Here is a 71,025-nt window from a genome sequence, read left to right as displayed (position 1 = left end):
CGATCGACGCCTAATTAATCCATCTCTCCTACGAGGTTAGCCTCCGACTGGTCTCTAGATATCTTTCGAGTTTGTTTTTTCTCTACATGCAATTTGCCTTTGCTATTCTTAGAGTCCGGTGGTGGTAAATTTTCATCAACCAACATTTCACTCTCCTCTATCAATTGGCTCAGGTGACAAAAAAGCCCACCCAATCATGTCCAAGTGAAGATGGTGATACAGGCTTTCTTAACTTCTCGATATTTCGTGTATCCTTAAGCTTTCATAACTTTTCAACATTTATACGTGTAGTTCGTCTATTATACTGAGCCAACAAACAGTTAAATCAATCATATAGGTGGTTAAAATTCTAAACTGTAGCTTTTAATATAAAACTACAATTTATTTAATTTAATTAAATAAAATAGGGTCAAATTCTTATTAAATATAATAGTTAAGTTAGCTCTGACCAATTGAGAATCTATCTTGGTTTTGCCAATCCAACTAATTAATATCTGCAGGATGGCGACATTGGATGAACTCATGAGGCAACTAATTAGGTTCCATCAGGTCATAAGTTAAGTTAAACTAATTTTAAGGTAGCAGCATTTTAAAAATAAAAAAAAAGAAAAATAAAAGTAAGGAGGAGCCAAGAACTGAACGTAAAGAACACCTCTGCGCATGAAACAGTTGCAAGGCCCCGCTCTGGATCGATTCTTAACCGCCTGATTAATCTATCTCTTCGTTAGTCTCCGACTCCGAGGTCTCCAGATATCTTTCTAATTTATTTTTTCCTCCACATGTAATTTGCCTTTGCTATTCTTAGAGTCCGATGGTGGTAAATTTTCTGAGCTCCTGTTTTTCCTTGTTCCTCTGACCTGAACTGCTGTCCCAGCCAGGCTTTCACCTCGCGGCTTAATCCCAATTGGGTTGGCTGGAGCGCAACCCAATTGGGGGTTAATTGGGATTGCTACTTCGCGGGTGCTCGTCCGTCGTGGTCTTGGATTGGCGAGGCGAATCGACTGGTTTCCTGCAGGTGAGTACTGAGGACTACTCACAGCTATTAGATTAGATTGGAATATGATAGATTGGATTGGTTCCTTGCGCGTTCGATTCCGCCGCCTTTTCTAGATTGCTCGGTGAATACAATGGATCTTCTGGACTTCATGTTCCCGAAACCAATTCGAGCTTCTGCTCTTAGTTTCCAGTTCGAAATCTCAATCGGATTTTCTGCAGAGCGATGTCTTCATACGCGTTCCTTCCGTGCTGTTCGATCCTTGACGCCCAATGTTTGAGTTGTCACAGGCTGCGAGTGTTGGTATTTTGATGGATTCTTGTCGTTGCGATTAAGTTCGGTTTTGTAGCCGGAAATCCCGATGGAGGAACCCGATTATTAGGACTGCACGTAAGTCTAGTAGGTAGCTGTTACATGTTCTTCGTTTTGCCAAAACTGACTCCCCTTTCTTGCAAACGTGGTTTTTTCCGCGTTCCTTCTTTCTCGTCGAAAATCCTGCGTGATACCATGGTCCAAGTTGAATCTCTTTTATGGTTAACGTTAGTGTAGTGTTTCCTACTTTCATTGGATCATGGATGAATTGATTGGTCCATCCTGCCAGCCATGTAGGATGTCTTTTTGACTACTTTTAAAGGTGTTTAATTTGGTAGTTCATGCGTTTAGATTTCCACTATTCTGAATCCGTATTATTAGCCTTGAAACTGAACATGGATCTTTTTCTCTGAATTGGAGTTGACTTCTCTGTTGAGTCCTCCTTTTTTTACTGTATATGGATGCAGCTGATGGAGTTTTTTGTTGTTTATTAGATCTCATGTGATCCTTCCAGCTATATCAAAATTTCTCTGGTTTTTGTATCTTGTGGGATTTATCTGCTACATCAGAATTTTCAAGTTGTTGGTCGCAACCAGTTCGGGATATTTACACCAAGGGCTAAATTTAGGAATGTGCTAGCTAGGTCACAGAAGAACGAAGGAAACTGTTTCTTTTTTTATTAATTATTATTTCAGAAGAATGTAGAGGTGGTCCTTTTTCGATTCGGTTTGCTCGTTTAGTTGCCCCATGAATCGCAGCATCAGGATGACTTGTTTTCTCCAATTAGATCAATTGTGCTTGGTTTGATCTATGGACATTCTGATCGTTAAACTTCAGCATTGTGCCTAGTATTCCTGGCCTTCTTTTACTCCCTCTGTCTTTTGTCTTGATTCAGATGTTTGCACAGTATCGTGTTGTTTGTTACTTGGTAGTTGGTACTTGCATCCATTGGTATGGTACTGGACTAGTCTTCAATCAACATTGTTCGTTTGACTTTAATTCGTACCGGCTTCTAATGCTTCTTCAGTGTTTTTGTCTCTATGGATCGTAACTCCAGCGGTCTAAACAACTGTCTTTAATCCGAAACAAACAATAGTTGCGCGCATTCGCGCATTCTTCTCTACTTGATCCTACATTGAGATACTTATAGTTATGTTATCGTGATGTATATTCTGACCTCTTCTATTTATATTGGGCCAGCCTCCTTGGTAGGATCATGAAGCTGAAAAATAGTGCACTGGAGACTTTTAAGGAGAACAATACGATTTTCACTCCTGAAGGAAATTTCCACTCTACAAAGATGCGAGAAGAGTATGTTGCTGGTCCGAACCAACCAGCCGTTGTTGAGACAAGATGCAAATGGATGATTGGAGATGTAACTGAGGTCCTGGATCGCAACACGTGGAAGCTTGGAAAGATCTTAAAGATGCTGAAGAACGATTACTTCGTTATCAGGCTTGCTGATTGCATCCGACTGAAGGAGTTCCACATATCTAGCTTGAGAATTCCACGCGGTCTGGAAGCTCCTGAAAGCAAGCCCTTTCATGCAGCAGCGGACAAGGTAACAGTCACTTCCTGATTGATTGCTGTAAACTCTGATTGATAGCAGCGGACAAAGATGGTAATTATAGCAGCATTTCACTGACTTGTGCTGCAAACTCTGATTGATTGCTGTCAGATGTGATTTTTTTTTTAAATTATGTGTAGCTTTTTTATATTAACAGTTTGTGACTGCACAATTGAATATTTTTAAGCAAAATGACTGAAGCTTGAAGCATTGGGGGGCCATCTTTTGCCACCATTGTGTTGTGCATTTACCAAACAGACGATCTTACCGTTGCTCACCTCCCTTTCAGGCCACCGGACGCGATAAACGCCGACCAGCTGATGGCGCCTCGCCCGGCACAAGAGCTGTGCAGCAGACGTGTCACCGAACAACCTACGATCTAGGGAGCAGTGGCAAGAAGCGGAAACCAGACGCAGATGCCTCTCGCCATCCGGGCATAGCATCAGCACACATCCGGAAGGTCGCCGCAGCCTCCAACCTGAACGGCGGCATCGCCGACAGCTACCTGCACAACGATCCGCAGGCCATAGGAGACGCCCAATGCTCGGTGGCCAGCTGCAGCGTCAACGACCTGTACCGCCTCGGCAATGGCGGCAACGCAGAGCGGCGCCCCGCCGCCGCAGTGTGCCTCCCTGACGACGCCATGTCCGCGTGCCCGTGCACGCCCGGTGCCAGGGACGGGGAGGGGGAGGAGGAGGCCGCGGCGGCCTTGCACGGGCTGCAGCTGGAGGCTTACCGGTCGACGATGCGAGCGCTGTACGCGTCGGGGCCGCTGACGTGGGCGCAGGAGGCGCTGCTGACGAACCTGCGCCTGTCACTCAACATCTCCAACGAGGAGCATCTGCTCCAGCTCAAGCGCCTACTGTCCTCCTGATCGGCCATCCTTCTGGCCGGCCGAGCGCCGTCCTGTTCCGGCGAGCCTCTTCCTTTTTACTGTTCTTGTTATACATGGTTTATTACATTGTCTAGTTCAGGTAGAAAGAATCCTATGTTTATACCAGTGTCGAGACATGGATGCATACACAGAGACGCTTGCATCTTTTTGATGCCTTCGGTATCCTGGATATATCTCTTGCTTGTAAATGCAAACATATTTACAAGTTTTTCTTTGAGGGGCCGTATTTACAAGTTTTTTACACTCAGTTTATTTTTTTTTTCTTATGAAAAATCTAAATGACTAGCTCACTAGCTGAGTAGTTTGAAGGCTTTGGTCACTCTATTTTTTTTGCTATGCTGCTGCGCTGTGCTGTTCATGACATCACTTTTGGTCACTTGCTTTTAATTTATGAGAGAAATCAAGAACAACACAACACAAATAAATTAACTATTCCTTCTCCCTTTTAACTAATCCTCTTTAGAGAGATTAATTAAAGAAAGCAGGTTCGAAAGGTAACCAATAGCTAAAAGTGTTAGGACGCATGAGTATAGCATAACAATCCATTTCGAACATTCCACTTAACTCTGTCTCATTCTGTTAGTAATGTTTGCAGTTATACCTTAGAAAATTTTATAAGGGGGAATACGTAGGAAGAGCAAAATTCTGTCGAAAACAAAATACCTTTGGGGTTAGTTTGGTGGATAGAGAAATGGAAGTAATCCATGGAAAGATGGGAAGTGATTCTCTTGCTATTCAAACTCTATGGATCACATCTATTCTCCTGTTCCACCAAATCAGCCCTCGAAGACAGAAATCCCAACTCTCCTCGTTCTCTGCTTCATGCGCCGCCTCAGACGAAGGTCAGCTTTGCTATGTTTTTATAGTACTCGAAATATGTCTGACTGGTAATATAAAGCTTTGAATATCTTGGCAATAGAAGTCCCAACATCTACTACTGGAGTATTGGGAGCTCCGGCGGGGTCTGGAGTCTGGGCTTTGAGGTGCGAGTGTTATTCCCCGGGGTGGTTTGAGAAACTATAGATTTTTTTTAAATTCTTGTTATTTAACGTTTTAATGATATCGATTCTTCAAAAAAAATTACAGGTCTAATGTTTTTGGTGGTGCCAGTTCGGTTAGTATGATAATACATGTAATAAAAAAGTTTTAAGAGCATTTATAATAGGCTTTCTAACTTTCACTCTCTAAATTATTATTTAAACTAGGTGAGTGCCCGTGCGTTGCAACGGAATCGTATAATAACACGATAACTTATTTACATATGTGTTGTATTGTTATTGGTATGTGACGTGTGTTACGACGGAAATAAAATGTTTGTATCAAACATTGATACGGATGAATCTCCCATGACAATGCTACAAAACAAAAGGTTCTCGATGTAAAGACCAACTTTGAAACCAGTTAAATTGCAGATGAGTTCACCATGGTGAGCGTGATCATAGCCTGTGCATAGCTAGGTGATTTGAAGATAGGAGAATGGACGAGGGTTTGCATGAGCAGGCAAGGTGATTCAGAGCAGCACGACACCAAAACTTGCTGCAAGTAGCCTGAATGATGTAGATTATGAACCAGTTTTGTCAGATGAAACAAGCCTCTTTATTAATGCTTATTGTATATAAGTGTTGTGTCTGGACTGATTCGACTATAGCTGTGTAAGTACTTCATTCATCAAAGCATATATATAGGTCCACTTTTGCTACTGAAGATAAATAAAACAAAGCAAGCATGCATTGTGCTAGTAGACTAAGGAATGCGTTGTCCAGAGACAACCCAGGATGTCAAGGGACCACAAACACAAATGAAATTGTACAATTGTGAGTACCACAAACCTAACTTAGTAAAAAAGAGATCAAATGATACTGCTCAAGAAAAGGAGCCAGCCACAAACCCAAACACCAACGAAATATACAAAAAGCTGAATTGTTTTTATATCTAATCTTTCACGACGTGTTCTCTTCCTTGAAATGAAACAACACTTCTACAATATTTTTGTCTGTATAGATTACAGCTACAACAGTCCAAACATTTAGCTTTAATCCGAAGCGAACAACTCCCTCCTATTCATTTGAATTCAAATTTGAATGGAAGGAAATTTAATCCCCTTCAGTCCACCCTAACCGAACATGGCCTAAAGATTTTTCAGATGTATGTGTCTCCACATCACAACTCAAGGGATCAGAGTCAATTCGACTGACCATAAGCTAGCTACGATATACAACATTCCAGAAGTCTTGCTGAACCGTGGCACACCATGGAGGTCAAGGAAAAAAGAAGTATATGGCTACCTGATTTGAAAATGGCATGGTGACAAGAAGTCGAAAACACCCTACGCTTCCTGATCACCCCATTTCTCCTTGGGTATCTCACCAGCGTCGGTGATCACCGCCTTCTTCCTTGGCTTGCCATTGTAAGTCCCAGCGCCCCCTTCTATGGCGTACACGGTATCCATTCCTTGGATCACCCTGCCGAAGACAACATGCTCCCCATCCAACCTACAAAGCTACCATTTCAGGAGCTGCAGCTTCCAAGTAAATCATTGGTGAGACGTGGTGTACAACACAACTCACCAGCTTGTCTTGATAGTAGTTATGTAAAACTGAGATCCATTAGAATCAAGTCCAGAATTCGCCATAGCAACAACCCCTGCAAGACAGCAAAGCAGGGGTAGAGTTGGAAATGACCATCCTAATTTAAAAAATTTCAGATAGATACCTGTCAGAAGATCAAACACCCATTCATGATTTGGCCACATTGACCGGTTGCTAACCAAGTCAGGATGAAAGAAATATAAACAAAGTAAAACAAAAGGAAAAAACACCAGAATATTTGGACTTGTTGCTGACAAACAACTTAGTAGGTCTCGGTACAAAGCTTTCTTGAAATCAGGTGTAGCTACATAGTGAATCAAATCAGAAACCAGACCCGTTGTAATCTAAAAAAGATGCCATCAACTAAAAGTTGTATATTCTTTAATAGATAGCATCATTAGTGTCAAATAAAATAGTGGTGGTTTCCTTGAAAATAAATGTGTAACTGAGTACACATGAACTTCAACAGAGGCAAAGTGCAAACTGGATGATAAAGTTCACTGGCTGAATAATCACACCTGGATGTGTATGTTTTACAGTGAAATTCTCATCTGGGAAGATGCCTCCATATATAGACTCACTCCCTTTGCCGTCACCTCTAACTATGTCACCGCCCTGAATCATGAAGCCAGGGATAATACGATGGAATGGTGTTCCCTTATAGTGAAGAGGTTTGCCATTGGACCCGACACCTTTTTCACCTGAAATGGTGAACAAATGGACATGAACGATCAGCTTAGGTGGGGTTGCTGGCGAGAAAATAAGCCATGGAGACCAGAGAGAAAATACCTGTACAAAGAGCCCTAAAGTTTTCTGCAGAGTGTAGAACAAAAAAATTTAGTACATGAACTATAATCTGTGAAGGCAAGATAATTTATCGATAAACTTTCATTATTTGGTTCTGTTCTCATTTTTGGGACTGGCACTTCTGCTCGTGTGACAAGAACATTTGGTCGATTTGAAAATTGCACACCAGCAGACTATGGAGGCAAGATAAATGGTAGCTTTAGCTATATATCATAATAAACACTGCAAGAACCAAAAACATCTACTTTCTATTGTAAGCTAACAACAAAATAATATGTTCAAGAGAAGGAATGTGCTGCAGATATTGGAGCCATAGAAGTGGTTAAGGAATAAATCTTGCAACCACCAAGTAAACAAAAGCACCACAGAAGTATGTAGAACATTTTTATGAGTCTTCACATATTTATAAATAAATGGACAAACAATTTGCACATGTGTTTCAATTGAGCAGGAAAAAAACTTCTAGTAAAAGGAATAAACGCACCAACAGTTAAACATAGCGCTACCAAAATTCTCAACACAAATACATGGGAATAAACAAAGGGAATCAAGGAAAATTCTCAGCTGCAAATATGATACCTACCACCAACTCATAGTATGCTTCATAGTACTGAGGGAACCTTGCTTTAGCTCCACCAAGGGATGTTTGTGTTGCATCTAACAAAAGAAATATTTTTTCTCGAACTGGTAAATCCGTCTGCAACCAAGATAGTGTGTTACGTCAAGACCAATTGGTGAAGTTCCAAATGAGAACAGGTTTCACAATTGCCATAATAAATTCAGTGAAAAATAAGTTACCTTTTTCTTCACTATCTTCACAAGTATTGGAAGAAGGCCATTATCAATGACCTGCCTATGGACAGGCTCTCCGCAATTATTCAGAAGCATCTCCAATAGCTGAAACAAATAGAAGTGAATCTGAATCAAGACTATAGCTTAACCATAAAAACACATTCGCACATTATGTAATGTGAGCTAATTAATTTAAAAAAGATGAGAAATGATAGGCCATTTAGGTACAGTGACATCAGGACCAAGACCTAAAATAAGAGTTAAAAAATTCAAGACATAAATAAAGCACAGAATCATCCCAGCAGACAAGAAAACGTGTGAAGTACTTCCATGCCCCCTTTTACATCAAATGAACAGTAAACATTAGCAAGAGAGGCTCTTTTTTCCTTCATCGACTTTTCCATTGTGGATGGCTGCGTGAGCAAAAAGTACAGGTCACCATTCCTCTTTACATGTCTATGATCCATGATCAAATAAAGAACAAATGTGTTCATGTGTCTATCATAGTCATCTAGATAACTATAGCGCACAAGTTGAATAGTTGATGGTGGAATCAGGATCCAGGAGGGCTGCTTCTGTGAAAACAACTCACCATAACAGTAAAGAGTTGAGTGGTCTTGCTCCTGCTCCCTATACACTTCTTCACAGACTTGATCACATCCTTCGCTTTCCTGGTGGCAGTGACAGGAAACAGAAAATCAACACATAATTCAAGTGAATAAAAAAACACCCTTTTTCAAATGGCAACCCACGAGCCATGACTTATGTGCAACAAGAAAAAAAATCATAGCCAACTGGCAACGAGAAACTGATATCGCTCCCAGATCGATTCGTCGTACACTGGAAAGAAATCGTGACGGTAAGGGCGAATTCATCGTCACAGGCTTTAGCCAGCAAAAGTTGCAATGCTACTCGGTAACCAATGGTTCCGAAAGGAAAAAAAACAGGAGGGGGGATGGCAAGCATACCCAAGAGAGGGGGCGCAACATCGCGGGCGGGGGCGTGGTGAGGCTTGTGGACACCCTCCGTCCACCCTTAAGGATTAGTAGAGATTTAGTTGTAACAAGCTAAACCCTTTTATTGTGCAAGAAAACTAATAGACAATTTTACCTAATGCAACACCTGGTACTTCCAGAAAGCGTTACATCATTGATGAGCAACATGACAGGAATTGTGTTTAGTTTCTCAAGAACATATCATATAAAAGGCACAACTATATTTAGTACATGTGAATTTATCTCCTTTACATACGCTAGGAAGAACAGCAAGAGCACCTTTCACTGGTGGGACCCCAGCGGCACTGAGCTTCTCTGTGTTCTACCTCCTTCCCATTGAAGTGAATCTGCTGCTGCCGCAGTGGCTCCTGAGTCTGGCCACACACACACACACACCCAAAACCAGCAATGTGAGATCAAAAGTAGTAGCATCAAAGCTTCAGAGAAGAAGACTGCACTTGATGTAAGGGAATGCACGGATAGGTCGTTATAACTTGCGAGCACCACAGCTAGCGATTAATATTTATTCATTTGTGTCAAATTCAGTTACCTGTTGCTATGATACTTTCCCCTGGAGCAAGTACGCCGCCGGGAGGCCTCATGAAGCAACTCTTTGGTGCAGTCGTTTGGAACTGGAACATCAAACATGCTTAGAATCAGTGCTCTGCTGATGGGAACTGAGGGTTTAACAATTGGACCAGTTGCGGTAGTTAGTGGTAAAGCTGCCTAGGAACAGACTGATTGGAAAATTTGCAAAAGAACATTTCAGCAAAGCATGTAGCTATAACATGTAGTTAACTAAGAGACAATTGGTTGTTACCTTGAAAGCCACATGAGACTTGTTGATGTTCTTGATCCTGACAACGCTCCGGACTTGCTTACCGGGTTCATCTGTAGACAGTCACAATTAGAGACCAAAATTAGTCGAAAACAACTGGATGGGGAAAAAATGCAGTAAACTGCATATCTGCCATGCCCTTTAACTATCCGTCGATTTAATACCAAAATTAGTCGCCCAAAGTTCGTATAATAAAAAAAATCCCCTTTTATCGACGAATAGAAGTTCTGTCCGACGGAAGTTGAAAAGGAACAACAGCTTTCACCGAGCAAGCAAAGAGACAGTTGCGGAAGCAGAAAAATTGAGGAAATCAAACGAAAGGCGACGCGTTGACATAGGGTACTATATTTTTCAGAAATCAAGAAAACCATTTCAAACATCAACCTGAATCACAATTGTTGTGAAATGGCTCATAGGGTCCAAGGATCTTCTTACAGAGATCACTTTCTTGTAGATCTGTACCTGGTGTGTACACTCGTTGTACGGGTACTCAAACATCACCATCTCGAGCACACACATTCCAAACAAGTAGATGTCCACCAGCTAGTTGTACTCCTCATACACCGCTGGTGCCATAAACTCCGGTATACCTGTCCAACTGACCCAACACATCTAGCACCATCAAATCACTACGTAGCTACTACAAGTAGTGATCGGACAACACAATTTCTGGCTAGTGTGCTAATCAGTTGACTTACCTACGCAGTGGACGGTGTGGGACTTGTGGAGGATGGCGGTGAGAATGAGAACGATGTCGCCAATCTTGACCTCTCCCTGGTTGTCGTGCACGCGGGATAATGCCAGGTCGTGGTAGAGCAGGCCTCGCTGGAGTGTGAGGCACCGAGCGCCGCCGTCGCCAGGGCTTGATGCCGCGCCACCGCCAGGGATGGGGCTCGGGGCCGGTGCCGCCATGGCCCGGTCTCCCGCACCCGCGCCGTGGTGCTGCTCAGTGCGCACTGGAGACAGACCCTTCAATCTCCTCCTCTATCATTGCTCCCAAACAAGCCTAGAAAATAGGAAAGGAATGTTTCTGTTACCACAAAGTATTGTGAGTAAACTGGGCACTCATGCGGTTTATCCTTTTGCAGTATTACTGTATCAGTCACCTTTGATTGGATTTCTTTTGTGCCGACTTGGACAACACTGGCAGTAGACTGGGCAGCAGAGGCTGCAACTAATGAAAGGCGTCTAAATCCCTGAAAAAATGTTATGGTAAGCAACTATATCAAACCAATATACAATTGCATAACAAGATATAATGCTGGACTCACTACACCTAACTAAATATTCACGTGGCCAAAGTAAGCTGAGGGCAATAATGCATCAACTGCTATTCAACTACAACATATTGGCTCACATGGCAACATGTTACAGGGGACCTCAGTATGTTCCTGTACTACCCAGTAATTGGAATGAACAAAGCATCATCACTATATTCAGGTGTTCAATATGCATCTTAAAACTTGATTAGACCACAATACTAACAAATTTCTTATGGTGAGCAACCCCAGATAGACCAATTGATTTATGCATGTAATGAAACAACAGTTACAAGTTGTAAAATCTTCCGTTTTTACTGCCGAATAGTAGCAAGGAATAAAATTCAGAGCCCTACCATTGTAGTCAAACATATACTCCATAGTAATTGTTCTGTTTTCCTACGAATTGATGATATATTGTTATCCAATCAATGGAAAATATGCTATGTTCGTTATCTTTGTGATGAGTAGCGTGTGAAGTGGATTTGTTCATTGCACGCAGCGATAGCACAAAGATGATTTTTTACCTGAGAGACGACCTGCAAGACATCGCCCTGAGCAGCACCGCCGTTCCTATTAGCCGATGGCGCTGGGCTGGATCCAACCGACTGATTCCGCCTCATGTCCGGCCAAAAATCATCGTCCCAGTCGTCCCACCCGCCGCCGCCTCCGGAGGCATGCAAGGGTGGCTTCCTAGCCGGGGCGGGCGCGCCAGATCTGGGCGTCTCCTTGACTACGGGCGGGTCGGTCCAAGGCTTGCCCTCAGCGAGCGTGGCGATGCGGTCGCGGTAGGCGGCCGTGGCGTTGGAGTTGTACTTCGCGACGTGAGACGTCTCCTTGGGAACACCCCGCGCTGTGAGGAAGGCGTTGAGGCGGTCGTTGCCGCCGGCCTGGCGGTCGTCCTGGTGGAAGAGCGCCCAGAGAGTGCTCCGCCCGCGCACGTCGCACGACCGCCCGCAGGAGAAGGACTTGCAGCGGCGGAGGTTCGGCAGCGCGGCGGCGGAGGTTCGGCAGCGTGGCGGCGCTGGAGCCCGACGGAGCCCCGCCGGCGGCGGCGAACGGCCGGGAGAAGAGCGAGCGGATGGCGGAGGTGGACCTGCGGTCCGGCGCGGAGGCCACGACCGCGGCGGAGGTGGACTCGAGTCCCCTTCCATCGACGGTGTGGGGAGGAGGGTGGGGCGTCCGTTGTTGGTAGGAGGTGCGATGGGGCGGATCCGAGGCCATCCGTTGATGGCGTCCGTTGTTGTAAGGAGATCCCCTTGATGGCGGCGACGGCGTGGTGTTGGACGGGGATGGGGCGGAGTTACGGGCTGGTTGGGCTAGCGGGGCGCAGGAGGATTTCCACGCGCGGGGGCGCGCGAGGATGGCGGGGGCAGGGGTCACGCGAATCACGACGGCGGTGTCCCTGGGATGGCGGGGGTCACGCGAATCCCTGCGGCGGGGGTCACGCGAATCCCTGGGATGGCGGAGGCAGAACAGAAAGGGTGTGCACGCCTACAATAAGAACATATAGAGTAGTAGAGAAATAGCCATATGCATAAAAACCACTTTCTATATCTTTTTAATCTCTAACAGCCTTTCTATATCTTGTTTGTATTCTAGAGAGCTATTCGTATTATCTATATTTGGCTAACGAGAAATCTGGTATAAAAATGACTATATTTGATAGTTATTTAGATAATCTGTTGTAGGATATATATATTTTTTAAAATCTCTATTTATATAAATTAGAAAGAATATAAAGAGTATATTGGAGTTGTTCATAGTATTATTTTGTCACGCAGCCGAAAGTGACATCATAAGATTTAACATTAAAGCGAAAGGGCTTATAGTGTAATGGTTAATACTTTCGAATAGCAACTTCAGGTCCTAAGTTTGATCTCCCTCAAGGGTGAATTTTTGGCTTGGTTAAAAAAATCCCTCATTGTGCCTCGCCCCCTCCCGAGTTACATCCTACGCGTCACCCTTTGGCTGGATCATCGCAGAGTGGACGGTGATGGTCTGCTAGTGATGGGGACAGAGTTTAGAGATTTTCTCGACCGATACCATATTTCGGTCTCTTCTTAATATAATACCGGGAGGACGGTCTTTGGCCGACTTTTAAGATTTAACTTTTAAAAAAGCATAACTTTTCAGCATATCATTGAATGAACATAATTTTTATATGAAAATTATAGGCAAATCTTATAATAGGTAAATTATAGGTAGTTGGTACTGCTTTTTTGTTTTTGTTGCCTATTATTTAATGCAGTTGTATGTACAAGCAAGTGCCATGATTAAGCACCATTAATTACTTAGTGGCTCATACAAACTATCCACAACTTAGGCGATTGTGACATGTACTACCCCTTTAATTAGAGGTCTCTTGAGGGGTTTTAAAGAGAATAAGTAAAAAATAAAGAGGCAGACTCTTCGTGAAGAACATGTCTTCACGCGATTCTCTCTCTATATATTGTGTCTCTACATGACTATATTTATGATCTAAAGGCTCAAGATTTTATTATATAGTTTTGTAGCTATCTCTTATATTTGAAAAACCGATTCAAAGGCTAAGGGTTGTACATGCCATTTGACTCTATCTACTGCTACTGCATAATGTGCAGACAGTACAACCAACAGATGTGTCGGGGACCATAATTAGGGGTACCCCTAAGACTCCTAATCTCAGCTGGTAACCCCCATTAGCACAAAGCTGCAAAGGCCTGATGGGCGCGATTCAGGTCAAGGCTCCATCCGCTCAAGGGACACGATCTCGCCTCGCCCGAGCCCAGCCTCGGGCAAAGGCAGCCGACCCAGGAGGATTCACGTCTCGCCCGAGGGTCCCCTCAAGCAACGGACGCACCTTCGGCTCGCCCGAGGCCCAGGCTTCACGGAGAAGCAACCTTGGCCAGATCGCCACGCCAACCGACCGTATCGCATGAGCATTTAATGCAAGGATCGCCTGACACCTTATCCTGACGCGCGCTCTTCAGTTGACAGGGCCGAAGTGACCGCAGTCACTTCGCCGCTCCACTGACCGACCTGACAGGAAAACAGCGCCGCCTGCCCTGCTCCGACTGTTGTGCCACTCGACAGAGTGAGACTGACAGCAGCTAAGTCCAGCCTCGCGCGCCATAGGAAGCTCCGCCTCGCCCGACCCCAAAGCTCGGGCTCAACCTCGACGCCGGACGACGGACTCTGCCTCGCCCGACCCCAGGGCTCGGAATCAACCTCGACCTCGGAAGGCGGTCTCCGCCTCGCCCGACCTCAGGGCTCGGACTTAGCCTCGACCTCGGAAGACGGTCTCCGCCTCGCCCGACCCCCGGGCCCAGACTCGACCTCGACCTCGGAGGAGCCTCCGCCTCGCCCGACCTCGGGCTCGGACCGACCACGTCACAGGGGGCCATCATTACCCTACTCCTAGCTAGCCCAGGCTACGGGGAACAAGACCGGCGTCCCATATGGTTCGCCCCGGTAAACAAATAATGATGGCACCCCGCGTGCTCCATGACAACGGTGGCTCTCAGCCCCTTACGGAAGCAAGGAGACGTCAGCAAGGATCCGACAGCTCCGACAGCTGTACTTCCACAGGGCTCAAGCGCTCCTCCGACGGCCACAACATCACATGAACAGGGCGCCAAAACCTCTCCGACAGCCACGACGACATGTACTTAGGGCTCTGGCTCCTCTCTGCTAGACATGTTAGCACATTGCTACACCCCCCATTGTACACCTGGGCCCTCTCCTTACGCCTATAAAAGGAAGGTCCAGGGCTCTCGTACGAGAAGGTTGGCCGCACGGGAGAACGGGCCGACGCACAAGGCTCTCTCTCTCCCACGCGAACACTTGTAACCCCCTACTGCAAGCGCATCCGCCTTGGGCGCAGGACAACACGAAGGTCGCGGTTTCCCCTTGCTGTGTTTCCCCCTTTGTGTTCTGTCTCGCGCCGACCCATGTGGGCTGGGACACGCAGCGACAATTTACTCGTCGGTCCAGGGACCCCCCGGGGTCGAAACGTCGACAGTTGGCGCGCCAGGTAGGGGCCTGCTGCGTGTTGACGAACAGCTTCGCATCATGCTCCAGATGGGTAGTCTCCAGCAACCACTCCAGCCCGGGACGGTGCTCCGTTTCGGGAGTCTTGAGTTCATGTCCCTCGACGGCAGCTACGACATGATACTCCTTCCTCCGCCGCGCGACAACGACAATGGCGGCCGTCAGCTCGCCCGGCGGCGGCGGAATCAACGACGTCTTCCCCATGTGGCGGAAGAGCAACATCCGGGTCTGTCCCGTCACCTTCCCCGCCGACGGAGGAGGAGACGGGGCAGGCATGGCCAAGCAGGAGGCGGCACCTCGTCGGCAGTCGAGCGAGTCGACGGCGCCGGCGCCCCAACGGGGGACACGTCGGGCGTTGACCTCGCGTCTGAGACGAAGACGAGCGTCTGAAAGTCGCCTAGAGGGGGGGTGAATAGGGCGAAACTGAAATTTACAAATATAAACACAACTACAAGCCGGGATTAGCGTTAGTAATAAAGAAACGAGTCCGCGAGAGAGAGAGCGCAAAACAAATCCCAAGCGAATAAGCAAGTGAGACACGGAGATTTGTTTTACCGAGGTTCGGTTCTTGCAAACCTACTCCCCGTTGAGGAGGCCACAAAGGCCGGGTCTCTTTCAACCCTTCCCTCTCTCAAACGATCCACGGATCGAGTGAGCTTTCTTTTCTCAATCACTTGGAACACAAAGTTCCCACAAGGACCACCACAAGTTTGGTGTCTCTTGTCTCAATTACAAGTGAGTTTGATTGCAAAGAGAGGATCAAGAAAGAAGAAAGCAATCCAAGCGCAAGAGCTCGAAAGAACACAAGCAAATCACTCTCTCTAGTCACTAGGGTTTTGTATGTGGAATTGGAGAGGATTTGATCTCTTTGGTGTGTCTGGAATTGAATGCTAGAGCTCTTGTAGTAGTTGGGAAGTGGAAAACTTGGATGCAAAGAATGGTGGGGTGGTTGGGGTATTTATAGCCCCAACCACCAAAAGTGGCCGTTGGGAGGCTGTCTGTTCGATGGCGCACCGGACAGTCCGGTGCACACCGGACAGTCCGGTGCACACCGGACAGTCCGGTGCCCCCTGCCACGTCATCACTGCCGTTGGATTCTGACCATTGGAGCTTCTGACTTGTGGGCCCGCCTGGGTGTCCGGTGCACACCGGACAACTCCTGTTCATTGTCCGGTGCGCCGGAATGGGCGCGCCTGCCTTCTGCGCGCGCAGAGCGCGCATTTATTGCACAGCAGGGAGCCGTTGGCGCGGAGTTAGCCGTTGCTCCGGAGTCGCACCGGACAGTCCGGTGCACACCGGACAGTCCGGTGAATTATAGTGGACCAGCCGTTGGAGTTTCCCGAAGCTGGCGAGTTCCTGAGGCCGACCTCCCTTGGCGCACCGGACACTGTCTGGTGTACACCGGACAGTCCGGTGAATTATAGCCGAGTCGCCTCAGGGAATTCCTGAAGGTGGCGAGTTTGAGTCTGATTCCCCCTGGTGCACCGGACATGTCCGGTGGCGCACCGGACAGTCCGGTGCGCCAGACCAGGGGTGCCTTCGGTTGCCCCTTTTGCTCCTTTGTTGAATCCAAAACTTGGTCTTTTTATTTGCTGATTGTGAACCTTTAACACCTGTATAATCTATACACTTGAGCAAACTAGTTAGTCCAATAATTTGTGTTGGTCAATTCAACCACCAAAATTAATTAGGGACTAGGTGTAAGCCTAATTCCCTTTCAATCTCCCCCTTTTTGGTGATTGATGCCAACACAAACCAAAGCAAATAAAGAAGTGCATAATTGAACTAGTTTGCATAATGTAAGTGTAAAGGTTGCTTGAAATTGAGCCAATATCAATACTTACAAGATATGCATGGATTGTTTCTTTCTTATAACATTTTGGACCACGTTTGCACCACGAGTTTTGTTTTTGCAAATTCTTTTGTAAATCCTTTTCAAAGTTCTTTTGCAAATAGTCAAAGGTACATAAATAAGATTTGCAAAGCATTCTCAAGATTTGAAATTTTCTCCCCCTGTTTCAAATGCTTTTCCTTTGACTAAACAAAACTCCCCCTAAATTAAATCCTCCTCTTAGTGTTCAAGAGGGTTTTGATATATCATTTTGAAATACTACTTTCTCCCCCTTTTGAACACAACAGGATTCCAATTGATAAATACTTCTTGGAAAACACTAAGTTTTGAAATTGGTGGTGGTGCGGTCCTTTTGCTTTGGGGGCTCATTTCTCCCCCTTTTTGGCATGAATCGCCAAAAACGGAATCATTAGAGCCCTACGAAGTACTATCTTCCCCTTTGGTCATAAACAAATGAGTTAAGATTATACCAAAGGCGAAGTCCGGTCCTTTATCTTTGGACTCTTACTCTCTCCCAAAGACGAAGTCCTTTTCTTTGATGCTCATTTCTCCCCCAAAGAATAGAGTGTTGCTTGGAGTGATGGCGAAATATGAGTTACGGAGTGGAAGCCTTTGTTTTCGCCGAAGATTCCATTTCCCTTTCAATATACCTATGACTTGGTTTGAAATAGACTTGAAAACACATTAGTCATAGCATATAAAAGAGATATGATCAAAGGTATTCAAATGAGCTATGTGTGCAAGCTAGCAAAAGAAATTTCTAGAATCAAGAATATTGAGCTCATGCCTAAGTCTGGTAAAAGATTGTTCATCAAGAGGCTTGGTAAAGATATCGGCTAATTGATCTTTAGTGTTAATGTAAGAAATCTCGATATCTCCCTTTTGTTGGTGATCCCTAAGAAAATGATACCGAATGGCTATGTGCTTAGTGCGGCTATGCTCGACGGGATTGTCGGCCATTTTGATTGCACTTTCATTATCACATAGCAAAGGGACTTTGGTTAATTTGTAACCGTAATCCCGCAGGGTTTGCCTCATCCAAAGCAATTGCGCGCAACAATGGCCTGCGGCAATATACTCGGCTTCGGCGGTGGAAAGAGCGACCGAATTTTGCTTCTTTGAAGCCCAAGACACCAAGGATCTTCCCAAGAACTGGCAAGTCCCCGATGTGCTCTTCCTATTGATTTTACACCCCGCCCAATCGGCATCCGAATATCCAATCAAATCAAATGTGGATCCCCTAGGATACCAAAGCCCAAACTTAGGAGTATAAGCCAAATATCTCAAGATTCGTTTTACGGCCGTAAGGTGAGCTTCCTTAGGGTCGGCTTGGAATCTTGCACACATGCATACGGAAAGCATAATATCCGGTCGAGATGCACATAAATAGAGTAAAGAACCTATCATCGACCGGTATTCCTTTTGATCCACGGACTTACCTCCCGTGTCGAGGTCGAGATGTCCATTGGTTCCCATGGGTGTCTTGATGGGCTTGGCATCCTTCATCCCAAACTTGGTTAGAATGTCTTGAGTGTACTTCGTTTGGCTAATGAAGGTGCCCTCTTGGAGTTGCTTGACTTGGAATCCTAGAAAATACTTCAATTCCCCCATCATAGACATCTCGAATTTCTTTGTCATGATCCTACTAAACTCTTCACATGTAGACTCGTTAGTAGACCCAAATATAATATCATCAACATAAATTTGGCATACAAACAAGTCATTTTCAAGAGTTTTAGTAAAGAGTGTAGGATCGGCCTTGCCGACTTTGAAGCCATTAGCAATAAGGAAATCTCTTAGGCATTCATACCATGCTCTTGGGGCTTGCTTGAGCCCATAAAGCGCCTTAGAGAGCCTATAAACATGGTTAGGATACTTACTGTCTTCAAAGCCGGGAGGTTGCTCAACATAGACCTCTTCCTTGATTGGTCCGTTGAGGAAGGCACTTTTCACGTCCATTTGATAAAGCTTAAAGCCATGGTAAGTAGCATAGGCCAATAATATTCGAATTGACTCAAGCCTAGCTACGGGTGCATAGGTTTCACCGAAATCCAAACCTTCGACTTGTGAATACCCTTTGGCCACGAGTCGAGCTTTGTTCCTTGTCACCACACCATGCTCATCTAGTTTGTTGCGGAAGACCCATTTGGTTCCTACAACATTTTGGTTAGGACGTGGAACTAAATGCCATACCTCGTTCCTCGTGAAATTGTTGAGCTCCTCTTGCATCGCCATCACCCAATCCGAATCTTGAAGTGCTTCCTCTACCCTGTGTGGCTCAATAGAGGAAACAAAAGAGTAATGTTCACAAAAATGTGCAACACGAGATCTAGTAGTTACCCCCTTATGAATGTCGCCGAGGATGGTGTCGACGGGGTGATCTCGTTGGATTGCTTGGTGGACTCTTGGGTGTGGCGGTCTTGGTTCTTCCTCATCCTCCTTTTCTTGATCATTTGCATCTCCCCCTTGATCATTGCCATTATCTTGAGGTGGCTCATCTTCTTGATTTTGCCCTTCATCAACTTGAGCCTCATCCTCATTTTGAGTTGGTGGAGATGCTTGCATGGAGGAGGATGGTTGATCTTGTGCACTTGAAGGCTCTTCGGATTCCTTAGGACACACGTCCCCAATGGACATGTTCCTTAGCGCTATGCATGGAGCCTCTTCATTACCTATCTCATCAAGATCAACTTGCTCTACTTGAGAGCCGTTAGTTTCATCAAACACAACGTCACATGAGACTTCAACTAGTCCAGTGGACTTGTTAAAGACCCTATATGCCCTTGTGTTTGAGTCATAACCAAGTAAAAAGCCTTCTACAGTTTTAGGAGCAAATTTAGATTTTCTACCTCTTTTAACAAGAATAAAGCATTTGCTACCAAAAACTCTAAAGTATGAAATGTTGGGCTTTTTACCGGTTAGGAGTTCATATGATGTCTTCTTGAGGATTCGGTGAAGATATAACCGGTTGATGGCGTAGCAGGCGGTGTTGACCGCTTCGGCCCAAAACCGGTCCGGTGTCTTGTACTCATCAAGCATGGTTCTTGCCATGTCCAATAGAGTTCGATTCTTCCTCTCCACTACACCATTTTGTTGAGGGGTGTAGGGAGAAGAGAACTCATGCTTGATGCCCTCCTCCTCAAGAAAGCCTTCAATTTGTGAGTTCTTGAACTCCGTCCCGTTGTCGCTTCTTATTTTCTTGATCCTTAAGCCGAACTCATTTTGAGCCCGTCTCAAGAATCCCTTTAAGGTTTCTTGGGTTTGAGATTTTTCCTGTAAAAAGAATACCCAAGTGAAGCGAGAATAATCATCCACAATAACTAGACAGTACTTACTCCCGCCGATGCTTATGTAAGCAATCGGGCCGAATAAATCCATGTGTAGGAGCTCCAGTGGCCTGTCACTTGTCATGATGTTCTTATGCGGATGATGAGAGCCAACTTGCTTCCCCGCCTGACATGCGCTACAAATCCTGTCTTTCTCAAAATGAACATTTGTTAATCCTAAAATGTGTTCTCCCTTTAGAAGCTTATGAAGATTCTTCATCCCAACATGGGCTAGTCGGCGGTGCCAGAGCCAACCCATGTTAGTCTTAGCAATTAAGCAAGTGTCGAGTTCAGCTCTATCAAAATCTACCAAGTATAGCTGACCCTCTAACACTCCCTTAAATGCTATTGAATCATCACTTCTTCTAAAGACAGTGACACCAATATCAGTAAAAAGACAGTTGTAGCCCATTTGACATAATTGAGAAACAGAAAGCAAGTTGTAATCTAAAGAATCAACAAGAAAAACATTGGAAATAGAATGGTCAGGAGATATAGCAATTTTACCAAGTCCTTTGACCAAACCTTGATTTCCATCCCCGAATGTGATAGCTCGTTGGGGATCTTTGTTTTTCTCATATGAGGAGAACATTCTTTTCTCCCCAGTCATATGGTTTGTGCACCCGCTGTCGAGTATCCAACTTGAGCCCCCGGATGCATAAACCTACAAAACAAATTTAGTTCTTGATTTTAGGCACCCAAACTGTTTTGGGTCCTTTGGTATTAGAAATAAGAACTTTGGGTACCCAAACACAAGTCTTGGAGCCCTTGTGTTTGCCCCCAACAAACTTGGCAACGACCTTGCCGGATTTGTTAGTAAGCACATAAGAAGCATCAAAAGTTTTAAAAGAAATGGCATGATCATTTGATGCATTAGGAATTTTCTTTCTAGGCAACTTGGCATGGGTTGGTTGCCTAGAGCTAGATGTCTCACCCTTATACATAAAAGCATGATTAGGGCCAGAGTGAGACTTCCTAGAATGAGTTCTCCTAATTTTGCTCTCAGGATAACCGGCAGGGTACAAAATGTAACCCTCGTTATCCTGAGGCATGGGAGTCTTGCCCTTAACAAAGTTAGACAAGTTCTTAGGAGGGACATTAAGTTTGACATTGTCTCCCCTTTGGTAGCCAATGCCATCCTTAATGCCAGGGCGTCTCCCATTATAGAGCATACTTCTAGCAAATTTAAATTTTTCATTTTCCAAGTTATGCTCGGCAATTTTAGCATCTAGTTTTGCTATATGATCATTTTGTTGTTTAATTAAAGCCATATGATCATGAATAGCATCAATGTCAACATCTCTACATCTAGTGCAAATAGACACATGCTCAATAGTAGATGTAGATGGTTTGCAGGAATTAAGTTCAACAATCTTAGCATGAAGAATATCATTTTTATCTCTAAGATCGGCAATTGTAACTTTGCAAACATCAAAATCTTTGGCCTTAGCAATCAAATTTTCATTCTCTAATCTAAGGCTAGCAAGAGATACATTCAATTCATCAATCCTAGCAAGCAGATCAACATTATCATCTCTAAGATTGGGAATTGAAACATCACAAACATGTGAATCAACCTTAGCATTTAAACTAGCATTTTCATTTCTAAGGTTGTCAATAATCTCACGACAAGTGCTTAGCTCACTAGACAATTTTTCACATTTTTCAACTTGTAGAGCGTAAGCATTTTTAACCTTAACATGCTTCTTGTTTTCCTTAATAAGGAGGTCCTCTTGGGAATCCAAAAGGTCATCCTTTTCATGAATAGCACTAACCAATTCATTCAATTTTTCCTTTTGAGCTATGTTAAGGTTGGCAAAAAGGGAACGCAAATTATCTTCCTCATCACTAGCATTGTCATCACTAGAGGATTCATATTTAGTGGAGGATTTAGATTTAACCTTCTTTTTGCCGTCCTTTGCCATGAGGCACTTGTGGCCGACGTTGGGGAAGAGGAGTCCCTTGGTGACGGCGATGTTGGCGGCGTCCTCGTCGTCGGAGGAGTCGCTTGAGCTCTCGTCGGAGTCCCACTCGCGACAAACATGGGCATCGCCGCCCTTCTTCTTGTAGTACCTCTTCTTCTCCTTTCTTCTCCCCTTCTTGTCGTCGCCTCGGTCACTGTCACTAGATATAGGACATTTAGCAATAAAATGACCGGGCTTACCACACTTGTAGCAAACCTTCTTGGAGCGGGACTTGTAATCCTTCCCCCTCCTTTGCTTGAGGATTTGGCGGAAGCTCTTGATGACGAGCGCCATTTCCTCATTGTCGAGCTTGGAGGCGTCTATTGGTTGTCGACTTGGTGTAGACTCCTCCTTCTTCTCCTCCGTTGCCTTGAATGCAACGGGTTGAGCTTCGGATGTGGTGGCATCATCAAGCTCGTTGATCTTCCTCGAGCCTTCGATCATGCACTCAAAACTCACAAAATTCCCGATAACTTCCTCGGGGGTCATTTTGGTATATCTGGGATTACCACGGATTAATTGAACTTGAGTAGGGTTAAGGAAAATAAGTGATCTTAGAATAACCTTAACCACCTCGTGGTCATCCCACTTTACGCTCCCGAGGTTGCGCGCTTGGTTCACCAAGGTCTTGAGCCGATTGTACATGTGTTGTGGCTCCTCCCCTTTGCGAAGCCGGAACCGACCGAGCTCCCCCTCAATCGTTTCCCGCTTGGTGATCTTGGTGAGCTCATCACCTTCATGCGCGGTCTTGAGTAAATCCCAAATCTCCTTTGCGTTCTTCAACCCTTGAACTTTGTTATACTCCTCTCTACTCAAAGAGGCTAGGAGTATTGTTGTTGCTTGAGAGTTGAAGTGCTCGATTTGGGCCACCTCATCCTCATCATAGTTCTCATCCCCTACGGATGGTACCTGCGCACCAAACTCAACAACATCCCATATGCTTTTGTGGAGCGAGGTTAGATGAAATCGCATTAAATCGCTCCACCTAGCGTAATCTTCACCATCAAAAGTTGGTGGTTTGCCTAATGGGACGGAAAGTAAAGGTGTATGTTTGGAAATGCGAGGGTAGCGTAGGGGGATCTTACTATACTTCTTGCGCTCTTGGCGCTTAGAAGTGACGGAGGGCGCATCAGAGTCGGAGGTCGATGTTGATGAAGTGTCGGTCTCGTAGTAGACCACCTTCCTCATCCTTTTGTGCTTGTCCCCTCTCCAATGCGGCTTGTGAGAAGAAGATTTTTCCTTCTTCTCTTTGTGGTGAGAAGAGGAAGACTTTTTCTCCTTCCGTTTGGAGGAGTCCTTCTTCTTCTCCTTCCTCTTGGTGCGGGACTCTTCCGATGAAGTGCTCCCGTGGCTTGTAGTGGGCTTTTCGCCGGTCTCCATTTCCTTCTTGGCGTGATCTCCCGACATCACTTCGAGCGGTTAGGCTCTAATGAAGCACCGGGCTTCGATACCAATTGAAAGTCGCCTAGAGGGGGGGTGAATAGGGCGAAACTGAAATTTACAAATATAAACACAACTACAAGCCGGGATTAGCGTTAGTAATAAAGAAACGAGTCCGCGAGAGAGAGAGCGCAAAACAAATCCCAAGCGAATAAGCAAGTGAGACACGGAGATTTGTTTTACCGAGGTTCGGTTCTTGCAAACCTACTCCCCGTTGAGGAGGCCACAAAGGCCGGGTCTCTTTCAACCCTTCCCTCTCTCAAACGATCCACGGATCGAGTGAGCTTTCTTTTCTCAATCACTTGGAACACAAAGTTCCCACAAGGACCACCACAAGTTTGGTGTCTCTTGTCTCAATTACAAGTGAGTTTGATTGCAAAGAGAGGATCAAGAAAGAAGAAAGCAATCCAAGCGCAAGAGCTCGAAAGAACACAAGCAAATCACTCTCTCTAGTCACTAGGGTTTTGTATGTGGAATTGGAGAGGATTTGATCTCTTTGGTGTGTCTGGAATTGAATGCTAGAGCTCTTGTAGTAGTTGGGAAGTGGAAAACTTGGATGCAAAGAATGGTGGGGTGGTTGGGGTATTTATAGCCCCAACCACCAAAAGTGGCCGTTGGGAGGCTGTCTGTTCGATGGCGCACCGGACAGTCCGGTGCACACCGGACAGTCCGGTGCCCCCTGCCACGTCATCACTGCCGTTGGATTCTGACCGTTGGAGCTTCTGACTTGTGGGCCCGCCTGGGTGTCCGGTGCACACCGGACAACTCCTGTTCATTGTCCGGTGCGCCAGAATGGGCGCGCCTGCCTTCTGCGCGCGCAAAGCGCGCATTTATTGCACAGCAGGGAGCCGTTGGCGCGGAGTTAGCCGTTGCTCCGGAGTCGCACCGGACAGTCCGGTGCACACCGGACAGTCCGGTGAATTATAGTGGACCAGCCGTTGGAGTTTCCCGAAGCTGGCGAGTTCCTGAGGCCGACCTCCCTTGGCGCACCGGACACTGTCCGGTGTACACCGGACAGTCCGGTGAATTATAGCCGAGTCGCCTCAGGGAATTCCCGAAGGTGGCGAGTTTGAGTCTGATTCCCCCTGGTGCACCGGACATGTCCGGTGGCGCACCGGATAGTCCGGTGCGCCAGACCAGGGGTGCCTTCGGTTGCCCCTTTTGCTCCTTTGTTGAATCCAAAACTTGGTCTTTTTATTTGCTGATTGTGAACCTTTAACACCTGTATAATCTATACACTTGAGCAAACTAGTTAGTCCAATAATTTGTGTTGGTCAATTCAACCACCAAAATTAATTAGGGACTAGGTGTAAGCCTAATTCCCTTTCAGCGTCGTTTCCCCGCAACACGCCAACCCCAAGCAGACGGACGACGCCAGCACGCTCGCGAAGGACATGTTGGGCGTTAGCCTCGTACCTCAGACAAAGGTGCAGTCCGTCCCTGACGCGACCTCACCACCATCCGTCGATCAAGAGGTACCGTTCGTTTCCCGTCCCATGCCTTTTAGATTCAGCTGCGACCCACCAAGCGACCCCGCTTCAGTGGACGCTTTCATAAAGGCATGTCCAAACCCTCCGGGGTATCATATGCGGTCAACCTAGGACCGACTCACGGCCGTCTCAACCTACGGGCCCCTGGGTTCCAAGGAAGATGACGAGCCCGACTCTGGTTGGGATTTCTCCGGGCTCGATAACCCCAGTGCCATGCGGGACTTCATGACCGCATGTGACTACTGCCTCTCCGATTGCTCCGATAGTAGCCACAGCCTCGGCGACGAGGACTGTGGCCCAAGTCACGAATGCTTCCACGTCGATCTAGGGGGTCTCGACGAAGGCAACCTTCTTGGTATGCCGGAGGACGGTGATCTCCCTAGGCATGCGCCTCGCATTGACATCCTTCGGGAGCTAGCTGTGGTCCCAGTCCCTGTGGGGGGTTAGGACGCACAGCTCGAGCAAATCCGCGAGATGCAGACCAGGCTCGATGAGGAAGCAGGACAACTTGTGCAGCTCCGGCAGACTATCGGGCAGGAGGGGGCAGGCCGAGCACCAGCCGGAGAAGCGCGTCATCTGGCCCAGGACGTCCAGCACCGCATTGCCGATGATGTCAGGGCAAGGCTGCCTCCAGCCTCCAGTGGGGTCGGCCAGAACCTGGCTGCAGCAGCGATACTACTCCGAGCGATGCCGGAACCATCCACCACCGAGGGATGGCGTATCCAGGGAGAGCTCAAGAATCTCCTGGAGGATGCCGCAGTCCAACGGGCCGAAAGCTCTGCCTCCCGAAGGCAAGGGTACCCCCTGGAGCATCGCGCCGCGACTTCCCGATTCATGCGGGAAGCCTCGGTCCACACCGGGCGCACGCGGAACACAGCGCCTGCAGCCTCGGGACGCCTCGGCAACGAGCACCGCCGCGACCGTCGAGCCCCCCTCGACGAGAAGGTGCGCCGAGGCTACCACCCTAGGCGTGGGGGACGCTACGACAGTGGGGAGGATCAGAGCCCCTCGCCCGAACCACCCGGTCCGCAAGCTTTCAGCCGGGCCATACGACGGGCGCCGTTCCCAACCCGGTTCCGAACCCCGACTACCATCACCAAGTACTCGGGGGAGTCAAAGCCGGAACTGTGGCTCGCGGACTACCGACTGGCCTGCCAGCTGGGTGGGACGGACGATGAGAACCTCATCATCCGCAACCTTCCCCTGTTCCTCTCCAACGCCGCCCGAGCCTGGCTGGAGCATCTGCCTCCTGCGCAGATCTCCAACTGGGACGACCTGGTCAAAGCCTTCGCCGGCAACTTCCAGGGCACGTACGTGCGCCCTGGGAACTCCTGAGATCTCCGAAGCTGCCGCCAGCAGCCGGGAGAATCCCTCCGGGACTACATCCGGCGATTTTCGAAGCAGCGCACCGAGCTGCCCAACATCACCGACTCGGATGTCATCGGCGCGTTCCTCGCTGGCACGACTTGCCGCGACCTGGTGAGCAAGCTGGGTCGCAAGACTCCCACCAGGGCGAGCGAGCTGATGGACATCGCCACCAAGTTCGCCTCTGGTCAGGAGGCGGTCGAGGCCATCTTCCGGAAGGACAAGCAGCCTCAGGGGCGCCAGCCGAAAGACGTCCCCGAGGCGTCCGCTCAGCGCGGCACCAAGAAGAAGGGCAAGAAGAAGTCACAAGCAAAACGCGACGCCGCCGACGCAGACCTTGTCGCCGCCGCCGAGCACAGGAACCCTCGGAAGCCTCCCGGAGGCGCCAACCTGTTCGACAAGATGCTCAAGGAGTCATGCCCCTATCATCAGGGTTGAAAGGGAAATGTGCCTTTGGGCCATTTCTAAGTATTTTGGTGATTGAGTGCCAACACAAGTGCTTAAATGTGAATCTATACCCATGGATGGACAAAGTACAAATCAAGAGTAAAGGTATGTTTCTAAGCCTTAGTACATTGTTTTGAAGACTAATGTATTGTGTCTAAGTGCTTGAAACAGGAGAAATCAAGTCAGAGAAAAGTTGGCTGTGTACAGCCAAAAGGCTGTTCGGTCTGGAGCACCGGACTGTCTGGTGGTGCACCGGACAGTGTCCGGTGCGCCAGGCTGCCTCGAGCGAAGTGGCCGCTCTCGGGAATTCGCCGACGGCGTACGACTATAATTCACCGGACTGTCCGGTGAGCCAACGGTCGGCCGGGCCAACGGTCGGCCGCGCGATCTGCGCGGGACACATGGCCGAGCCAACGGCTAGAAGGGGGCACCGGACTGTCCGGTGTGCACCGGACATGTCCGGTGCGCCAACGGCTCCAAGTCTGCCAACGGTCGGCTTTGCTATTTAAGGAAGGAAATCGGGCACCGGACAGTGTCCGGTGTACACCGGACTGTCTGGTGCCCCCGATGACAGAAGGCAAGAATGGCCTTCCAGATTTATGCTCAACGGCTCCTAGCTGCCTTGGGGCTATAAAAGGGACCCCTAGGCGCATAGAGGAGTATACCAAGCAACCTTAGAGCATTCTTGATCATCCACACTCAGTCTTTGCGCATTCGTTTGTCATTCTCAGTGATTCGAGCTCCGTTCTAGTGAGAACTTTGAGATAGTCTTTTGAGCTCGATTCTTGGCCGTGTGTGTGCGCATTTTGCTGTGGATTTGTGTGTGTTGCTCCCCTTCCTTACTCCGTGATTCTTTGTGAACATCAAAAGTGTAAGGGCGAGAGGCTCCAAGTTGTGGAGATTCCTCGCAAACGGGATAAGAAAAGAAAAACATAACACTGTGGTATTCAAGTTGATCATTGGATCACTTGAGAGGAGTTGAGTGCAACTCTCGTCCGTTGGGACGCCACAACGTGGAGTAGGCAAGTTTTGTACTTGGCCGAACCACGGGATAAACCACTGTGTCTTTTCTGTGTTGAACTCTTTGTGGTTATCGTATTGTGCAAGATCTTCTCTCTAGCCACTTGGCATTAACTGTGCTAACGTTTAACCAAGTTTTGTGGCTTAAGTTTTTAAGTTTTATAGGATCACCTATTCACCCCCCCCCCTCTAGGTGCTATCAATTGGTATCAGAGCCGTTCTCTTCACAAAGGTACTAACCGCTCGAAGAGATGGATCCTAAAGGGAAGGGAATCGTGATCAACGACAAGGAGAAGGAGTCCTTCGTCAACGAGCCAAGGGATGACAAGTCCAACGACTCGGGCTCGGGCCACAAAAGAAAAGATGGGAGGAAGAAGAAGACAAGGCGCATCAAGGAAATTGTCTACTACGACAGCGACGAATCTTCCTCCTCCCAAAAGGACGACGACGACTACGATAGACGAAAGACGGTTAACTCAAACTTTTCTTTCGATTATTCGCGCATCCCGCATAGTTCAAATGCTCAATTGCTCCCCATTCCACTTGGCAAGCCCCCTCACTTTGATGGAGAGGACTACGGATTTTGGAGCCACAAAATGCGTACTCACCTGTTTTCTCTCCATCCAAGCATTTGGGAGATTGTGGAAAGTGGAATGAAATTTGATAGCTCGGATAGCCCTGTGTTTATTAATGAACAGATTCATAAAAATGCACAAGCTACTACTGTGTTGCTAGCCTCTTTGTGCAGGGACGAGTATCACAAGGTGAGCGGCTTGGACAATGCCAAGCAGATCTGGGACACCCTCAAGATCTCTCATGAGGGAAACAACGTCACCTTGCTCACCAAAATGGAGTTGGTGGAGGGCGAGCTTGGACGGTTCGCGATGATAAGGGGCGAGGAGCCGACACAAACATACAACAGGCTCAAGACCCTTATCAACAAAATAAGGAGCTACGGGAGCACGCGATGGACGGACCACGACGTCGTCCGCCTAATGCTAAGGTCATTTACCATTCTTGATCCTCATTTGGTAAACAATATACGTGAAAAATCCCAGGTACACCAAGATGTCGCCCGAAGAAGTTCTTGGGAAATTCGTTAGCGGGCGAATGATGATCAAGGAGGCGAGGTACATGGACGACGCCTTGAATGGTCCGATCAACGAGCCGCAACCCCTTGCTCTCAAGGCAACACGAAGCAAGGAGGCGCTACCTAGCAAGGTGGCACAAATTGAGACGGCCGGACTTAATGATGAAGAGATGGCTCTCATCATCAAAAGATTCAAGACGGTGCTTAAAGGTCGCAAGGGACAGCCAAGCAAGACCAAATCCAAGGGGAAGCGCTCATGCTTCAAATGCGGTAAGCTTGGTCATTTTATTGCTAACTGTCCCGACAATGATAGTGATCAGGATCAAGGGAACAAGAGGGAGAAAAAGAAGAACTATAAGAAGGCAAAGGGCGAGGCTCATCTTGGCAAGGAGTGGGATTCGGACTGCTCTTCGTCCGACTCCGACAATGAAGGACTCGCCGCCACTGCCTTCAACAAGTCATCCCTCTTCCCCAACGAGCGACACACTTGCCTCATGGCAAGGGAGAAGAAAGTAAGCACTCATAATACTAGTACTTATGCTTCTTCAAGTGAGGATGAGTCTAGTGATGATGATGAGATAGATTACTCATGCTTATTCAAGGGATTAGATAGAACCAAGGTAGACAAAATTAATGAATTGATTGATGCCTTGAATGATAGGAATATACTTTTAGAAAAGCAAGAGGATTTGTTGTATGAAGAACATGATAAATTTGTAGAAGCTCAGAAATCTCTTGCTCTAGAAATTAAGAGAAATGAAATGCTCTCTAGTGAACTATCTTCTTGTCATGAAACTATTGCTAAGTTAAAGAGTTTTAATGATGATTTAAATGCTAGACTAGAAGTAGCTAGTAAATCTAATTCTTGTGTAGAAATTGTTGAAACTTGTAATAGGTGTAAAGATTTTGACATTGATGCTTGTAGTGAACACCTAGTTTCAATTTCCAAACTTAATGATGAATTGGCTAGTCTTAATGTTCAACTTAAGACTAGCAAGAGTAATTTTGATAAGCTAAAATTTGCAAAGGGTGCCTACACAATTGGTAGACACCCCTCAATTAAGGATGGACTTGGCTACAAGAGGGAAGCCAAGGACTTGACAAGCCATAAGGCTCCTATCTCCGCCAAGGAGAAAGGGAAGGCTCCTATGGCTAGTAGTGCTAAAAGGAACCATGCTTTTATGTACCATGATAGGAGACAAACTAGAAATGCTTATAGGAGTTATAATGCTTATGATGATTTTGATTCTCATGCCATGTCTGCTTCTAGTTCTTCCTATATGCATGGTAGAAATATGTCTAGGAGAAGTGCTATTCATCATGTGCCTAGAAAGAATATTATTCATGCTCCTAGGAAAATAATGAATGAACCTTCTACAATTTATCGTGCTTTAAATGCTTCCTTTGCTATTTGTAGAAAGGATAGGAAAATAGTTGCTAGGAAGTTAGGGGCAAAATGCAAGGGAGACAAAACTTGCATTTGGGTCCCTAAGGATATTTGCACTAACCTTGTAGGACCCAACATGAGTTGGGTACCTAAGACCCAAGCCTAAATTTGCCTTGCAGGTTTATGCATCCGGGGGTTCAAGCTGGATTATTGACAGCGGATGCACAAACCACATGACGGGGGAGAAGAAGATGTTCACCTCCTACGTCAAGAATAAGGATTCCCAAGATTCAATAATATTCGGTGATGGGAATCAAGGCAAGGTAAAAGGGTTAGGTAAAATTGCAATCTCAAATGAGCACTCTATCTCTAATGTGTTTTTAGTAGAGTCTCTTGGATATAATTTGCTATCTGTTAGTCAATTATGCAATATGGGATATAACTGTTTGTTTACAAATGTAGATGTGTCTGTCTTTAGAAGATGTGATGGTTCACTAGCTTTTAAGGGTATTCTAGACGGCAAACTTTACTTAGTTGATTTTGCAAAAGAAGAGGCCGGTCTAGATGCATGCTTAATGGCTAAGACTTGCATGGGCTGGCTGTGGCATCGCCGCTTAGCACATGTGGGGATGAAGAACCTCCACAAGCTTCTAAAGGGAGAACACGTGATAGGTCTAACCAATGTTCATTTCGAAAAAGATAGACCTTGTGCAGCTTGTCAAGCAGGGAAACAGGTGGGAGGCTCTCATCACACCAAAAATGTGATGACAACATCAAGACCCCTGGAGCTGCTACATATGGACCTCTTCGGACTCGTCGCCTATCTGAGCATAGGAGGAAGTAAGTATGGTCTAGTTATCGTTGATGACTTTTCCCGCTTCACTTGGGTGTTCTTTTTGCAGGATAAGTCTGAAACCCAAGGGATCCTCAAGCGCTTCCTCAGGAGAGCTCAAAATGAGTTTGAGCTCAAGGTGAAGAAGATAAGGAGCGATAACGGGTCCGAGTTCAAGAACCTTCAAGTGGAGGAGTTCCTTGAGGAGGAAGGGATCAAGCACGAGTTCTCAGCTCCCTACACACCACAGCAAAATGGTGTGGTAGAGAGGAAGAACAGGACGCTAATCGATATGGCGAGGACGATGCTTGAAGAATTCAAGACCCCCGAGTGTTTCTGGTCGGAAGCCGTGAACACGGCTTGCCACGCCATCAACAGGGTCTACCTTCATCGCCTCCTCAAGAAGACTTCGTATGAGCTACTAACCGGTAACAAACCCAATGTATCTTACTTTCGTGTATTTGGGAGCAAGTGCTACATTCTAGTAAAGAAGGGTAGAAATTCTAAGTTTGCTCCCAAAGCTGTAGAAGGGTTTTTGTTAGGTTATGACTCAAATACAAAGGCGTATAGAGTCTTCAACAAAACATCAGGTTTGGTTGAAGTCTCTAGCGATGTTGTATTTGATGAGACTAATGGCTCCCCAAGAGAGCAAGTTGTTGATCTTGATGATGTAGATGAAGAAGACGTTCCAACGGCCGCTATGCGCACCATGGCGATTGGTGATGTGCGACCACAGGAACAATTGGAGCAAGATCAACCTTCTTCCTCAACAATGGTGCATTCCCCAACTCAAAACGATGAACAGGTTCATCAAGAGGAGTGTGATCAAGGGGGAGCACAAGATGATCATATGATGGAGGAAGAAGCACAACCGGCACCTCCAACCCAAGTTCGAGCAATGATTCAAAGGGATCATCCCGTCGACCAAATTCTGGGTGATATTAGCAAGGGAGTAACTACTCGATCTCGATTAGTTAATTTTTGTGAGCATTACTCCTTTGTCTCTTCTATTGAGCCTTTCAGGGTAGAAGAGGCCTTGCTAGATCCGGACTGGGTGTTAGCCATGCAGGAGGAGCTCAACAATTTCAAGAGAAATGAAGTTTGGACGCTGGTGCCTCGTCCCAAGCAAAATGTTGTGGGAACCAAGTGGGTGTTCCGCAACAAACAAGACGAGCACGGGGTGGTGACAAGGAACAAGGCTAGACTTGTGGCAAAAGGTTATGCCCAAGTCGCAGGTTTGGACTTTGAGGAGACTTTTGCTCCTGTGGCTAGGCTAGAATCAATTCGTATCTTGCTAGCATATGCCGCTCACCATTCCTTCAGGTTGTTCCAAATGGATGTGAAGAGCGCTTTCCTCAACGGGCCAATCAAGGAGGAGGTGTACGTAGAGCAACCCCCTGGCTTCGAGGATGAACGGTACCCCGACCATGTGTGTAAGCTCTCTAAGGCGCTCTATGGACTTAAGCAAGCCCCAAGAGCATGGTATGAATGCCTTAGAGACTTTCTAATTGTTAATTCTTTCAAGGTTGGGAAAGCCGATCCAACTCTTTTTACTAAGACATGTGATGGTGATTTGTTTGTGTGCCAAATTTATGTCGATGACATAATATTTGGTTCTACTAACCAAAAGTCTTGTGAAGAGTTTAGCAGGGTGATGACGCAGAAATTTGAGATGTCGATGATGGGCGAGTTGAACTACTTCCTTGGGTTCCAAGTGAAGCAACTCAAGGACGGCACCTTCATCTCCCAAACAAAGTACACGCAAGACTTGCTGAAGCGGTTTGGGATGAAGGACGCCAAGCCCGCAAAGACTCCGATGGGGACCGACGGACACACCGACCTCAACAAAGGAGGTAAGTCCGTTGATCAAAAAGCATACCGGTCAATGATAGGGTCTTTACTTTATTTATGTGCTAGTAGACCGGATATTATGCTTAGCGTATGCATGTGTGCTAGATTTCAATCCGATCCTAAGGAATGTCACTTAGTGGCGGTGAAGCGAATTCTTAGATATTTGGTTGCTTCGCCTTGCTTCGGGCTCTGGTATCCAAAGGGGTCTACCTTTGACTTGGTTGGATACTCAGACTCCGACTATGCTGGATGCAAGGTCGATAGGAAGAGTACATCGGGGACGTGCCAATTCTTAGGAAGGTCCCTGGTGTCATGGAACTCTAAGAAACAAACCTCCGTTGCCCTATCCACCGTTGAGGCCGAGTATGTTGCCGCAGGACAGTGTTGCGCGCAACTACTTTGGATGAGGCAAACCCTCCGGGACTTTGGCTACAATCTGAGCAAAGTCCCACTCCTATGTGACAATGAGAGTGCTATCCGCATGGCGGAAAATCCTGTTGAACACAGCCGCACAAAGCACATAGACATCCGGCATCACTTTCTGAGAGACCACCAGCAAAAGGGGGATATCGAAGTGTTTCATGTTAGCACCGAGAACCAGCTAGCCGATATCTTTACCAAGCCTCTAGATGAGAAGACCTTTTGCAGGTTGCGTAGTGAGCTAAATGTCTTAGATTCGCGGAACTTGGATTGAATTGTAGCATACATGTGTTTATGCCTTTGATCATGTTCATTCTGCATTTTGTTGCTTATTGTGGTGCTCAAGTTGTACAAACACTCCCTGGACCTCACAAGTCCTGTTTGCAAGTGATGCACATATTTAGGGGGAGCTGTGCTACAACTTGACCCTTTGAGACTAACCATGTACTTGAGTTTGGTTGTTTTAGTCTCCAAGGAGAGTTGAAAGGGAAAAGGTGGACTTGGACCATGCAAGACTTCCACTGCACTCCGATGAAAAGAGTAACTTTTCCAAGTTCATCTTTATACTCTTATTGCCTTTGTGTTCTTATTTGAAGATTTTGGTGAGGCAATGGGGTTAAAAGGCCAAGATTGATCTCGTTTTGGTGCTTGATGCCAAAGGGGGAGAAAATAAAGGCCAAAGCAATAGATGGATCAGCTACCACTTGAGAAATTTTGAAAATAGTAGAATAGAGCTTTTGGTTTATCAAAACTCCTGCATTGTCTCTTTTGTCAAAAGTTGGCCTCTTGTGGGGAGAAGTGTTGATTATGGGAAATAGGGGGAGTTTTTGAAATCTTTGATCAATCTCTTTTGGAATGACTTTCTTTATGCTTCAACATGTGTGTTTGACTTAGAGATAGAGATTTGAGTTTGATTTGCAAAAACAAACCAAGTGGTGGCAAAGGATGATCCATATATGCCAAAAATTGAATCAAAATAAATTTGAGTTTTATTTGAAGTGATATTGCACTTGTTCTAGTTGCTTTATGTTGTGTTGGCATAAATCACCAAAAAGGGGGAGATTGAAAGGGAAATGTGCCTTTGGGCCATTTCTAAGTATTTTGGTGATTGAGTGCCAACACAAGTGCTTAAATGTGAATCTATACCCATGGATGGACAAAGTACAAATCAAGAGTAAAGGTATGTTTCTAAGCCTTAGTACATTGTTTTGAAGACTAATGTATTATGTCTAAGTGCTTGAAACAGGAGAAATCAAGTCAGAGAAAAGTTGGCTGTGTACAGCCAAAAGGCTGTTCGGTCTGGAGCACCGGACTGTCCGGTGGTGCACCGGACAGTGTCCGGTGCGCCAGGCTGTCTCGAGCGAAGTGGCCGCTCTCGGGAATTCGCCGACGGCGTACGACTATAATTCACCGGACTGTCCGGTGTGCACCGGACTGTCCGGTGAGCCAACGGTCGGCCGCGCGATCTGCGCGGGACACGTGGCCGAGCCAACGGCTAGAAGGGGGCACCAGACTGTCCGGTGTGCACCGGACATGTCCGGTGCGCCAACGGCTCCAAGTCTGCCAACGGTCGGCTTCGCTATTTAAGGAAGGAAATCGAGCACCGGACAGTGTCTGGTGTGCACCGGACTGTCCGGTGCCCCCGATGACAGAAGGCAAGAATGGCCTTCCAGATTTATGCTCAACGGCTCCTAGCTGCCTTGGGGCTATAAAAGGGACCCCTAGGCGCATAGAGGAGTATACCAAGCAACCTTAGAGCATTCTTGATCATCCACACTCAGTCTTTGCGCATTCGTTTGTCATTCTCAGTGATTCGAGCTCCGTTCTAGTGAGAACTTTGAGATAGTCTTTTGAGCTCGATTCTTGGCCGTGTGTGTGCGCATTTTGCTGTGGATTTGTGTGTGTTGCTCCCCTTCCTTACTCCGTGATTCTTTGTGAACATCAAAAGTGTAAGGGCGAGAGGCTCCAAGTTGTGGAGATTCCTCGCAAACGGGATAAGAAAAGAAAAACATAACAATGTGGTATTCAAGTTGATCATTGGATCACTTGAGAGGAGTTGAGTGCAACTCTCGTCCGTTGGGACGCCACAACGTGGAGTAGGCAAGTTTTGTACTTGGCCGAACCACGGGATAAACCACTGTGTCTTTTCTGTGTTGAACTCTTTGTGGTTATCGTATTGTGCAAGATCTTCTCTCTAGCCACTTGGCATTAACTGTGCTAACGTTTAACCAAGTTTTGTGGCTTAAGTTTTTAAGTTTTATAGGATCACCTATTCACCCCCCCCTCTAGGTGCTCTCAAGGGTCCCCTCAAGCACACCCTTGAGGAGTGCGTCATGCTTCGGCGCTACTTCCACAAGGCCAGGCCACCGGCGGAAGGTGGCAGAGCCCACGACAACGACAAGAAGGAGGGCCACAAGGCAGAGGAGTTCCCCGAGGTCCACGACTGCTTCATGATCTATGGTGGGCAAGTGGCGAACGCTTCAGCTCGGCACCGCAAGCAAGAGCGCCGGGAGGTCTGCTCGGTAAAGGTGGCGGCGCCAGTCTACCTAGACTGGTCCGACAAGCCCATCACCTTCGACCAGGGCGACCACCCCGATCGCGTGCCGAGTCCGGGGAAGTACCCACTTGTTGTCGATCCCGTCATCGACAACATCAGGCTTACCAAGGTCCTCATGGATGGAGGCAGCAGCCTCAACATCATCTACGCCGAGACCCTCGGGCTCCTGCAGATTGATCTGTCCTCGATCCGGGCCGGCGCGACGCCCTTTAACGGGATCATCCCCGGGAAACGCGTCCAACCCCTCGGGCAACTCGATCTGTCCGTCTGCTTCGGGACTCCCTCCAACTTCCGAAAGGAAACCCTCACGTTCGAGGTGGTCGGGTTCCGAGGAACCTACCACGCAGTACTGGGGAGACCATGCTACGCCAAGTTCATGGTCGTCCCCAACTACACCTACCTCAAGCTCAAGATGTCGGGCCCCAACGGGGTCATCACTGTCGGCTCCACGTACCGACATGCGTACGAATGCGACGTGGAGTGCGCGGAGTACGCCGAGGCCCTCGCCGAATCCGAGGCCCTCATCGCCGACCTGGAGAGCCTCTCCAAGGAGGCGCCAGATGCGAAGCGCCACGCCGGCAACTTCGAGCCAGCTGAGACGGTTAAGTCCATCCCTCTCGACCCCAGCAACGACGCCTCCAAGCAGATCCGGATCGGCGCCGTGCTCGACCCCAAATAGGAAGAAGTGCTCGTCGACTTTCTCCACGCAAACGCCGAAGTTTTTGCGTGGAGTCCCTCGGACATGCCTGGCATACCGAGGGATGTCGCCGAGCACTCGCTGGATATCCGAGCTGGAGCCCGAACCGTGAAGCAGCCTTTGCGCCGATTCGACGAAGAAAAGCGCAGAGCCATAGGCGAGGAGATCCACAAGCTGATGGCTGCAGGGTTCATCAAAGAGGTATTCCATCCCGAATGGCTTGCCAACCCTGTGCTTGTGAGAAAGAAAGGAGGGAAATGGCGGATGTGTGTAGACTACACTGGTCTAAACAAAGCATGTTCGAAAGTTCCCTACCCTCTGCCTCGCATCGATCAAATCGTGGATTCCACTGCTGGGTGCGAAACCCTGTCTTTCCTCGATGCCTACTCAGGGTATCACCAAATCAGGATGAAAGAGTCCGACCAGCTCGCGACTTCTTTCATCACACCCTTTGGCATGTACTGCTACATTACTATGCCATTCAGTTTGAGGAACGCGGGTGCGACATACCAGAGGTGCATGAACCACGTGTTCGGAGAACACATTGGTCGAACGGTCGAGGCTTACGTCGATGACATCGTAGTCAAGACGAGGAAAGCCTCCGACCTCCTCTCCGACCTTGAAACGACATTCAAGTGTCTCAAGGCGAAAGGCGTAAAACTCAATCCCGAGAAGTGTGTCTTCGGAGTCCCCCGAGGCATGCTCCTGGGGTTCATCGTCTCCAAGCGAGGCATCGAGGCCAACCCAGAGAAAATCGCGGCCATCACCAACATGGGGCCCATCAAGGGCTTGAAAGGAGTATAGAGGGTCATGGGATGCCTTGCGGCTCTGAGCCGTTTCATCTCGCGCCTCGGCAAAAGAGGCCTACCCCTGTACCGCCTCTTCAGGAAGATCGAGCGCTTCACTTGGACCCCCGAGGCCGAGGAAGCCCTCGGAAACCTAAAAGCGCTCCTTACAAGCGCGCCCATCTTGGTGCCCCCCGCTGCCGGAGAAGCCCTCTTGATCTACGTCGCCGCTACCACTCAGGTGGTCAGCGCCGCGATCGTGGTCGAGAGACGAGAAGAGGGGCACGCATTGCCCGTCCAGAGGCCGGTCTACTTCATCAGTGAAGTACTGTCCGAGACCAAAATCCGCTACCCACAAATCCAGAAGCTACTGTACGTGGTAATTCTGACGCGGCGTAAGTTGCGACACTACTTCGAGTCTCATCCGGTGACTGTGGTGTCATCCTTCCCCCTGGGAGAGATCATCCAGTGCCGAGAGGCCTCGGGTAGGATTGCAAAGTGGGCGGTGGAGATCATGGGCGAGACAATCTCGTTCGCCCCTCGGAAGGCCATCAAGTCCCAAGTCTTGGCAGACTTTGTGGCTGAATGGGTCGACACCCAGCTTCCAGCAGCTCCGATCCAACCGGAACTCTGGACCATGTTTTTCGACGGGTCGTTGATGAAAACAGGAGTGGGCGCGGGCCTGCTCTTCATCTCACCCCTCGGGAAGCACCTCCGATACGTGCTGCGCCTCCATTTCCTGGCGTCCAACAACGTGGCCGAGTACGAGGCTCTGGTTAACGGGTTGCACATCGCCATCGAGCTAGGGGTCCGACGCCTCGACGCTCGTGGCGACTCGCAGCTCGTCATCGACCAAGTCATGAAGAACTCCCATTGCCGCGACCCGAAGATGGAAGCCTACTGCTATGAGGTTCGGCGCCTCGAGGACAAGTTCTTCGGGCTCGAACTCAACCACATCGCCCGACGATACAACGAGACTGCGGACGAGCTGACTAAGATAGCCTCGGGGTGGACAACGGTTCCTCCGGACGTCTTCTCCCGAGACCTACACCAACCCTCCGTCAAGACCAACGACACGCCCGAGCCCGAGAAGGCCTCGGCTCAGCCCGAGGCACCCTCGGCCCCCGAGGGTGAGGCACTGCGCGTCGAGGGAGAGCGGAATGGGGTCACGCCTAATCGAAACTGGCAGACCCCGTACCTGCAATATCTCCACCGAGGAGAGCTACCCCTCGACAGAGCCGAAGCTCGGCGACTGGCGCGGCACGCCAAGTCGTTCGTCTTGCTGGGTGACGGGAAGGAGCTCTACCACCGCAGCCCCTTAGGCATCCTCCAGCAATGCATATCCATCGCCGAAGATCAGGAGTTATTACAAGAAATACACTCGGGGGCTTGTGGTCATCACGCAGCGCCTCGAGCCCTTGTTGGAAACACTTTTCGACAAGGTTTCTACTAGCCAACCGCGGTGGCCGAAGCCACAAGGATTGTACGTACCTGCCAAGGGTGTCAATTCTACGCAAAGCAGACCCACCTGCCCGCTCAGGCTCTGCAAACAATACCCATCACCTGGCCGTTTGCTGTGTGGGGTCTGGACCTCGTTGGTCCCTTGCAGAAGGCACCCGGGGGCTACACGCACCTGCTGGTCGCTATCGACAAATTCTCCAAGTGGATCGAGGTTCGACCCCTAAACAACATCAGGTCCGAACAGGCGGTGGCGTTCTTCACCAACATCATCCATCGCTTTTGGGTCCCAAACTCCATCATCACCGACAACGGCACCCAGTTCACCGGTAGAAAGTTCCTGGACTTCTGCGAGGATCACCACATCCGGGTGGACTGGGCCGCCGTAGCTCACCCCATGACGAATGGGCAAGTAGAGCGTGCCAACGGCATGATTCTGCAAGGACTCAAGCCACGGATCTACAACGACCTCAACAAATTCGGTAGGCGGTGGATGAAGGAACTCCCCTCGGTGGTCTGGAGTCTGAGAACGACGCCAAGCCGAGCCACGGGCTTCACGCTGTTTTTTCTAGTCTATGAGGCCGAAGCTATCTTGCCCACAGACTTGGAATACGGATCCCCGAGGACGAGGGCGTACGACGACCGAAGCAATCGAACCAACCGAGAATACTCACTGGACCAGCTGGAATAGGCTAGGGACATGGCCTTAAACTCGGCGCGGTATCAGCAGTCCCTGCGACGCTACCACGCCCGAGGGGTTCGGTCCCGAGACCTCCAGGTGGGTGACTTGGTGCTTCAGCTACGACAAGACGCCCGAGGGCGCCACAAGCTCACGCCTCCCTGGGAAGGGCCATTCATCATCGCCAAGATTTTGAAGCCCGAAACATACAAGCTGGCCAACAGTCAAGGCGAGGTCTACAGCAACGCTTGGAACATCCGACAGCTACGTCGCTTCTACCCTTAAGATGTTTTCAAGTCGTTCATACACCTCGTTTACATACGCCAACAAAGTCTAACCATCAAGGAAGGGTCAGCCCTGCCTCGGCAAAGCCCGACCCTCTCTCGGGGGCTAGAAGGGGGGCACCCCCTCTGCGTCAAAATTTTCCTCGGAAAAAGTCTTTCTGCCAGAACATCTTTCGTGCTTTGCGACTACTTCGATGGTGGGATCCTGGAAACGACGTAGTACACGTAAGCAGGCAAGGCCGACCGAGCCGAGGGACTCCTACGCCTCCGGGATACGGATACCTCACTCATCACCTTCTGCGATAAGTAACTCACGCTCGGATAAGCGATTCCGCTGACCGAACAAGTCTTAATGCTCGAAAACTTTTCTACCGAAACGATTTTTCGTGCCTTCTCGACTATATCGATAACAGAATCCAACGGACGAGTAAGAGTACACGTAAGCGGCAAGGTCGACCGAGCCGAGGGACTCCTACGCCTCCGGGATACGGATACCTCACTCATCACCTTCCGTAAAAAGTAACTCTTGCTCGGATAAGCAATTCTGTTACCGACGAACAACTTTACAACACGACGACGGTATGTTTGGGCCTCGGCGGCTGCAAAAAACATACGCACACTACAGATAAATTGTTCCTGCAGGATCAGATATCAGTGCGGGAGCAGCAGCACCCTCGGCGTCGACTCCACCTTCGGCGGAGTCCGACCCAGCCTCGGACGGCGACACGGTCGGAGGATCTCCACCTCGAAGGAACCTGACAGCACCACGACTGGGCCATCGTCGCCGGGGTCTCCTCCAGGAACCCGGCCCGAGCAGATGGCTCGACCGGCCGCTCCGTAGCCTCAGCCAGCTGTCCCCCGAGGACATCGGCCCGGCTCATGGCCTCGGCAACCCGACTCCGGTGTTGGTCCCGCCAGTGGACAGCCCGGCTAGGCTCTGGCCGACAAAGCTTCTTTTCGAGCCAACTCTGCCTCTGTCCATGCTAACACCGCTGCCTCCGGCTCCGGCTCATCGCAGAGCGGCCGAGGGTTTCTTTAACTAAGCAAGAGAAGCCTCGGGCGGCAAGGCCGACTGAGCCGAGGGACTCCTACGCCTCCAGGATACGGATACCTCACTCGTCACCTTCACACGAGGCAACTCACACTTGGTTAAGCGGTCCAGCTAGCCAACAGGCGAGTCCTAGTGCTCGAAATGAGGAAGAAACACGGCTTTACGCCAAAATACACACATATTCAGGCCCCGACAGCCACAATGAACAGACACCGGCACTCAAAGTGCCATTACAAACGGAACTCCGGTTCCGCCCCCGCGGGTATGAACAACCTCCACATCGGAGAGCCTGCGGGGGCGACAAACTCCGGGCGACTCACCAGCGACCTCTGCAGCAGCAGCGTTGGTCCCAGGACGGACGCTGCCGCCGGAAGGCTCTCGTTCGCGTCCCCACTCAAGGGACGAGAACCAGACATTAAAGCCAAAGAGCCGGAGGTCGGCCCGCAGGTGGCGCTGACGGTCTCGACGGCGGAGAAGCTTTCTCCAGCTGCCACCACCTCAGCACCGACGGCGGTGTACACCTGTCCATCGACACCGCATCAGCGAGCGCCAGCCGCCCCAAAGCGCACTGGCAGGTCCTCACTCCCGTCCTCGCCACGAAAACGAGGACAGAGGACGGAATGTTGCACCCTGGCTGGGCAGCAACAGTTCGCCTTCCCCGGCATGGCTGGAGGGCGCCTCCTCCTCAGAGCTGGAGGATGGTTTCCACCCCCAGAAGCTGAAAGAAGAGGTGGTCCGCCGACCCGTGCGGGAGGTAGAGCTCCGGCTCGCCTCGCCCTCCGCCCCAACAAGGATGATGAAGATCCTTGAAGCTGAGGGCGGGGCAGAGGCCGCAGCCCGGCTCGCTTCTCCCCACCATCAAACTGGTGGTCACCGTCTTGGGTGACCACCGGCGAGGGGATGCAGCTGGGCTGCCTGATGAAAATCCTTGAAGCCGAGCGATGGCTGAAAGGTACCAACTTCCGCGAAGTTGCGTCCCTCCAACGACGACAAGACGAAAGCAACGCGGGCGCTCCCCATCCGTGGGCTCGGAAGGTGGAAGGACGCGATGCATGAGGAGAGTGCGAAGACATGGTTGCTATCCAAGGGGGCCGCCTTCCTTTTAAAGGCGACTCTCCCCACTTGCGTCCTCAGCCGTCGCGGACTGAGTCTTCACCAACACGCTCCAAGGTCTTCCCCCTACGACACAGGGGCTGGGTCCCACGCGTCATGCAAGCTGGCCCAGGGCAGAAGAAGCCAAACCGCCGCGCGCAGAGCGCGTAACTGCCCAGCGGTTACAAGCACTCCACTTTCGCCCAGACCAGAGGGTGAAAGGGCGGACCGCCATGCAGGCGGCATGAAACCGCACCAAGGGGGCGCACCCTTTCGACTTCGACGCATCCAGCATGGAGGCCGAGGCCCACACGTCATGTAACCAGCGCGCCGGTTACTACGTGCGAGAAACTGCACCGCCACTTGCGCCAGTACCGCGCCTTCTCGACTGCGGAACCGGTGCCACGACTCGAGGCAACCCTGCGCATGGCCCAACAGTGCCAACCGAGCACATCGGTCATGGGTCAGTCAGCCGCGGGAGAAGGCGCGACGGTCGATATGGCCAAAAGTGGGCCGGCAGTAATGGCGGCGACAGGCGGGTGGAAGCAGCGGTCAAGTCGTCTGCAGGCTCACGTCCCCTCCTGGGACAGCGAGAGAGCCCTCTCCCACAGCGTGAAGACAACGCACCCGTGTTCCGTTCCTCGATCGGCTCGCGCACGCACAACGGCTGCCCCGCGAACCACTCGTCCCGTCGTAGTAACTCTGCAGCAGGACAAGCGGTACCTTTGGCAGGCGAAGCAGGCGACGCTTCACCTCCGCCATGATGACCGCGTCAAAAAGGTACTCCACGTTCAAATTCATATCCCTTTTTCTCTTCCCCTTTCTCTCTCTTGCTACAGGGACCGGGAAAGGGGATACTCCGAAAGGGATCCTTCTTCGCGAAGGAAACGGGCCCCGAGCCCCCCTACTGATCAGAGGTTCGAAGGCTGGCCCCTCGGAAGGGTTCGACAGCCGCCTCAGGCCACTCGGGCTCCGCGCCCACTACTGATCAGGGGTTCGTAGGCTGGCCCCCGAAGGGTTCGACAGCCGCCTCAGAGCACGCAGAGCGAGGGATGACTCTGGGTACGTCCGATACATGGCCGAGGCTCGGGCTACGCTCCCGAGGTACCCTAGGACATTTCCGAGACCAGCAGGAGCGATTCTGTAACGGAATCCCATCAGAAGGAGGCATTGAGCCCTCGGACCCTATCAAACGGGACCGAGTCCGGCAAATCACCTGCAGGTACTTTTGGAGCGCGTCTCTGGCCACTAGCCGACCCTTATCGAACGGGGCACGGGCGTCCACTCGGATCACCCGTTAGCAACTCACTGGAGACACCATGTTCGGCGCCCTCCGAGGGCAACATGGCGCTTTCCCCCCCTCCTCCTTGCGGAAAGGCGACGCAGGGGCGTATGAAAAAAGCCGAGTCAGTCCTTGACCGTCCTATCGCTCTATGCGGAGGCTCGGTGGCTGCTCTCGCAAACCCGGCTCCGGCCAAACCGTTGACAGCGTCAACATACCAGCCCGAGAACTTGGAACCTGACTATGCACCCGGGCTACGGCCAGTTCGCATGAGGGAACAATCAGACCGGTCGAGGCATCACGAAACGCGCTAAGACCTCGAAGGAGTCAAACCACTCCTCCGAGGCCTCAGGGGCTACACCCGGCGGGTGCGCTCGCGCGCACCCACCGGAACAAAACGCAACCGAGAAAGGCCGGTCCCCTTGCAAAAAAGTGCGACAAAAGCCTCCAAGCAAGTACCAACACTCCCTTCGAGGCTCGGGGGCTACTGTCGGGGACCATAATTAGGGGTACCCCCAAGACTCCTAATCTCAGCTGGTAACCCCCATCAGCACAAAGCTGCAAAGGCCTGATGGGCGCGATTCAGGTCAAGGCTCCGTCCGCTCAAGGGACACGATCTCGCCTCGCCCGAGCCCAGCCTCGGGCAAAGGCAGCCGACCCAGGAGGATTCACGTCTCGCCCGAGGGTCCCCTCAAGCAACGGGCGCACCTTCGGCTCGCCCGAGGCCCAGGCTTCGCGGAGAAGCAACCTTGGCCAGATCGCCACGCCAACCGACCGTATCACAGGAGCATTTAATGCAAGGATCGACTGACACCTTATCCTGACGCGCGCTCTTCAATCGATAGGGCCGAAGTGACTGTAGTCACTTCGCCGCTCCACTGACCGACCTGACAGGAAAACAGTGTCGCCTGCCCTGCTCTGACTGTTGTGCCACTCGACAGAGTGAGGCTGACAGTAGCTAAGTCCAGCCTCGGGCACCATAGGAAGTTCCGCCTCGCCCGACCCTAGAGCTCGGGCTCAACCTCGACGCCGGACGACGGACGACGGACTCCGCCTCGCCCAACCTCAGGGCTCGGACTCAACCTCGACCTCGGAAGGCGGTCTCTGTCTCGCCCGACCCCAGGGCTCGGACTCAGCCTCGACCTTGGAAGACGGTCTCCGCCTCGCCCGACCCCCGGGCCCAGACTCGACCTCGACCTCGGAGGAGCCTCCGCCTCGCCCGACCTCGGGCTCGGACCGACCACGTCACAGGTGGGCCATCATTACCCTACTCCTAGCTAGCCTAGGCTACGGGGAACAAGACCAGCGTCCCATCTGGTTCGCCCCGGTAAACAAATAATGATGGCACCTCGCGTGCTCCATGACGACGACGGCTCTCAGCCCCTTACGGAAGCAAGGAGACGTCAGCAAGGATCCGACAGCTCCGACAGCTGTACTTCCACAGGGCTCAAGCGCTCCTCCGACGGCCACGACATCACATGAATAGGGCGCCAAAACCTCTCCGACAACCACGACGGCATGTACTTAGGGCTCTGGCTCCTCTCTGCTAGACACGTTAGCACATTGCTACACCCCCCATTGTACACCTGGGCCCTCTCCTTACGCCTATAAAAGGAAGGTCTAGGGCTCTCGTACGAGAAGGTTGGCCGCGCGGGAGAACGAGCCGACGCACAAGGCTCTCTCTCTCTCCCACGCGAACGCTTGTAACCCCCTACTGCAAGCGCATCCGCCCTGGGCGCAGGACAACACGAAGGCCGCGGTTTCCCCTTGCTGTGTTTTCCCCCTTTGTGTTTCGTCTCGCGCCGACCCATCTGGGCTGGGACACGTAGCGACAATTTACTCGTCGGTCCAGGGACCCCCAGGGTCGAAACACCGACAAAATGGTTGCTGAGCAGAGAGCCATTGTGAAGAAGGAAACACATACGGTGTACATGAGCATTTGGTGTATATATGTTGCACATGAACTAACAAATTTCATTAAAAATCTAAAATATCATACATATTCTTTCTATTCTACTTCTATTATGTATAAAATTTCAAATTTAAAGTCGTTATATTTTAGCTGTAATAAAAAGGAACACATGAAATATCATACATGTTTTAGTTGTAATAAAAATGGTCGTTCGACCATAAAAACGTGTGCTATAGACGAGAGGCCAAAAACAGTCTTACCAGTTCCAGCGTGGATAGTGGATTGAGGACGAAAACATGTGTTATAATTCACGTGAGTCCAGGAATAGCTTTACCGGCCTCCTGGGACCAAAATGTTTATTAGGGTTGTACATACGAGTTGACTCTATCTACTGCTACTATATAATGTGCAGGAAGTACAACCAATAGATGGTTGTTGAGCAGGAAGCCATTGTGAAGAAGGGAACACATCCTATATACATGAGCATTTGAGTATATATAGTGCACATGAACTAACAAATTTCATAAAAAATCTAAAAAAAAATCATACATATTCTTTCTATTTTACTCATATTAAGTACAAAATTTAAAATTCAAATCCGTTATATTTTAGCTGTAATAAAAAAGAGAATATTTTGGTCGATTTTCTAATTTAAATTTATCAGAAAATTTATCTTTTTTTATTACAACTAAAGTATGTTGAATTTGAACTTAAGATTTTGTATATAATTGAAGTAAGATGGAAAGAATATGTATGAAAATTTTCAGAATTTTTTATAAACTTTGTTAGTTCACAATATGCACATCAAAGGTTCATGTGCACTAGATATATTTCCTGTTAAGAATGCAATAACCCATGCAAGCAGTTTCTCAGTGTTTAGTATTTGCATGGTACATAACCATATTGGTCAATATTATCAAGTTGTTTTTATCTAAGGGCTAGTTTGAGAACTCTAATTTCTAAAGAGATTTCTATTTTCCCAAGGAAAAATAAACTAATTTCCTTTGAAAAAATTAAAATCCCTTGGAAAAATGAGTCCGCCAAACTAGCTCTAAATAACATCATTTTTAGAAAGGTGCTAGGTTGGGCAAATTTGGAGTATTCAGTCACATTGTAGGGACTGGCTTGGTAGTAAGATAATCCAACTGTCCTTGATAAAATGATAGAATGTTGAAACTTTTAGCTGGACAGGAGTAGGGGGAAGTAATTAGATCTTGAAGACATATAATTTTGTGGTTTCTTGTGGAGGCAAATAGTAAACGGTCTTTTTAGGGTCAGGTGAACTGAAGTGTTATAACCTTTTTTGGTGAGCAGGTCTGGTCGTTTTTGTTCACCTCTGAATCCTAAGCAGAAGTTGAACAATCCTAAGGTCCCTTGTCAGGTACTGTAGTACAAATGTACAGTGAAAGGCACGGAGGATGATCATTAGTAGTGTGTTTGGTTTGAGGAATTAGGTGATCCATCTTCTTCTCACTCCTCACTTATTTATTTGGTTTGTGGAATAGAATGAGTTGATCTATCACCACCCCATTCCACATAAGCTAATAATTAGTATATACATGAGGTGCGGGTTGATTCCACCAAAATTGATGGAATTAACTTATAATGCATCACCTCATAAAGCATAGAGTGACTCCACAAACTAAATACACCATAGGATCTCAAGATGATTTGCCATGATAATTTGATGGTACGCCCTATTAGCTGGTATCATTTGATTTTATATAATCAGTGACTTAGTTGTTATTTATTTAGATGTCCAACTAATAATAATTAACTACTCTACTATCTATTTAGGTTCAAAAGATATAATTATCGCCACATAATTACTATCTATAAGCATCTAAACTGGGCTTAAAAAGTAGGATCTTTATTTGTAGTTTTTTTGGGTGAAGTTTCATTCAATAGAGAAATCGAATTCGCTGACGTTTTGCTCGGATGTAGTTGAATTTATATTAATCTTTGTTAGCAAAAACGGTAGAAAAACCAAGTAGAGCAACCAAATAAATTACAGAGAGAACGACACACAGATATACGTGGAAAACTCTTTAATATGAAAGGAAAAAAATACGGGTATCAGTCGGGTATCAGTCAGACAAAACCGTCATTATATATGGAGTGTTTATAGAACGTCGTCCGTAGATGGTGGCTTACATAAGCAGTAAAAGACGACACACAATAAACTTTAATTATGGTCACTAATATATACCGTGGGGCTCTACCCGCCGGAGGTGCCTCACGACGCCGCTTGCTAACATGATCGATCATAAACTCAACAATTATTTCGTGTCAAAATCGATTAGAGTGAAAATTGAAAGCTTCTAAACAAGTCGGAATAAAGAAAAGCTCCGTAGTTGTTCCCGGTGAATTGTGGAAATGAGATAAGAGTAACTTCGTGGGTAGTACTCTGACAGGCACGTACGCACGTCGGCACGTGTCGCAAGAAGCCTCCTCTTTCGGAAAGCAGGACACGTGCTCCTGGTCGTCGCCGGACGTGTCAAGTCGCCAGGCGTATAAAGTGTTCAGCCGACCTCCCGTGCCATGCCTCTTGTTTTGTACTCAATCGTCGTCGTGTACGCCAAAGATAGGAAGAGCAGAGCGCAAGGATGCCGGCTAGCCTGGTGACGTCGTCGCTCCTCCCGCCGTGCCGCGCGGCCGCGACGTCGGCGCGCGCGTTGCGTTCGTTCGCCCGCCGGCCGCCGCCTTCGTCCGCCGGTCTCGTCCGCGTGCGCTGCCACGCTGCCACTCCGCCGCCGCCGGAGGTCCCGGGCCAGACGACGCCGCCCGAGGTGCCTGGCACGGACCGCCAGCCGCTCGAGGTGCCGGGGACGAACCGCCCGCCGGACGAGGTGCCGAGCATCGACACGCCGCCAGAGTTCAACGCGCCGCCGGGCGTCGACGTGCCGATGCCGGGGCAGCCAGCGCCCGGACCGGAGCTCCCGGGTCCGGCGATGCCGTCGCCGCCGGCGCCGGAGGTCCCTGTCGTGCCGCCCAACCCCGACGTACCGCCGCCACAGCTCCCGGAGGTGGACCCGCCCAGTCCGCCGCCCGAGGTCGTCCCGCCGGAGCCGCCAGGCACCGCGACGGCGCCGCCTCCCTTTGTGTAGCTCCGTGGCTCCGCCGCCGTCGATGGCGCGGGCCGGTGGCAGGTGGACAGGGCGGGCGGCATGCGAATGAACCACGTAGGAGTGTACAAAGTAGTTAGAAGGCATGTTGTTCACGGGTCACGGCTGGGCAAGTTTGCTATTGGTTTAAAAATGGACCTATCAAAGTCGAGGACGACCGGTGCCGTAGCTTAGCTAGCTTGGCGTGATCCGTGATCGTGAGCTCGTGGCAATGGCGCTCGCTGAGCGCCCACGGTGGTGTTTGGTTTGCTCGACTAAACTTGAGTTCGTCTCACTATTATTATAAAACTAACTGCGCCACTACCACCCATTGTTTGGTCGGAGCGCCGGGACTCGCAAGGTCGCAACTCGAATTCACCCTGTTCTTCCCTCTACTGACTCGCGTTTTGATTCGTGGTCGTGTCTGCCGTGGGCCTGTGCCGGCTTCCGCCAATCCGAATTGGGCATTTTGTAGCTGTGCTGCTCGTAACGGGCCTCCATCGCTTAAAATTCGCTTTGTTTTTTAACCTAAATTTTGATTAAAATTTACATTTAGACTTTTTGGATGACTTAGGGGGTGTTTGGTTTGTAGGGACTAATCCCTACATTTATTCCATTTTAGTTCCAAAATTACCAAATATAGAAACTAAAACTTTATTTTAGTTTCTATATTTAGCAATTTATAGACTAAAAATGAATAAAATGAAGGGACTAAACATTAGTCCCTAGAAACCAAACACCCCCTTATTTCAGTATTTAGATCCTCGGTATTTAGACCCGATCGGACAACCAATTTTTTTGTTCTTTAACTTAATTTTCGACCAAAATTACATTTAGATCGTGATTCACTTATTTCAGGATTTGGATCCCAAGCCAAGCTCTACATCAATGACTTATTTCAGGATTTGTACTCGAAGCTTGACCCATATGTTATAGCGCTGAGATAACGACACACATGTCGACGCATTTCAGGATTTAGACCTGAAGCTCGACACATTTCGACACATTTCAGGTCGACACACACGCCGATCCTTCTCTCCAATCTTTCTTACCTCTCACCTCCCTCTCCTCACGCGCCGCCCCCGGAGCCGCGTCGACCCTCACTTCTCACCTCCCTCTCCTCACGCGTAGTCCTCGTCGTCCCCCATATCCACGTCGGCCCCATCCTGTGCCACCTCCGTACCTCCACGACGTGTCGCCGCCCGGCACCCATAGCTTCGACCACCGACCCCACGTCGACCGCCGACCCCAAGATATTTTTTGTTTTTTTAAGTTAAACTTCCATTAATAGTTAGTAAGCGTTATTGTTTTGCACATATAGTTTAACTTAACACTAATCCTAAACTTACCATATATAGTTTAGCATATTGTTTAGCACATTATTTATCATATGGTTAGCTTATCTCTACTACTTATTAAGGAGGTAAGGGTAGTCTGTCGTTCTGCCTTCGTTCAATCTGGATCGTCCATCGCTGTTGTTCAATTTGGATCGTCCATCGCCACACTAACCTGCTAGCCGCGCCCTCCTCACCCCGCTCCATCCGCGCGCAAAAAGTCGACACAAGGCGACAATACCAAGAGCTGATTACACGAGCTGACCGCTTCCTCTGTAGCAGCAAGGTTTATAAGTTGCTACCGCAACCTTTAGCAGGCCGATATAGTACATTATATTTGCGCCGCGGTAGCCTGCGTGGGCTGCGTTATTTAGTTAAACGTACGAGGCCCATCTATCAATTAAATATATAAGAGATTAGTGTAGCACGGTTCTGCCAGTGCCATCCGCGCCCTCAGCCGAGGATCTCCATTCTCCTCCCCACGCAGAATCCACCGCGAGGTCTCCGCCGCCCTAACCGCGCCCTTCCATCCATGGTTCTGCAGCCGCGCCGAAATCCTCCTGTCCCAAAATCTCGTCGGCCTGGCCACGATGAGTGCGCCTTCTCTGACCCTGGGCTTTTGACCCCTCGCCAGGTTGCAGTGGTGTCGTGCTCCCCAGATCTACCACGGGCGCGTGCCCGGATCTGGCCCGACGAACAGCGGTGGAGCTCGCGCGGTGTTCCATTCATGGATTGGGATCTCAAGATGTCGGTCTCCTAGGACCTCCGCGACTTCCCCCGCGACAGCGTCGGGCATTGCCGCCGCAGCTGCCGCGCCTTCCCTCGCGACGGCGCCGAGCCGAGCGGAGTGCTCCGTCGACCTCAAGCTCGGCAGGACGACACCACCACGAAGGAGCCGGTGGCTGCAACCGCAGCGCCGTCCGCCAGCCCGATGGGCGGCGTCGGGCATTGCCGCCGCAGCTGCCGAGCCTTCCCCCGCGACGGTGCTGAGCCGGGCGGAGTGCTCCGTCGACCTCAAGCTCGGCGGGCTAGGTATGTTTGCTCTCAGGTACCCGAGAATCAGAGGCTCCTTGTATGACGGCGACGGCGGCGCGCAGGCCCAGGAGCAGCCCCCGGCCCCGGGGACCTGCGACCTGTACAAGGGCCGCTGGGTGTACGACGAGTCCCGCGCGCCGCTGTACAAGGAGTCCGACTGCAGCTTCCTCACGGAGCAGGTCACCTGTATGCGCAACGGCCGACGCGACGACGACTACCAGAAGTGGCGCTGGCAGCCCGACGGCTGCGATCTCCCCAGGTACCACCGCCTTGCTTCCTCGCTTGCCTGCCACTGATTCTACAGAAACGGTGCCTATACGTATACGTGTACGGTTTACGCGGCCCGGCGCGCGTCGTAGGGTAGGTGCGCGTTTTCGTTTGCGGGCTGGATACTGTGAATTCTAGCAAAATTACCTTAATTATTAGCTGAGCACACCTCTGTACACCATAATTATCCGAGACTGAGTTGAATCTGTATGTAGAACCTGCTATGGGATGGCACTTCTTGTGACTATGTTAGCAGTAGATTCGTGTTTGACTGTAGTAGTAAAATAAATTGTTGATCCCAATGGATTGTTCTACAACCTGTATCTATTTTATGAGTCGGATCCAATGCCATCTGCCGCCATGTCAAAGCGAGGTAAGCAGCCTCTTTTACCAACTGGATTCGGCCATTTCTCGTCGCTCGATCTGGCTATAAATCTCGCCTGCTCGTGCATGTGACATAGTTCGGCTGCTTCAAGGTGCTCGGAAAGGGGATGCTGTTGTCCAACCCCATCATTGTTAGGGCCAAGCTCATCTCCAAGATCATCGAGAAGAGGATCAATGTTACTGGAGGCACTGTCTTGCTGACCGCCACATAGGTCTTTATGCATCTTGTTTTATCTATCTGTGATAAGAAAGCTTTCCATTTCTTTTTGTGGATCATGCGTTGTGAGATAATATTCTCTGGTACGTCTAATTGTGGGCATGTATTGTCCTTTTCTGGTGTATGGTTGGAAACGACAAAATCAATTGATTTCAGTCTTTATCACTAATCTGAGATGCAGATGCTGTCGACGGATATGCATAGAAGAGAACATATATGCATAAAAGGGAGTAAAACTAAGATTTGGGTAAAAATCCTCTCCCGTATTGTATTCCAATTTATACGTGTATATTTATGGTAATTGTTTTAGTATATTTTAGTATCTGTTTTTTCTTATACTTAAATAATTGAATTGTATGATGATAGATATTTTCATCCGGACACAGAGTAAAGAATTCTCCACTCTCTTGACTTGACGAGGCTATATAACCAGAGGCCATCAGAGGAGAACTGAAGACTGAGAGCATTCTCTGCTTATAATCTTTATTCCTCTATATTCTAAATTATTTTTTTCAATCCCCTTCCACCTGGATTCGATTCGAATCCCACACCACCACGTGGTGTTCTTCCTATATCGAATAAACGTTGTTTCGCTTGTCTAATGATCGATAGGGCACTGAAAGAGTCATTCCTAGAGACTCTACGGAAGGACACAACGGAGATGGAGCAGCCTGCTTGAGAAGAGGCGGCGGAGGAGAAGGAAGCGCTCAACCTAGACTCGTGGTCGTCGACCAGCATGCGCCTTGACGTCCTCTTTTTTGATTCATTTATTTGATTTTTTGAACAAAATTGCCCTTGTCTTTGTCCTTCCTCCCTTTTTTCATTTTCTTAATGCCCTCATGTAAAATATAAGGCATGTGTTGTTCAAATCTTTCTTTTAAAACTACATGTATTTCGTGTGTTCTATGATGATATATACAGAAACTGGTCTTCTTGATATGTTGATAGTGGTCTGTTTGCTCTTGAACCATGGCCATTCAGTGTAATCCGTGAATGTCATATATTATACTCCCTCTATTTTGAAATATAGAACATTGAGGACATGCTACAACTAATTAGCCTTTTTATTTTGAATCAAGTTTTCTCTTTCTGCCAAATCTTGCTATTAAGCAATAGTGCATGCATATTTTTTTTCTAAATCAGACCATTTTCTATAGGACAAAGGAGGGCATATGGAAGGACATAAAGGAAGGAGGGATACTGGATGGTAATGATGGGGCTTCTGAGATACTGTCATGGGTGGGGAAGAGTTGTAAACTTGATGAAAAAAGCAAGCTTAAAAGAAGAAAACATTATGTCTTGCATGAGAACTAGAGGAACATGCGATTATTTATGTTATTGGCTGTTTAATTAATGTATTTAAATTGATTAATCAGGACAATCCTCAATGTGGTGGTTTTGTGTAGTTCAGATTTAGCAAGAGTGAATTAAGATTCTTCTCCTTACATCAACAATGCATTAAGGTGATCTCACAGTGGCACTTCTATTGAAGTGTCCGTAGCTGTTGAAATTCCTAACTTTATAAATATAATGAGCACCAAATTGGTTGTCATTATGCAGAACATATCGTGCATGGTAAGCATAATTGTTGTTTTAGTACAAAAGCATGGATGCACAAAAACTGTGGCATCAAAGGGTTGGTTGACTACACACAATATGGTGCTTCAAATAGTTGAGATCACTGACAAAATCCTTTTGAAGCTGGAAGAAAGGCTTAGATTCGTTGAGCAGAAATTTTCATGCAGGGGCAGGAGATCATGAATATGTTTGATCAAGAGGAATCTGATTGGTATACACTAATTGCAGAGAAAGAAATTGCTATTTCTGATATTCAACAAACTGTTGAATCTGTTCAGCTTGACATCAAGCACCTTCTTGAGGCAGCAGCAGCAAAAGTGGCAGAAGTTCAGCTAGAGGTGAATCAACTTTATGGTTTTGCTGAAACTCTGAATTCACTTAACATCATCCAAGAGCATGATATTGTTTTCAAGGATATGCTTCATTCAGAGCTGACTGGACTAACCAATACCATCGGGGAGGTAATTCATGGAGGTGAAAGTATGATGTCAAATTTGAGAAGGATCATGTAGAAAGTTAATGATGAACCTTATAATGACATGCTTACTTTAGAAAAAACTAATGGTAGAAGTTCTTCACCTTTGATCAGGCACAAATCAGGACATGTCCTAGATAGTTATCGTGTTATTACATGTTTCCGTTGCAACGCACGGGCATTTACCTAGTCTATCAATTAAATTCCATAAGGCCCATCAAGGAAAAACCCTAGAGACTTCATCACCGCAGGCAGTCGCGCGGCGGCTCTCCTCCCCGCAGGCAGTCGCGCGGCGGCCTCATCCCCGCTGGCGAGCCTCCACTCCCCTCCGCCGGTACGCCTCTATCGTCGGTGGACTCCCCCTCGGCAGACAGCCTCGCCTCGCGTCTTCTCACCAGTCGCGCGGCCACTATCCCGCTGCTCTGCGCACCGCGCAACAGTAACCGCTCTTCCCACGACCTATTCCATCCCGAGTTCACTTGTGTCCGCTCTGAAATGGTGCAACGCTGCGGCGTTCCATGCCCATGCTTGTTTACTTGTGTCCGTCGGCAGAACAATTGCTGGTTGCGGGTGTTTGCATCTTTTCGCGCACAAATAGATAGTGTGTGGCATTGCCTATTTCATTCAGTTCTGCAAAGATAACAGAAGGTTGGGTATGGGCAAATGTCGGGTCAGTCAAGCAAGCATCGCACTGCTCTAAAAGATCACAGAAGATTGGGTATGGAATTGCTTGTTCCATGGAGATTTTGAAGGAATTCTACCAACAAGAGCTGACCTCATGAAAACCTCCCTCATCGAATTCTTGTGTTTTTCCTGCACCTCATCCAAACATTCGGTCTTGGAGTTTTCTTTATTTGTTCGATCTATAGAGCTACAGGATTCAAGGTACTACGGTAATGAATTCCTATGTCTCGGGATTTTTGTGCCAGGGAGGCCATAATCTGTCAGAGACGAAAACAAGAAAGAACCCAACTCAGTTTCTTTGAAGCACATATCACCTCCTTCCTATTCACCTCTTCAGATGAATGCAAGCTCCCAATGCACATATCGCCTGACGTGAACCTCGATCGGCATCAGGAGGCCAACGGAGGATCAGAGCAGGAAGGCGTGGAGCTTGAGCTGCAGCGAGAGCTTGGGCGTGAGCTGCAAGACCAATGCAGGCGTCTCAGTCAGCAATACAACCGCACAACTCTCCTACTGTCTATGAGGTGTCAGATGTTCATGCATATTCCAGTAAAGTTGAACAGAGCCATCAGGAGTGCGTACATACAGGGCATGGAAATTATCTCCAAAGGCCGAGCCATCTTGTAGCTCTGCTATGGATTCGAGTCACCGTGGGTTGCCGTGAGAAGCATGAGAGCCACACAGCCTGCAGATGCGAGCAGCAGTCTTCTTAATGATAAATATGTCTACAGCTTCAGTCATAACTATACTGATGCATTTTAACTGCAACGTCACTCATCACAATAAACATGAAGGACATAAGCTTTATCTCAGACACTCAATGTTGTGCGATAACCTAATCAGGTCACATATGTTGTCTGGATCGTATTACCAGATGTCATCTGATAATGTGCAATTTTAGAGAGTGTTGAAGGCTTCTTTATAACGTTCTCGAGTTGTAGGGTTCTAAGGTCCGACTGGCACGAGGCTCGTTCAGTCGTCTCGAGGAGTAGCACCCCAAGATGTAAGAATGGCATTAAGGGCCTGTTCGTTTCGCATGGAATGAAGGGGTGAAATAAATCTGCCTTGGATTCCTTTAATAATTACTATAAGTTTGTTAATTGAAATACAATGAGCAGGTATTTTCTTCTTGTGAACCTTACAGTTTGGGTTGTCTGAATTTATTGCACTTATGTGATCTAAACAGAAACATGTTGTCCTGTTGCCGCCCAGTTTGTTAATAGAAGACTGTTTCTATTTTCAGGAGTCAGGGTTCTCTCAATTGCGAATGCTCACTCTTGAGTAAAGGGATAGGCTAAAGAGCAGCTCCATCCAGTTCGACGACCATAGTTTTTGCGAGTGGGTGCACAACCTCAAATTAGCAAGTACATGCCTACATCGTCGACAACTAAAGGCAATTACTGAGGGAGCTCGGTGGGGAAGACCTAAAGGTGAAGACGGTAAGTTTGTCATTAAGTCATTTTGACTTTTTATTGAATGATAACATGGATCTGATTGTCCTTTTCTGAGTGTTTAATTCCTTCTTATTTAGTGCCATTGGACATGTGGTAGCTGGCTGTCACATTGATTTGAATTCCTATATATATTCTTTAGATGGCATAATCATTTTATCGTTGCAAAAGTTGTTTCAGATAAAATTATGTCTGCATAGGTTCCCTTGCCCCAAAGAAACTCCATGTTCAGTTCAAGACCAAATTACAAAAAGAAATCTTCAACCTACAATACTACTACTCCATTTCATTCCTTACAAAGTTTGTCTTTCCTTGATACAAATTGCAGAATGCACTGAATAGCCTTGAAATCTTTAAAAAAGTTGTACTCACACCAGCGCACTAATGTCAGTTAGGCCATCAATGAAGTTATAGAAGTCACTGATGTCATAAGTTAGGCCATTGGGTTGATATCCCTATTTTTTCTTTCATAAAGCCCACAAATCCCTACCATTTCTATTTACTGTAAAAAGTAACTTGTGTACTTTAGAAGGGAAATAAATCAAGAAGCACGACTAACTAGAAGTTCTGTTTAATTTTTTCTGAAGCGGAAAAACTCAGGGAGAAGCTGAGGCAGGAGTGCCTGTGGAAGGGGACGGAACTGGCACATGGGGTGGCTGACGCCCTCTTCGCTGTATCACCCACCGAGGACCTCGACGGCCCTATTGTACACCTCCCACCGCCCGCTGTTCGACTCCCGCGCGAGAAGCATGTGAGAACCTCTCGCTTAATTTGCTTATTTCAGGTGTCCGAGGAGGCCGGAAATCATCTCTTTGTGGAATCCTGCATTCCTCTGCACGACTTCACGTACATTATTATTTCACATGACAATGCTACAGTTACACTCTTATCTAATTCACACGTATCATTTTTGCAGCTTGGTGCTGGGACCTCACTGCCAGGATTAGTAGCTGCAAAGGTTGGGGCAGATGTAACACTAACAGACATCGCGCAGACATTATTGTTTCTTTAATTGCAGGCCACTGGTGCTGTACTACGTGGTCCTGACGTTGCGGGACAGCGTGCACAAGGTCTTCTACGCCGTCGTCGAGGCCGCTGCAGTTCGCGCAGACAACAGCCATCTTGGAGGTCAGCTGCTTGTTTTTCGTCCCCCGTTTTCGATTGCTCGGTCACAGTAAAACTTTCTGTTTACATTGTTTATGGGGGGTGTACTGTATTTAGTCAATTTCTTTGAAGTTATTCCATGGCACTGCTAGGTTCTTTTTGCTTTTGCACCCATGGACAGTCTGTTTTTTAGATGTTAAACTGACATTGACAGAGTTGCATAACCATACATTTTGGAAATTAAAGCACACTTTCTGTCTGGCTAGGTGTTTATATGATTTTGTTGTATTTTTCAGATACTTGTGTTGCCACCTTATCAGGGTGAAGGCTATGGTCTTGGTCTTCTTGAAGCAATCAATTATATTGCACAGTCTAAGAACATTTACGATGTTACAATAGAAAGCCCTTCTGATTCCTTGCAGTATGTGAGATCATCCATTGACTGCCTCTGTTTGCTCATGTTTGATCCGATCAAACCTGCACTCGGTGCTATTGTCTCGTCTCTGAAGGAGACCAACCTGTCAAAAAGGGCCCAAAGTTTGAGAATGGTTCCACCAGCTGACCTGATGGAGACTATATGTCAGAAGCTGAAGATAAAGAAGAAACAGTTCCTTCGGTGCTGGGAAATTCTGATCTTCCTAAGCCTCGACTCTCAGGATCATAAGAGCGTGGACAACTTTAGGGCCTGCATATATGACTTCATGAAGGGGGAGATCCTTGGCAGTGCCTCTAGAACTAACAGGAAGCGTCTGTTGTAGATGCCAACCAGTTTCAATAAGGAGGCATCTTTTGCTGTGTATTGGACACATGAGATTGGGGATGAGGATGAACAAACTGTTGAGCAGCAGCCAGAGGATCTGAGGACGCAGGAGCAACAGCTCAATGAGCTCGTGGACATCCAAATCGAGGATATTGCTGGGGTCGCCAAGAACGTCACTTCACGTGGCAAGGATAAGATGGCAGAGCTGGCGGTTCAATGAATTTGGGTGAGGTTCCTACTTCAAACGACGTTAAAATGTTGTCGTAGCTTATCTGGTGAGGTCTCTTTTACGGGTTGGCTTCTTGGTAGAAAGGGAATGTCACAGCATAGGCACTGAGTAGATTGTCACGGCAGATTATTATGTACTTCAATTCTGGAATATTTGATGGGAATGCTATTTTAGATTGCTTGGTAAGTGGGAACCGCCTCAAATCACAGAAGTAGAAGCAGCTTCCGATTCAGCCGGAACCATTTCTCCAAAAATGTTCTATTATAGAATAAACAAGGCTTAGGAGATAGAAAACATTATTTACAATATAAATATGTAATATTATTATAAATATACTGACTCAAATAAAATGAACTGGTATTGAACAAACATTATAAAAGGTCGAACAACTATGTCAAAACATTTATTCGTGATTACCGCCAAGTACAATTTAATACAATTCAAGGAACAGAAAATAATCCAAGACACATGACCAGACTTTAGAAGCTCGCTCTAGCTTAAACCAACAATGGAGTTCCTCATCATCAGCAATTGTCCTATCACTGTTCTGCATCCAGCAAGGAATCCTTTCTTACATGCATCAAAGCACACATAGAACCTTTCAAATACTTGATCTTCAAACTCTGGATTCAGATACACCACAACTGTACTACCAGGGTTACTTCTCAAGAGCTCCAACTGGTAGTCATACACCTTGTTGTACTCTCCTTTCATGGAGTCCAGAGCAGCCTTCAGGACCAATGCCTTTGCCCTCTTTCACTTGGACGGTGACACGTCTGCAAGAAGGTCTTTTAGAACAACTTTCTTTATCAGTTCAACTTTCCATGTTGGATTGTCCTTAATCTCACTGAAATAATGCTTCGCAATTATGTTGGAGGTTACTAACCTATTGTCTCTCCTAGGTGGGCAAGAATGCTCATCTATAAAAGTGACAACCTTAAACCAATCTGATCTGGTAGTCTTGGAACCATAGATTAACCATTTGCATCCAGGCCAAGAACAGTTTGCCCTAACCCTATTCTTCTCATCTTTATGAAAGTGCAAGTGCTTGTGTGCTTTCAATCCATACTTCACAAGAGCTTTTTTAATTGTCTACTGCATCTGAATGCCATTCCAAGTGAGAACATTGGAACTGGTGCTTTGCTATCATACCTGTTCTCTTGACAAAGCCACCTTTTAGACTCACATTCACTGTTTTCTTCATATGAATACTCTTCACTGGAGTCATGATATGGACTCCCTGGGTCATCTAGGTTCGTAACTTCATCTACCAATTATGCGGGGTTAATGTGTCCAATCCCTCCACTTTGTAGTCCTAGCTTCTTAGCCCTGATGTTCCTCTTCGCATCATTGGCATATTTTCTGAAATCAATTGCTTCATCATTGTGACGGAACCTCCCAAGTCATTAGGCCCACCTATAGTTGTCCTTGTCCAACGGACCTCAGACAACCCTGTAGGTGCCCCTGAATCACTTGATAAGTTCGGTATCTGTTTTTCTTACCTTTCCCAAGAGCATTTCACCCGTCACGCAGACATTACAAATCATCGGAGATACGAAAATGCGAAAGCGGTTACATAAACTTACCTTTATTTTAAAAGTAAGACAAAGTTATATATTACAGACCAGGATATAATTAACTGAGTGCAGAGTATTAATATAACAGAACCAAGGGAGGCAAAACCCCTCCCGATAAGTATCAAACAAAAGTTTTTATGGAGGAATCCTTCCTCCCGCAGCTTTACTCTTGGTTTTCTTCTTTTGAGACCACCTTGGAACAGAAACAACAAAAGTTTGTTGCTTCCTCACCTAAAAACAATAGGGAATAAAACCCTGAGTATGGAATTACTCAGCAAGACTTACCCGACTAAAGAAAAGACTCTCAAGGGTATGCTGGTTTAAGGGAGTCAAGGTAAGGCTTATCAATAATCAATGACTCTGTTTGCAGAAATGCTTACTAAAGTGGATCCTTAAAAATCCAATTTTAATTTGTCAGGTTAAGTAAGATTACCTGCAACTAGAGTTCTTTCTACCCTAGTTCAAACACTTGACCTGCACTAGCCAATTTCTTAACAACCCTTCATCTTTACTGGATTTCTACGTATAGGGCAGTGACCAAGTCTTCATAACCGTGAAGGAACGGCGATCCGAATCGATTATACTCAACTGAGGATCTCCAATCACATGACATATGTAGCACTTAACCCTTGCATATGTCAACCCGCCACCGGGGTTCTTAAGACCAGATCAGGTTCACGCCAACCGAGAGCACAGATACACCACCGTCCAGCCTCTTGCCACGGAGGGTACACGCTACTCTCGCCATCTCTCCACTCCCATTGCGTGGTATCTTATTCTGGCCTTAGTCTGCCCGAGGCAAAGCTTACCCATGACGAGGCATGTGACCAGTTAAAGGGTCCTCGGTCATCAAGCCTACATCGACACGGTCCTTAATCGACTCAGACGGAGACACTACACCAAGACTCCTTTCTCGTGCAAGTCACCCGCCCGGTCTCAGGTTAATCATTTCAAACCCAAAGTTTGGTACCTGGCAGAGGTACATCTTTTCTGATGTTGAACCCATCATGGCCATGATGGATCCACCATCAAGTTTTGTTTTCGAAAACATCCCTCCCACTTTTGCCACATCATCTTTTGTAAAAACAAAACATTTTGTTTTTCTAAAGCAAGGCTAAGCATCAAAAATCTTTTTGTAAAACAGGGATTTCAAGGAAGGTAATCAAATCCAAGGAAGGTAATGCAGGAATTGTTTTAGCAATCAACTCCTATCACCTAATGCATCAAACAAGTGAAAAAGATTTTAAAACACAAGGAGGTGGCAAATGCACCGGGGCTTGCCTTCGTTTATAGGTGATTCAGGCTCGGATCCGCAGATGTCAAAGTAAAAACAATTTCCTGCCTGATGTTCCGCACGTGGTGGTGGCAAAGTCTTCTCTTCTTCTACTTCAACTTCTTCCTCGTTTTCTAGATATAACCATATATATATAAGAATGAATGCCCATGTAATGCCCATGAGAGTGCATAGATAATAAGAGTTTATTATCTAAAGTCTTGAATACAATTTTCCTTCACGGAACTCCGAGAACTTAGGGTTTTCGGAGTCAACGGTGAAGTTCAAAGAGCAGGGGGTAGGGTTTTGCGTTCTAAGCATCAAACAAGGTTCAAATCAAACCAAATTCTACCCAAGGCTTCTAAATAATGATTAGAGTTCAAATAAAAAGTTTGGGCAATTTTGGAATCATTATCTATTTTCTAAAAATCCAGAACCAATGTTTTAGGCTATTTTAAATGCTCCAAAATTTCTTATTGGTTCTAAAAATCATGAAACTATTTTTATTATATTCTATGAAAAATTAGGGATCTAGCAAAATTGGTTTGACATTTTTGAGATTTTTCTACAATTTTCTAGAATTGTTTTAGTTCTAGCAGAAAAAGAAAAAGAAAAAGGGATGAACAGTCCTGGGCCGAATCCAGCCCAGGCGGCCCAACTATGGGCGGAAGCGCGCCCACCCACGCCCGCGCTGTAGACTTTGCAGTTAGGGCCCTGTCCTTTTGGGTAACCGCAAGTGGACTCTTGGCACTGTTTACACGAGTCGTTGACACTTGCAGAAAAGACCCTGGTTTCTAATTCTTTACAGCGCCAGGTCCTCGACGACGCACAGCGGAGACCCGAGCGCCAGCGAGCTTGGACTAGCCGGATCACGTAAGAACTGGTGCTCCCGAGCGGCATAAACCGCATTTTCCCTAACTTAATTTCATCAATGGCTATTTGGTTTGCTCTGGCCGCAGTGACCGTGGACATTGCGGACAGATGAACGCGTTCCCCACGGTCAGTGGGCTTCTAGTCCAATTGGGCGGGTCTATGAGCATCACGGGTACATGAGAACACTCAAATGAGGGAGCAGAGGGTATGAGCTGACCTGAATCGAGCTGGCCGCGGTGAGGCTAAACCGAGCGGAGTTCGGACGTGATTTGGGGAGAATCCAAAATTAGAGCTCTCTGGTGGAGGATTTGAGGTGCGGGTGGGTGCGTTAGCTGCTTGAATACATGGCAGAGCCGAGGGGGTGCTCAATTTATAGGCCTAGTGAGCGGTGGCCGGGAATTCAAGCGATGACGCGCGGCGGCCGGGGAAACAAGTAGCTACTGGCGCAGTGGATTGGTGTCCGGTTACCGTGGCCATCTCCCCGGTGATGGACAGAAGGTTACAGCGGGTCACAGCGACACGACGGAGGTGCCAGGGCACGTGGCACAAGGCAGCAGTCATCGGCGAGCTTATCCAAAGCAACCGTGGCAACCTGTACGGTGGCCGGAGTTGTTTACTGGCCGGATTTATCAACGACGGTGATATTTATGTGACCCCAAGCGTTATCCAAGCACTGGTGAGCACGAATCACCTCACCGGCGGGAATTGTGGCGCGAGGGTCGTCGACGACGAGGGGATGAACCTGAGATTCTTCTTCAGTTACTGTACCATGGCATTCCACTTCAGTTAACCTGACAGAGCAACTTCAGGGCAAATTTTCTCTAGATTTCGCTTGACAACTTTATCATCCCTCTGCACCAAAGTTGTAGAGCTACTAACCAGCTATAATTTTGCCATAGCAGCAGTAGCCAAATTCCTATTGAATCAAGCTTGAATTCATGCCCAAAGTCTCTGTAACTACACTGTCAGTCTGAAATTCAGACTTCAACAGCCTGACAGCCCATCTTTGGGTGAAATTTTCTCCACTTTCTTCTCAATAACTATACTTACACTCTTAAGCAAAGTTGTTCTCCTTTCATAGAGCTACCAAATTGTTGTGGTGACATAGGGCAAAAACCTTATAATTTTAAAGTTACAAAGCTCCAAAGTTGAGCCCATATCACTGAATTTCAGACTTAGGTGAATAGGGTTTAAGTGGTGCTTTTTGCAAATAGACCCAAAACTTAGGGTTTAACTTGCAAATCCACATATTTGTGATCCATATGACTTAGGACACTTTATTATCATGGTTTTTGCACTTTAGTCCAAAAGTGGACTAATTTTGCACTTAACCCCCTAGGGTTTGGATTTAGGGTTTTTGGTATTTCAAGGGTGTGAATGTAATGTAGGTCCATCCTTGGTAACTTTTTATGATTATTTCACTTAATGTTTGGGGTTTTCTCTATTTGGGTCCTGTTTTACCCTTCAGATCCCTATTCAGGGTTAAGTATCCTACACTAGGGTCTTATTTGCAAAATGCCATAACAATACAACTTGTTTGAAATTTTTACCTAGTGAATGCATCCTAGGTGTATTAAACATATGAAATGCTAATGCTGATGATGTCATGCTCAAGTTTTAGTAACAGTAACACCAGAGGTGTTACATCATCTTCCCCTGAACTGTCATCTTCAATGGGTTGGAAGTAGTCTTTATCTAATGATTCAGTTTTAGTGTCTTCCTCTTTATCTTCTACTAGAAATTCAGCAAACCTATTATCTTCATTTTGCTTGCTGCTGCCACCATCTTCATCTTCTACAATTTGCTTACCCCTGCCACAATCTGCTGCATCTCCTAGACTGACTCCTTGTGATTCTTTGGAAGGTTGCTCAACCATTTGAAGACAGACAACAACTTCCTCAACATAAATTTTTGCAACACCAGCATCAGTTATGTGACTAACCATTGTTAGGCAAGATGCATCATTGACTAGCAGTACAAGACCATTGCTCAATTCTGCCCCTGGCTTCAAACAATGTAAACGCATAAAGTTCTTACTGACAACATGATCTGCTAGGTGGCCTTGTATCTCTAGAAGAGAAACCTTGTCCAACTCCCGTGGCAACGCACGGGCACGAACCTATCACCATAGAAAATAGTTGGAGACATGTTAATCAGAGACCCACTTGCAACACATGGGAGGTGATTTTTGTTATTTACGTTATTATCTACTCCCTATGTTCCTAATTATTGGTCACTTTGGCTTTTCTATAGTTCTATAGCTTTTGGTGTGCACCTAGATATACAAAGTATCTCTATGTATCTAGAATCTAAAAAACCAAAATGAGCTATAACCTGAAGCAGAGGTGAAAGCTTTACCAATGTACCTTGTTTTATAATACCCTGTTTTCTGGGTAGCAATTTGTGTCAAATTGTGGTGGGAATGGGATTCGTCATTCATGCCATCTAAAGTACACTATAGTGTGGTGGCTATTTGTTTCAAATTGTGGTGGGAATGGGATTCATCATTCATGCCATCTCAAGTACACTATTGCCTTAGAAACTTTAGACTTCATCTTCTGGAGAGTAATAATTGATCCTTACTACATGTTGCTTCTCCATATTTCTCAGTTCATAGATGAAACAGACCAAATAACAGCTGTGATACTATAAATAGCAAAAGTATGCCTGGTCTTGCAAGTTTTTAAGCCTAAAATCTATCCAATGACACTGATGAGCGCTATGTATTGTGTACTCATCAGGTTACAATATACAGTTCACCTGCTGCTGCTGGTTATTGATGATTCGTGTATTCGCCTCATAGAAATTTTATTTTTCAAAAGTAGCCTGACTGCATCATTGTGATTTGATTCTTTCTGCCTAAGACTGACCTTATGGTACAAAGCATTTTCCTTACATCATCGTTTCAGAATTTTATGGCAGCTTTAGACACAACGAATATGCTTGTTATAAATTGAATTTTCCTTTGGACCTTTATCGTAGTTACTTGCTTCTGGAGCATGTAGCATCATGCTGTCTGTGAATTTCTTTTTCTGCACATAAGGATTTGAACATCAAGTTTCAGTCGAACCGTAGCAGGTATTGCCCATAATTTGTTTTCATGGAGTTATTCATTATTATTTATGATGTAAGATCCATCCTTTTGTCCCATGTTCTCTTAAGTTTGATCATTCACTGCTTTATGGTGTTCTTGCCTGAGCAGTTCTCGATGTGATGCCATGCCATAACATGACAGAGTGGGAAGAATTGGATCAGATGTCAGAAGCTGGTGGAGATATCAATTCTCGAATACTTCCTCTGAAGGATATTGATAATCAAGATCTCTTGATGAGCGAGACCAACAGTGTCTGTGACGCACAGGAGGATACAGAGGACCAGCCTTCAGAGAAGGATGCACTTGTTGCATGGGAAGAGGATGAGAATAATGTAGGTTGGATGCTTGTTGTTAGCCGTAGCACACACAGAAGATATTTGCGGAGTAAGGCAAGGCGTGATGCCCTCAAAGAATCTGGACAAAGTTTTGAGACGAGTTCTGTTGCTGTATCAATTGATAGCGATAAAGTACACTTTGAAAATGGAGGGTTGGAGCATGGTCTGACTTCAACATGTGGGCTCTCTTTTGTCCCTGAGAAAATCAGTGCAAATTCTGATGGTCTTGAACTTCAAGAGTTTTTATCTTTTGTCTGGAAATGATGTTTACTTTTATTATCAAATATTATGTCAATCACTGTGTGTTGTGCCCTGTGCTGCAGTTTTTTACATGTGCCATGAATTGTTATGCATTTCCTAAAACAACCTTCCCTTTATCTTTTGCACTAAAAATAATGTGTGTTGATAAGTACATCACTAAATCATAGAAGTACAGTGACAAGGTTCTTGGTTTCCGAGCGCGGAAAAGTGTGCTGATGGGGCACAAGGGTAACTCATGATCAGGTCTTAACATGTTTGGCTTCCGAGCAAACTTTCTGCAGACCTCCAAGAAAATATAAGATCCGATCAGATATGTGTCGATGCTCATCCCAGCGTACTCCCGTTGCAACACACGGGCACACACCTAGTTATTTACTATGTTGCTATCATACATATTTTTTGTATTGGTTAGTGTGTATGGCGGCCATTGTCTTGTTGTATTTCTGCAAGTTCTAGAAACCTCAATGTATAAGGGAGGTGCTGTCGAATTTTTTATTGACATCACTACTTTATTTTGTACATAGGTGTCCTTCTGACTCGACCTTCGTCACCGTTAGCTTGACTCGTCCGCGGATTTTTTTATGAATTGGAAAAAAACATGACAATGCAATAGAAACATTACGAATCAGAAACATTGGGGTTCCAAAACATTTTGGATATGAAAGTATTACATAGCACACTACTAGCTTGTTCAATCAGAATCACAGTCTATAAGTAACTCATCATCAGAGTCATCCGTCGTGCAATCCTCAATGACAACTTCGTTCCACTTGCTGCATTGTCCTGCATCACACTTTTCTGCATTTCTCTTGTAATAATTGGCTTCTGCTTTATCTGCAGCTTGGGAGAATAGCTGATCCTCAGGCTCATCATACTTCTGCTTGTAATAAGCGGCCTCTACCTCTTTGGCGCGCTGAGACATAAACTCGTCCTCCTCTTGAGCACGTAATCCTGCCTAAGCTAGTGCGATGAGCTCACTCAACCTTGATGTGTCCTCCTCCATCAGCTCCACTGTTGCTATTTTTTCCTGAACGTATATTGCATTTGCCTCATTTGCGAGATAGTTCACGACACATCCAATCTCTGCAAATGTAATGAGACAAATAAGTTTGAAAAGTTAGGATAAATAATTTGTACAAACGAAACTATCATGTCATTTTTTCTCACTCACTTCCACTGAGACGATCTGCAAGATTCCCCAACATCTATTTCTCGGCTCTAGCCGCCTCCCATTCACTTGCATCATGTGCTCTCTTCTCATTTACCGCCTTCAATCTCCTATGCTCTGCATGCATCACACTGTCAAAACTCATTGATTTCGCGAACATACGCATGTCATGTATGCGATTGTTAACATACAAATTGACGAGCTGAAATCCACAACGCATCTTCTGCCCCATTAGTCTCTTGGACTTTATTGTATGCATCACATCTTCTTTGTCGTCGTAACTCTCCCAACCGCATTTTCTCGTCTCCTACAAAAAAGAGAAAGTACGGGTGCAACATTGCAGCCGATGCAAACAAAAAATAAATACCAACCTCATCGTAATCTACCATATGTCCACAAAAATAGCCAACACCAAACTCGGAAGGAACTAATCCATACTTATCTTCAATACCACATTTGCAGAGTACTGGATCAAACTTCAACTCTTCCGCCCACTCATTTTTTTCCTTTGCCTCTGGCTCTGGCCAATATGACATAGGACCATACAACCACTCTATGAAATGACACTTACGCCACTCGTATGGCTGCAAGATAATACTTTAGTAAATTTGTGCAAAAAACAACAAAAGTTTGAACATTTGTTATGCGCTCACATAATCATTATTCGAACACACGTAGTGCTTCGCAGTGTCCTCGTCGATGACATCACGATCTCTGCAATCGCATCGAGGCGGCGACTCCATTCGTCTTTCTGTTGCTACCTCCTTCTCCGCATCCGTCATTGGTGGAGGATTCAGGGGAGGAGGAACCCAACGCTTAAAACGCTCATGAGTAGTCCTTCCACATAACCAATTAGCGAAAAGAAGATATCAATGGTCAAAATTATCAGGACCATCGATCCACTAGAAAAAGAAACACCTCATGTGCTCCTACAAAAATAGAACGAAACAATTAGTACACATCTAGTCAACAATATTAACTCACAAGTCATAAGCTACGTACGTTAAAACTGCCACAAAGGTAGAAGCAGCGAGCAACCGTGAAAGGATGTTTGGATTGACATACCCAAGCCGGTCTGCCACAGTCACAGTTAGGCACAACAAGATCAGGAGGAACAGGAGCATCCTTACTAGATACATCCGGACATAACTCCTGAGGACGACCTCTCTTCTGCCACAATGTCTCCCGGTACATTTCTTTCATCTAAGAAACGATTATATATTAACACAAGTATCTAAACTAATATATCATAGGAGCAACAATCGAAATTAATAATCGAAAAATTACAACATAATATACAAAACAAATCAGTGAGACACCATACCTTGATGTACAAAATATTCCAACTCGAATCTAGCCGTTTTTAAGAAGATTTGAATGGAGGCGAAGTTGAGAAATGAGGAGGACGTCCCTCTCGGCCAGCAGGCAGGGCGATTTATAGAACTTTCTAGCTCGGCGCCAAGATCTGTGGCGCCGAGTTAGGAGGCCGCGTCGGCGCCACACCAGCCCTAGCCGTCACCGCCACGTCAGAGCTCGGCGTCATAGCCTATGGGGCTGAACTGTGTTACCTCGGTATCGTAGGCTATGACGCCGAGTTTCGGGTTCAAATCCTGAAATAAGTAATCCATGGGTCTAAATGTAAATTCTAGTCAGAAAAAAGGTTAAAAAACAAAAAATTTGGGATTGTTGCTATGCCCGCGTCCGAAATGAGCCCAGATGGCCTGGGAGTTTCCGTGGGCCAGATGGCGTGGGATTTTCCGTGGGCCAGACGCGGGGAGGCCACGAGGCGAAGCGCAGGGTGGCAGAAGCCCAAGCGACGCGAGTCGGTCCAGCAGATTGAAGCGTGGCCGTCCTCCTGAGTGCCGAATCCCGTTGGCGGCTGCCGCGGCACCGGCACGATTGGTACGGCGGGCGGCCGCGCCGTTCGAAATTTTGGTGCGCCCCTTCCATCTGGCGCCCGGGGCAGCGGCTCGGCGGCGGAGGCGGCGGCGATCTCGCTGCTGCACCTGCACGGCTGCACGCTACTACCCGACGATCAATACAGGTGCGCTTCCTGAAATAAATCCTCCCCACGGAAAAACTAAACTACTCCACGTAGCGATCTAGCCATGAACCCCCTCCTCGAGTTCTAGGTCACGGATCGCGGGACCATCTTCGACGTATCCCCTTGCGCTGTTCTAGGGGTTGAACCATCGCGGCTAGCTGGGCAGTTCAACAACGTTTGGCTGGAGCTACAGAAAGGCCAGCGGAGCCCTACGCAGGTCGTTTGGCCCGTGGTGCATGAGCCGCATTCATGGACGAACGCGCGCCGCACCGGGCTGCCGGCTGCGCTCCTCCTTGATTGCCGATGCAGGCGACCGTAGTAGGCGTAGGACCACCACCACCAGTTCAGTGTTCAGCACGCCGCGCTCGCGCTGACGTACAGCACGCGCGCACGCCATTGGCAGCGGGAACGCCGGGAAGGCACCGCACACACGCCTCATACGCATGACACCATGTTGCTGGCGCTGGATGTTAGCCGCCACCGCCAGATGTTGTTGCGGGTTTAAACTACGTACCAATCAGCAACCTGATATTTGAGGATTCTGACCTTGGCTTGGCTAATGTGTCCTATGCTGGAGATATTTTCGACACTCCTGCTCCTCTTCCAGTGCGCGCGGCAGACTGGTTAGCATTACTTTCATGGCCTGGCTATGTTCATATGCGATCTGGAGTAGAAATACAGCGAACAACATACTACATGGGCGCGTTTGATAATGATCGCCCAGCAACAAATCCTTGCCTACCCAGGCAACGAAATGACCTTGCCCAACTTCCAAACTTCAGTCCCTCCCCTCTCTGATGTCTTGCTCACCGAGTTGAGGTGAGCCTGACCTTAGCAGAAAAAAAAAACAACCCACTCCGTACATTCATGCTTTGATGCCAAGACGTTTTGCAGTTGAAGATAAATGCAGTTTGTCATGCACCGATTCAAAAATATGCATGGCTAAAATATAGGACAATCTGATTAGTTTATTATCTAACTGATTACATTGTTCCAAATGTTATATGTTTATCTCAAAATGGAGGAAGTGCTTCTTTGATACATTTGCCAAATAATTAAATCATAATAATAAATCATTCTCATTGTCAAAATTAATGATCATGATCACTAAAAATGGACCGATGTATTTGTTCTAACCTTCGATATTCTTACATGCCAGTGTGTAACTAATTAAACCCTAATAGATCGCGATGCAAAATGTTTCTTCATAGTTTATTTTAGTCTTTAATTAATTTTAGTTAAAAATGATTATAATCCTATCTGATTCTTAAATTTTATAGTGTATAGTTTAGGGCCCATTATCACCCACACCAGCGTGGTAAAATACTATTGGAGTTGTTGGAGCCGCATGTAGAAGCGATATCGAGCAAGAACAAAGCTGTGGCGGTAACTGGTCGGTGAAAGTATCTAGCACTGTTCCCAGATGTGTGCAGTGCAAAAGCCTTCGGGTGTACTCCTTCGCACCGCACGGCGCACGCACCTGGGCCTGTACAAAAGCTTCAAAGTACAGTAGAGAAACGTAGAGCTCGTTGCATTTTCGTTAAAACAATGCACTCTCGTGAACAGTACCACCATTTTGGCGCCGATCCAGACTTTGCGTTGCATTCTTTGGTCCTGTCAAAGTACAGGGAGGGAACAGTGACAGTCTTTTCTCGAGCTGCTGTCACTGCTCTCACATACGACTACACCACCACTAGCCCTCCAGGCTCCAGCTAGCTAGCCCTCTGCCCTCATCCAAAGCTCATCTGGGTGAGCCGGGAGTGGAGAGTACACTGCCTTTGGATGTGAGAGGAGGTGAGGAGCGCAAGTACTCATGCGTACCATGCCCCGCCTATGCTCTGCTAAGCATCTCTAGGGTTGCACCTGCTAAGAGATCTAGATCAGTGCAGTACTGCATCTGTCGTATGGTGCTTCAACCGGATTTTTATATATTAATTTGCTACTGACCATGGACAGTGGTGTGTGTGGACCACAGGTAGGCATGTATTAAAATTGAGATCATGGAGCGTGCAGTGTACGTAGAGTAGATTCAAAGGGTATATGTAATGCCTAATCAAGCAGCACGCCAGTCGACAGACGTATTATTATTTGATATTTTCAGGATGAGGGGCGTTAGGTCGCGGAGCAAGGTTTACACGGACGACGATCCCATTGGATCAAGGCATCAAGCCTCGTCTTACTAGCATAGAATTTAACAAAAACTCGTCCACCAGCAAAATTGTGATCCGACCAGTTCCTCGCTGAGCTAAGGCGAGGCGAGCATTTGTTGCGGTATCAGGAGCTGCCTATTCTGTTTCCATTTCCCACTTACTTTAGTTACAAAAGTTTACCATAAACTTGCTGCATACAAATCTACTATTTGCCTTTAATTGTTAGTCTGAAGTCGTAGACATGTTGTATGTGTTAGCAATATAATAA

The 71,025-nt window shown here is 47.5% G+C and overlaps 3 protein-coding genes, 1 long non-coding RNA gene and 2 pseudogenes across 7 annotated transcripts; 4 read left to right on the top strand and 2 right to left on the bottom strand.

The window, feature by feature from the left end:
* The first annotated feature begins 497 nt into the window (after positions 1-497).
* Positions 498-4,015, top strand: LOC100282602 (RNA binding protein). Of its 2 annotated transcripts, none has more exons than XM_008678371.4 (4): positions 498-742; positions 879-1,015; positions 2,507-2,867; positions 3,163-4,015. In XM_008678371.4, exons 3-4 carry the CDS (start codon positions 2,523-2,525, stop codon positions 3,745-3,747), a joined length of 930 nt encoding a protein of 309 aa, XP_008676593.1. In that variant the 5' UTR covers positions 498-742; positions 879-1,015; positions 2,507-2,522; the 3' UTR covers positions 3,748-4,015. The 2 variants fall into 2 exon arrangements, with proteins under 2 accessions (XP_008676593.1, NP_001362255.1); NM_001375326.1 differs by having other exon boundaries at positions 693-742; positions 875-1,015; positions 3,163-3,976.
* A 1,676-nt stretch (positions 4,016-5,691) lies between these two features.
* On the bottom strand, positions 5,692-7,248 carry LOC103645689 (peptidyl-prolyl cis-trans isomerase CYP21-1). Its single transcript, XM_020544511.2, has 5 exons — positions 7,243-7,248; positions 7,146-7,212; positions 6,875-7,057; positions 6,336-6,411; positions 5,692-6,260 (listed from the first exon to the last, which is right to left on the bottom strand). Exons 1-5 carry the CDS (start codon positions 7,246-7,248, stop codon positions 6,095-6,097), a joined length of 498 nt encoding a protein of 165 aa, XP_020400100.1. The 3' UTR covers positions 5,692-6,094.
* Positions 7,249-7,267: 19 nt separating this feature from the next.
* Positions 7,268-8,092, bottom strand: LOC109943810 (uncharacterized). Its single transcript, XR_002266893.3, has 3 exons — positions 7,962-8,092; positions 7,747-7,860; positions 7,268-7,336 (listed from the first exon to the last, which is right to left on the bottom strand). It is a non-coding gene; the product is annotated as an uncharacterized lncRNA (long non-coding RNA).
* Positions 8,093-47,903: 39,811 nt separating this feature from the next.
* Positions 47,904-48,612, top strand: LOC100285615 (WW domain-binding protein 11). Its single transcript, NM_001158506.3, has one exon. It carries the CDS (start codon positions 47,967-47,969, stop codon positions 48,465-48,467), a length of 501 nt encoding a protein of 166 aa, NP_001151978.2. The 5' UTR covers positions 47,904-47,966; the 3' UTR covers positions 48,468-48,612.
* A 1,661-nt stretch (positions 48,613-50,273) lies between these two features.
* LOC100192970 (trichrome birefringence protein pseudogene) lies at positions 50,274-52,638 on the top strand (annotated as a pseudogene). Its single transcript, NR_159541.1, has 6 exons — positions 50,274-50,333; positions 50,433-50,830; positions 50,896-51,092; positions 51,562-51,696; positions 51,883-51,948; positions 52,088-52,638. The product of NR_159541.1 is annotated as a trichrome birefringence protein pseudogene (transcript).
* Positions 52,639-54,003: 1,365 nt separating this feature from the next.
* LOC100384370 (Histone acetyltransferase type B catalytic subunit pseudogene) lies at positions 54,004-58,169 on the top strand (annotated as a pseudogene). Its single transcript, NR_147834.1, has 5 exons — positions 54,004-54,088; positions 55,682-55,877; positions 56,477-56,640; positions 56,806-57,017; positions 57,290-58,169. The product of NR_147834.1 is annotated as a Histone acetyltransferase type B catalytic subunit pseudogene (transcript).
* The last annotated feature ends 12,856 nt before the right edge of the window (positions 58,170-71,025 follow it).

Source organism: Zea mays, chromosome 1, assembly GCF_902167145.1.
Source record: "Zea mays cultivar B73 chromosome 1, Zm-B73-REFERENCE-NAM-5.0, whole genome shotgun sequence".
Taxonomy (NCBI): Eukaryota; Viridiplantae; Streptophyta; class Magnoliopsida; order Poales; family Poaceae; genus Zea; species Zea mays.
The sequence above is the reverse complement of the archived record's forward strand: the minus strand, read 5'-3'. Positions and strand labels throughout refer to the sequence as shown.

Excerpts from the sequence above, each read along its gene's own strand:
- LOC100282602 (XM_008678371.4), top strand. The coding sequence starts at position 2,523 with ATGAAGCTGAAAAATAGTGCACTGGAGACTTTTAAGGAGAACAATACG. Across the intron at positions 2,868-3,162 it reads TTCATGCAGCAGCGGACAAG|GCCACCGGACGCGATAAACG; the intron begins GTAACAGTCACT and ends CCTCCCTTTCAG.
- LOC103645689 (XM_020544511.2), bottom strand. Across the intron at positions 7,058-7,145 it reads CTTTAGGGCTCTTTGTACAG|GTGAAAAAGGTGTCGGGTCC; the intron begins GTATTTTCTCTC and ends TCACCATTTCAG. Across the intron at positions 6,412-6,874 it reads TGTAAAACATACACATCCAG|GGGTTGTTGCTATGGCGAAT; the intron begins GTGTGATTATTC and ends GCTGTCTTGCAG.
- LOC100285615 (NM_001158506.3), top strand. The coding sequence starts at position 47,967 with ATGCCGGCTAGCCTGGTGACGTCGTCGCTCCTCCCGCCGTGCCGCGCG.